At 41.4% G+C, this 56,914-nt stretch overlaps 4 protein-coding genes across 5 annotated transcripts; 1 reads left to right on the top strand and 3 right to left on the bottom strand.

Annotated features, from left to right (window-relative positions):
- Positions 1 to 4,227: 4,227 nt before the first annotated feature.
- Positions 4,228 to 5,333, bottom strand: LOC306753990 (endonuclease domain-containing 1 protein; the record flags this gene model as incomplete). The annotated part of the gene is made up of 2 exons (XM_079237902.1): positions 4,228 to 4,836; positions 5,088 to 5,333. The coding sequence occupies 2 exons, from the start codon at positions 5,331 to 5,333 to the stop codon at positions 4,228 to 4,230; spliced, it is 855 nt and encodes a 284-aa protein (XP_079094028.1).
- A 9,061-nt stretch (positions 5,334 to 14,394) lies between these two features.
- On the top strand, positions 14,395 to 27,254 carry LOC306753989 (uncharacterized protein; the record flags this gene model as incomplete). The annotated part of the gene is made up of 18 exons (XM_079237901.1): positions 14,395 to 14,513; positions 16,731 to 16,787; positions 16,949 to 17,168; positions 17,317 to 17,562; positions 17,748 to 17,897; positions 17,998 to 18,261; positions 19,064 to 21,666; positions 21,783 to 21,909; positions 23,121 to 23,226; positions 23,885 to 24,090; positions 25,172 to 25,247; positions 25,424 to 25,487; positions 25,580 to 25,728; positions 25,822 to 25,936; positions 26,260 to 26,447; positions 26,611 to 26,752; positions 26,841 to 26,967; positions 27,066 to 27,254. 18 exons carry the CDS (start codon positions 14,395 to 14,397, stop codon positions 27,252 to 27,254), a joined length of 5,148 nt encoding a protein of 1,715 aa, XP_079094027.1.
- A 6,358-nt stretch (positions 27,255 to 33,612) lies between these two features.
- LOC306733080 (glycine receptor subunit alpha-4-like) lies at positions 33,613 to 41,759 on the bottom strand (the record flags this gene model as incomplete). The annotated part of the gene is made up of 10 exons (XM_079214271.1): positions 33,613 to 33,873; positions 33,976 to 34,071; positions 34,549 to 34,707; positions 36,867 to 37,081; positions 37,178 to 37,315; positions 37,416 to 37,498; positions 38,320 to 38,543; positions 40,145 to 40,212; positions 40,963 to 41,090; positions 41,701 to 41,759. 10 exons carry the CDS (start codon positions 41,757 to 41,759, stop codon positions 33,613 to 33,615), a joined length of 1,431 nt encoding a protein of 476 aa, XP_079070397.1.
- Positions 41,760 to 43,196: 1,437 nt separating this feature from the next.
- aifm1 (apoptosis inducing factor mitochondrion associated 1) lies at positions 43,197 to 56,324 on the bottom strand. 2 transcript variants are annotated; one of them, XM_079237070.1, is made up of 23 exons: positions 56,158 to 56,324; positions 54,618 to 54,748; positions 54,402 to 54,522; positions 53,394 to 53,501; positions 52,077 to 52,148; positions 51,810 to 51,881; positions 51,626 to 51,706; positions 50,755 to 50,826; positions 50,587 to 50,658; positions 50,423 to 50,494; positions 49,917 to 50,035; positions 49,685 to 49,815; positions 49,102 to 49,192; positions 48,828 to 48,912; positions 48,676 to 48,752; positions 48,133 to 48,241; positions 47,914 to 48,021; positions 47,708 to 47,796; positions 47,487 to 47,627; positions 46,835 to 46,977; positions 44,033 to 44,157; positions 43,758 to 43,948; positions 43,197 to 43,661 (listed from the first exon to the last, which is right to left on the bottom strand). In XM_079237070.1, the coding sequence occupies exons 1-23, from the start codon at positions 56,243 to 56,245 to the stop codon at positions 43,590 to 43,592; spliced, it is 2,370 nt and encodes a 789-aa protein (XP_079093196.1). In that variant the 5' UTR covers positions 56,246 to 56,324; the 3' UTR covers positions 43,197 to 43,589. The 2 variants fall into 2 exon arrangements, with proteins under 2 accessions (XP_079093196.1, XP_079093195.1); XM_079237069.1 differs by lacking the exons at positions 50,423 to 50,494; positions 50,587 to 50,658; positions 50,755 to 50,826; ... (1 more) ...; positions 51,810 to 51,881; positions 52,077 to 52,148.
- Positions 56,325 to 56,914: the final 590 nt, after the last annotated feature.

The following is a 56,914-nucleotide window of genomic DNA, read 5'->3' as shown; positions in this document are numbered from 1 at the left end:
CTATTTTAATATCAGCTGCACTTTGTGGTACTTCAAAAAAAGTATTAAAGTATAAGAGATGAATATTGTGTAAAACTATGATTATAACAAAGAGAGTAAATATTTCCTCTTTATTTTTTTCATTTCCTAACACTGAGGCTGTCGCAAAAACTACCAGAAAGACTGATGAAAGCCGTTTTCTTTCCTTCCTCTTTTGCTCTGTTTCTCTTTATCTTTTGCAACTGTCAAGTTTGCAGTCACTGTCTCTCAATCTCACCTGAAGATAGCACTCTTTTCATTTACGGAAAAAAAAATGAAACAACTACTTTACATGAATAGTCTCAATAAGGTTTTTGTCTGTGACTGACATTGACCACATGCTTCAAAGACTGCTTGACACTTATCTTTTTCGTCTGCTCTTTCATTGTTTCACGATTCTCCCTTCTTCGAGGCGGGAGAAAGGATAAGATATATTTATGACGGTCAAAAGGTGAGAAAGCCTTGTAAACGCGTTTCACATCTTTCGCACAACTGAACAGAAAGGACGGGTCACACTCTGGACAATTCTGAAGAAAAAAACAACCCCAGTGACATTAGGACATCACTGGACAAATGGTGACAGTGATGCAATGGCGATGAGGAAATAGCTCGTCAGCTATACGGTATGATCCGTCAATGCACAGGATGCATTCTAAAAACCTGATTTAAAAAAAAAATCTTTAATGACAGACGTTACTCATACACCATATATCACAAAAGCAAGGCAAGTGGGATCAATTCCCCCATCCTTGTTATGTTCTGTATCCTGTCTGCTTAGGATAACAACACTCTGGAGCCAGACTGCCATCCCTCACACTGGACTGGAGCGAGCCGCGAGGACAAAAGAACAAAAACCAACACGTGAAACAGACTGTACATTTTATAAGTGTAAGAGAACAAACTGGAATTTGTAAATATTATGTTTGTCGTTTGGTTTGAGTGATTGGCCGGATCTTTTCTTTGTGACAACAGGTGCAAGTTTCGGTGACTTACATGATTTACATGCGTATGTTTGATTCTCCTTTATTTCCTAGATCTCAAGGGCAAATTCCAATAGGTTATGGGCACATGAATACATCTGTGAATATAAGTGAATCATTTTCAAAAAAGAAATCACAGCATGGTTGAGGTTAACATAAACGCGAAAAGGAATGCTTACGGCTCAGGGTAGCCTAGATTTTGTGGTGATAAAAATGCTCTTACTGCATATATGGCTGTCTAAAGCATAACATACTCACCTGGCACTATCCCATCAATCACGAAGGCAGCTTTTAAGTGAAATTAGTCCTTTCATTGGTTAAAAAGCCAACGAACAGCTGCAGAGAACAGATGAAGGATAGGGAAACAGGGATGTTTCAAGAAGTGAAGCAGAAAAAGGAGACAGGGTTGATGTTTCAAATGTGCTCAAAATGGACCACAAATGAAGGGATTTTACTTGTGATGCTGTTGGATTTAATTGCGAGTGTCTCACATTGTCCTGAGCATTGTCAATACAGTGTAACATGTAATTGGGAGGTTGTGAAATGCTTTGTACTCTTTTTGGTCTTATTTCAGACTCCAATCATGATGGTTGTTTTGCTACAGTTTGCAATTTTGTCTGCACATTCTGTTTATGGGATTATTGACCCAGCTGTTTGATGTGAGTTTGAGTTGCCCACGCTTCCAAAAACAGCATTACAAAGACATTTGTAGGTGTTTTTTTTGTTTTTGTTTTTGAAAACAAGCGTTTGGACAGCCAACAGATAATGGAAGCACACTCACCAAGTTTACATGTTTACACTACAGTTTTGATGTTGGCTTTAGGGTAAGGAAGAAAATATAAAAATAATAAAAAAGCATTTCAAGGGGTTGAAATATCTTCTTATTACAACATTTCATGCTGGAATGGTAGAGTGAAGGCTTGCACCTGTTTGTCTGTTTCATTTAGTCTGATTCAGTAACCTGCTTGAAGCTCAAGATTCTGCGAGAGAGCATTATGACCAGAAGGAGTTGAAAGAATTAAAGTTAATATTTCTATTTCAAATAGAGGCTATTACACACTGTATGTTGTGTATCTGAACTGGAAAACATTAAAAGACATTCTTAAACAAACGCTTTGCTATAATTTTTGTGTCACATTTGTCAGAAGTGCAATATTAAAGCTGTGGTATATTTTATTGCCACGTGGGGGCAGAAGAAGCCCACTACCAGAAGGCACTTGGAGATGTTGCTATAGCTAACCCACTAGCTTGTTTTACACTGTAAGGAGATACAAGCAACTTCAAAGTGGAAACAGATTACTGAGAACAAGTATTAGTCGTGCTAGCTAGTTGCCCGCCTAGTTGCTAGCCTTTCTGTTTGCTAACAGTTGAAAATGGAGAGCCTGAAGGACATGAATGTTCAAGAGGCTACAAAGCAATTGGTTGCTTGGGTTTGTCACTGTGAGCAATGAGATTTGTGATTTTTTTTGGGGGGGGGGGTAATTTTGTTTAAAGGACAACACCTATGTGGCTGCTCAGAGTCTATATTGCTTTAGTAGAGCGAGTAAGGCTAAACATTAGCTAGCATTCCCTGTGAAGCTATCGTATCCCCCTCAGCTCAGCTAACCCCTGATTTCATTTGCTAAATCCACACAAACCGAGTTCTGACTTTCATTCCACGAGGTCTTAAAGTTATTCAGGGGATTTACATTTCAAAATCTAGTCTAATCTGTGTTTATTCAGCTGTTGTACACACAACTCACTATGATGGCAAATATACTGCAGACTGATGCACTGGTGCCATTGGATGAAGCGTGCGTGCTAATGCACGGCTTTCCATTCATTCAAGCTCTGATGTGGAAGGAATTGAATGCTTTTTATGGCCACAGATACTTTTACTTCTGTGTTATCACCCGTGAAGAAACACTTTTGGACCACATTGCGCCTCTTTTGATGTCTCCAAGGTCATAGTTTCTACTCCAATCAATTGCTCTTCTTGTCTCCCATAATATCCGTGGCATTGTACAGATAGATCATTTAAACATGCAAACCCTGCCTGTGGTGCGAACAGTTTTGAGAGATTTTTGTGTCCAAGAATTCCTTACAGGAGAAAAGGGAAAAGACACATTTTGACCTTGCATAAGTTTACAATGCATCCATTTTATTTTACTTTTCCATGTAGCTTTTCATATCTTATACATGAAATCCTTTCTCCTGACTTAAATTATCTGCCTTGAATTATTGCCGCAATAAGAAGCAAGTCATTAGACCCTGCATTGTTTCATAATGTATGGTTGATGTGCACTGTATTAATCAAAATCATCTATGTTATAACTTTAGCAGATTCATCAGAGATTGCAAAGATGACTGATAGTCATGGTTATGTCATAGCATTTTTCTTCTGTGCTAAACCCAGTCACCTTTGCTGATAATACAGTAATACTGTATGTTTCCCTGGAAGCGGTGATCACAGGAGACACTTCCCCTCCGTCACTAGATGGCAGTGTACGACTATAATGTGCAGAAAAGGCCTGCTGCATCAAGAAATGACTGCTAACCCAAATGAACCTGCCTTCAGCAGCTCAAGGAGCATCATCCTCTTTGGAGTTTCAAGCTGAAACATCACTCACAAAGAATCACAAAGAAGATACTTTAAGCATCATATTGAACCAAAAAAAACTGTATGGTCTTATAAAGGTCTTTATGATATGATATTCATAGAGTTGACATTTTACATGTTTAATTGGATAACTGAATATTATTCTCACTGTCTTTGATTTAAATGATGGAATAGTAAGTGTGTAGGGTTTCCCAAATCAATGGTTGGTCATCTCTAAAACCTTCAAAGAACTCTGCAACACGTTATGCAACAATACAGTATGTGTTTTTTTTTATGTATTCAAAAGACTTTTATTACAAGTAGATTAACCAAAGTGTAAAGACAGTAAAACCAGATAGCCATACAATTCAAATCCAATTTCCATAACTGACCCAACATTCAAACTCACATATGCGCGGAAAGGAGAGGAAAGGAAGCGAAAACAGCTTTACATTGACATTAATTAAATCATTTATAAGAGTAAAACCAACTCTGTTTTATAATCATAACTGAGCTGCAAAATTAATTTAAATTAACATAACAGAGAGTTATGACAATAGCCATATCCGACTTTTTTTTTTTTTTTTTTAACAATGACTACCATATTGACTTAAAGGTAGGCAGCCTGACCAACATGCACACTTAAGGCTTTCAGATAGTGTGTTGGAGGTATAAAGGGAGGGGTGAGGGAGAGATGCAGTTGTCATAGAATATCTGAAGGTTCTGGTCAACATCCAAATTACTTCTCAGGAACATCTCAAGTTCCTGTACCGGCATCTCGTGCACGCTGTTGCCCTCCTTGGCGTTTTTGGCCAAGACTCCGTAGGTCGGGAAGCGGATGCGAACATCGTGCGGTGCGTTGCGGTCGTACTCTGTGCAGCAGTACGCGGACCACACGTCTTCGGGGATGGCCACGCGGTCCTGGTTGTTCCTGCGGATCATGTTGCCTCTGGTGGTCACGCCGGTCACGATGTAGGCCGTGCCGCGGCAGAAGTTGTTGAGGCGGATGCGGATCCGCTCCTCGTACTCACGCCAGGGCCCAATGTTGAACTCGCGCATCTCCGGGACCACGTTGGTCAGAGTGTAGGTGGCGGCGCGGTCATGTGGGGTGGACTGGTGCTGGTCCGGGTTCAGGTGGCCTCTCTCGTACAGGACCACGTCAGAGTAGTCATTCAGGACTGCCTGGCTGTCCTCGAACTTGTTGTGCAGGTAGCCAGTGGGGAAGGCCTGCATGTTTCCATCGCCATCGACTTCTGCCAGCTGGGGGGACACAGAGCACAGGCCTGGACATAGACACAGTTCTTTGATATGCTAGGAAACAATGCAAAGCCAGTATTATCTGTTAGGCCTATTTGCCTCTGCAGTAGACCATTTAAGTGTTTTAGCTGCTGAGAAATACTCCAGTGTGAGCTACCTGGTTAAACAATGGTTAAAATCAATGAGGATGAATTATTTTGTTTGGCATTTTTTTCAAGCAAACCTGAACAATTACTCAAAGACGAGTATCTGACCTGTGGCTCATACATCCAAGGGTAGTCCACGCGTCTGTCTCCCTCGGTTTTCTTGAAGGTATAAGCTGAGTAAACTGGAATCCGCTTTTGGGGGTCGTACAGGGTCACGTAGCGAGGTCTGTCCGCGTACCGTTGACAGATCCTCTTCAGTTGGTTGTCGGTGAACCCCCGCGGCGGTGTCCCCATATACAGGGAGTCCTTGCATCTCTCGATGTGATTAAAATCATGAACAACCGTCGCCGACATCAGAGGCAAAAGACAGGCCAGCAAAGGAACAAAAGCTGAAAGTGCTAACATATTCATGGTGGAAAACGTCTCCTCGGTCTCACCTACTGCAGCGCCTGGAAGGCAATGATGGAAAACGGTTGCAGTTATGATTATGGCAAATCAGATATGTAAAGCGAAGTAAAAGACATGCCTCCATGTGGGTGGGAATGTGCAGGTCATTGCTCTGGCCTACGATTCTAAAATATTACTATATAAAAAAGTTGAATATTATTCTAAATACTCTTTTTGAAGTAAAGCTACTTTAACATACTATTGAGGTGAGGTCCATGTTTAGGCAAGTTTATGTTCTGACCTTTGAGATAGCCATTACCTTTTATTCAGTTGCAACCAAATGCTGAGGCAACAAGATATTTGTTCATTGACTGGGTGTAAACAGCACTGTTAAATGTCACAGTTTTAACCATGTCCTTATTTCCCATATTCGCCTTACTACCGCAAAAAAGGCATAACTAGCACGCCGGCTCTGAACAACTTGGGAAGGCCTGATTTGACACAAAACAAAATTTCCAAAACTACCAGCCAAAGCAACTTTGTCTAAGAGAGCTTGGGGATGACGGGACATTGCAACGGGTAATTCATGGCCGGGCTATCAACCAAATGGTAAAATGCAAAAGTGTTTAATCTGTCTCAGTGATGAACAAAAGGCCTACAGTAACCAGTGTGTTTTACAGCCACTACTACTCAACGTAAATGATGGAGATAAAGCACAAAAGTTTAACTACGACACGGCGACAAAGAGCGAACAAGTTCAAAAGCAAAAAACAAAATAAGAAAATAACCCAGAGCTCCACAGAAATTGAAGAAAGTCAGTCTGCCATGAAGTAGAATGAGCGTTTCGTAGCAAATGGTTCAATGTTCTGCCAAAATGGGTGCTTGACTTATTCTGGCAGCTCACTGTGTACAGAGCCAGTAATCCATCTGAAACTCTCTTCCTGTTTCCAAAGTTGCAGCTTGGACACATTATGCAGATTCTGTTTTTTTGTTCTATTTATCAGACACATTTATACCACGACTGTGGGTGCACATTTCTCTCTCTGTCCTGCATTGCAAGGGACACTTGCATGTTGTCTCATGCCATGTCATGTGACTCAGCGGTTTGGTGGACCACCCTGTAACAGGAGGGTCACCGATTGATCTGCTCATCAGCAGCGTGTCCTGTCAGGCTCTGAGGAGGATCATCAGCACAATCAGTGATTCCCAACCAGGGGTTGCTCTTGCCTTTAGAGGAAAGACTGTGGATTAGCCAACACTGGAGTAATAGCAAGCAAAAAGATTCAAATGAAATGTGCCGCATATCAATGGCTGGAGTGTCTGTTGCTGTGCTCTAGCGACTGGCCTCTTCTCAAGCTGGTTTTATGCAAATGGTAAGAGTTTGTCAGATTAGCTGGAGCAACAATCCTTCACTGCCCTAATAAGTCAATTTGAGTGACTGAGTGTGGTCATTCATCGAGGGACCAGCTTGCCTCTCTGATCTAATCCTGAGTTATGACAATCATAATTTATGTAGCTGGGGCTGATGATGCAGTTATGCGAACAGACATTTTTCAGCTGTCAGCATTTTTACCAATTAAAATTATAAATTCAGACCAAGTGCCGACCCAGCTCAGCTGCCCTCTGCTGCCTCGTCTTCAGCAGCATCAGAAGAGCATTTCACTGCTGTGGAGTTAAACGTTATCAGTTCTTTACAAGGAAATGTAATTACTGCTCATCATTTTTTGTTTTCTTCAAACGGCCATTTGCAGTGTGAGTCATGGGGGCAGCACTTTGGGTGGCATTTTAAGCATGTGACAGAAATCATCTTATCTCATGTAATCGTCTGTTTGGGTATTTGTTTGTTTCTTGGGGTGGATGTCAAGTAAATCTCTGTGACTGTCACCCAAAGAATGAATCCCTCTATGGTTCTGTGTCTCTGAGACAGGCTTGGAAATATGGTCAGTAATAGCATGTCAGTTAAAAGGCTGGCCTGGAAAAAGCCCATTAGACAAGTATAAATGAGCTGTTGAGAGATTTAACAACACGTTTTATTATTGATTCATTATAGTCGAGGAGGTCGCACAGTAATTGAAACCAAAACATTATAATAATATATATATATGTATATATATATATATATATATATATATATATATATATATATATATATATATATATATATATATATATATATATATATATAATCAATACAGGACGGGAATTTAAACAGTATGACAATTCAATGTGAGGTGTATATTTAATTAGTTTGTACCTATTTTGCTCTCCACAACATTTAAATGTCCCTGAAAGGTCTACTTTGTGTTCTGCACGTTCATGAACGTCATCATGCAATAATACATTGTGCCCACTTGGAGGCAGTGTAGACTTGTTTGTTGTTTGTTTCCATTCCCGCTCCATAATGAGCAAATGCACGTATGCCTATAAACGCAAATTTAAAAAAAAAAACAAGTAAGTCAACATTTGTAAGTCTGAAGAGTGTGACAAACACCAACACTGTAATTTCAATTTGTAGTCAGGCAGTTGTTAGGCTGTACTTTTGGGGTTATACAGTATTGTGTTAATCACGTTTCCTGATATGTAAATTAATGTATTTCAATTTGGAAATTCTTAGACAAATTTATGCTTCTCTGTGCTCAACGTAAATAATTATATAATTTGAGTTACAATTCGGATGAATCTTCCAATGTTAGGCTATAGTCTGTTTTTCCGTTTCCCTTCTTGACTTTTCTTTTCTCTTTGTTTTCTTCTCATGTCACTCAGTTTACCACCGGATTTCACCAAAGCCGTATTTTGTCCGAATTTTAGGTATCAGTTAAACAAATGGGTAAAACATCTGAACACATTTGTTATTTACTATTTCATTGGTGTGATATTAAACTGTTTCCAATCATGTAGCTCTTAATCAAACCTATAGTATGATATTTACACTTATTTCTGAAGGGCATAGGTGACATTGTAAAACATTTGTTGTATCATCTGTATCAAAAATGTTTTTTTGTTTTGTCAGTAACTATTGAGCCAGACCAGTCCGACCTCCAGTAGACCGCTAGGGGGCACTGTTCAGCAGCTTTTCCAGCCTGTGAAGCTTTCCCCTCTTAGTTCTGCACCAAAGTCCTCTGATTGGTCCAAATACCCACATGGGCTTGTGCATTGACCAATGGAGTTTGGGCTCATCAGTGGCTGTTGCTAAGGCACTTAAGAGAGGTAAAAAAAAAAAAAAAAACTGTGAGAGCTGCTTCCCCCATTTTATTCTCACCAGCTCTGCCTCCGTCTCTCACCGAGCACTCAGGCAGGCCCAGGCACCGACAGCTCTGCTGCTTTTCCCACTACAGAGGGAGTGAGCGCTGCTTTTAGCTTGGCGTACTAGTATCATGGACCCTCCCTCGTGAACCCGGAGCTGTAAGCTCCACCTCCCCCTGGTTATCCTGTCGCTTGACATTTGAGCTCTCTGCACGGCCGTCACCATTTCCCTCTGCTTCGCTTCTCCCTTCGTCCAGAAAGATACCTGGAGACCCAGCTCCGCCATGGGAGAAATGTCTGCCGATATGCAATGTGCATTGAGATGCTCTGACCATTTTCTCCTTTAATTAAGACACAAGATGTCCTATTTTGCGGGGATTTGCAGAAAAAACACTTGCAGTGATATTGAGAAAGAAAAAAAGAGAGTTCCAGAAGATTATTTTACAGCTGTGGAAAGACAATTAAATAGGCTGCCTCCTCTACTGTAGGCTACTGGCCATGTTCCAACTCTCACTTGATATCTCTCTCACTCGCACACAGAGAGAGAGAGGAAGAGAGCAATAAAGAGCCCCTCCATGCCTCTGTCTGCTGCCCCCCTCCTCCTCTTCCTCCCCATGCCTCCACCAGCTCGCTGCAAAATGTCACAGATTAGAGATTCTGGCCCCTCTCATTGGCTCGCGCCCTGTGATTGGCAGCTTGTCGGCCCGCCCCTCGGTCTCCGTAAATGGATCGGTGTGCACAGGGAGCCCGAGCATCAGAGAGTGGAGTGGAAACAGGACGAGGTGGAGAGGAGAGGGGGGAGAAAGAAGACTGAGGAGAGGATCGGGTGATACAAGGTGGCGAGGAGTGAAAGGGAGGAAAAGGGGAGCAGAGGGGCGTGCGGACCAAAGAGAACGAAGACACACACACACACACACACAAACAGGTAAAAGAAAAAGCCTTGCAGAGAGTAGCTTCATGTGCTATTTGCATATGTGTGAATGTAAATACCACTATTTGTACTCCATCTACCTGTGTGGAAGAGGTGTGAGCGTGCCTTTCTGTTTTCTTCTCTCTTCTCTGTGTGTGTGTGTGTGTGTGTGTGTGTGTGTGTGTGTGTGTGTGTGTGTGTGTGTGTGTGTGTGTGTGTGTGTGTGTGTGTGCATTTCTGTGTATCTAATGTGTGTGTTTTTTCTGAACGATCTCTCCTGGCAGAACATACTGCAGTGTGTGTGTCTGCAGACAGTGCTGCACATTCATGCATGAAGCTCACATGCACACACACACACACACGTGCACGCATACACATGCACACACACACATACACACACAGTGCTCACGTGCAGACAGAGAGCAAGAGCAGAAATGATGAATGTGGTGAAGGGGAACTGTTGCGGTTACACTTGCGTTGTGGTTATATTTGTGCTCCGTGGAATGTTGAACTGTTGAATATCAGCCTGTGTGTGTGTGTGTGAGTGTGAGTGAGAGAGTGAGGCGTACAGTAGTAAGAAGCTACCTAGTGTCTTGATTAATCTTCATCTTGAGTCTAAACTGTGTCACATACATATTTGGCTCCACTCGGCTCAGCCTGAAAGCTTTTTGGCTTCTGTGTTTTTCATTGAAACCCACTTGTTTACTTTTTGAACTGTAGTAGAATAAATACAGGTTGTGTGGGGTTGCTTTTTATAAGGTACAGCTTGCAACCAACGTGTGCCTCCTGCTGATTTACTGCCAGTTTAGGTAACCACCTGGACGTGCGATTCTAGGTTACCGTTACCAACACAAGCCAGCTGCCTCACACACGCACACATGTGCATCCAGTGCCTTATGTGAACCTGTTAACCTGTCTCATAGTCTTTGTTCACACACACACACACACACACAAAAGCTGTACATTTGGCATTGTTTGTAAAAGACACCCCTCTTTCGTGTTCTTGACCTTGCCTTGGTACATTCCGGTACCCCTCAGAGAGGGCTGTGCTTTATGGAGCATACACCGGGAGAAGCTGCTATTATAGCGAGGGAGAAGGGGGATAGAGCCGAGGGAAGCGGGGCTGCAGGGATGTTATTTTTAGAAATGTGATTGATATTCGCGTACGCGCTCTCTGTGATCGTGCCACTATTTCAGGGCTGAATCCAATAAAATCACACACGTGCATTCGGAGAGGGTTGTCTGTCCGGTCTATCTGTCTGCTTCTCGCTTCTGCTTCCATCTGCTCTCTCCATGTCTCTGCTTCTTGTGTTAGCTAGCCAAGGAGCCACCAGAGACAAGCCTGGTCTGCTGCAGCCCATCCTTCCTTTTATGGTATAGGATCATACCCTTACTACTTGCACACACACACAGACACACATGCACACGGAAAGTCACAGCAAGAGGTGCACATCTGCAGTGGTTCACTGCAGCTAGCAAGCAGCTCTAAATAGTGTGAGGTATGCAAGAATGTGACAGACTGAGTGCACAAATTGGAGTGGATTTGGAGAACTGTAGCAGTTCTTCTCTAAACAATATGCATATTTTCTATTCGGCCAAACAGAACAGCTGCATAATGGTTGCAGACATCTTCACAGAGAAAAGAAGAGCGAAATGTGGAAGTATACATTAAATCCTTTAAACTACCCCCCCCTTTCTCCCCATGTCAAAATCACACTCTCACTCAAACACTCCCCTCCTTGCTCGAGGCCTTGCTCCCAGCTCTGGACTAAATGATATCATCGGTTGCCAGGGATACAAGGACACAGCGTGCAGAGAAAATGGAGGGTGAGGCATAGACATACACATAGCCTGGAAGAGAAAGCAAGAGGCTGGGATATTGGGTATCAAGAGAGAAAAGGAGCCTTGTTGTAGTAACAAGTAGTAAAGATAGCAAAGGGCAGGGCCACGCCGAGGAACGACAGGAGCACAGAAAGCCTGTCAGAGGTTACTGGCCCATCCTTCCTCTCCCTTCTGCCTTCCATCTCATTCCATCCTCTTCCTTTGTCTAGAGAGGGTATGGCTTGCAACAGTGCAAATGCATGTGAACGCATGTCATGGAGGAAATGAGAGGCAACGATAGAAAGGAGGGGAATGGCAGTGATACTTGAGAGATGGAGGAGAGTCGCTTGCCCTCGATTTGAGACAATAAAACCTTCCTGTCTTGTACATCTGTGCACCAACTGACTATGGTATTTCCTCACTCCCTCTACTGTCTGTGTGTGTGTGTGTGTGTGTGTGTGTGTGTGTGTGTGTGTGTGTGTGTGTGTGTGTGTGTGTGTGTGTGTGTGTGTGTGTGTGTGTGTGTGTGTGTTTCCAGCTCGCGGAGGATGAGCATGTCTATTTAAAGGGATCCAAGTCTGCACTGGTCTGCTGTCTTACTATTTCTGACTGACGCCATCATCGGATTTGGATTTGGACCAAAGTCTGTCTCCCCTTTTTTCTCTCAGTGCTCATTGCGAGGTAAGTGTGGTGCACGTGCACAAACACATCCACTATTAGGTTAGGAATACAGTAGTTACACAGTCACAGGGGCTCTCATCAGAGACATGGAAGGATGCACGGCTATCCCTCTCTGGTTACAGAGAGATGACCGGGGTTTCCTTGGTGACAAGAGGGAGAAGGAGGCAGCAGACTGAAGGGTTCAGACGGCAGGTTTAACCAACTAGTTTCAACTACCATCACCCACCGGCACAACAAGTGGAAGAAATACATTCGTACAGCGTCGTTTGGCCACAAATATTTCACCACACAAGTCGGGAACACTGCACTGTTTGCGTTGCACATTCTTCTCTTCAACGTATCTCACTGTGAAGCAGTGGGTTCTCCCAACAGAAACTTAACCCCTTTTGCACATGACATCATTCGGCCGAGGAGCTGGATTCCAGATGTCTGGAATTAACCCTGCGCAGATGGGTTTGATATTGGAAGCACACAGCCATTGTTGTGCAGAATCAAATTTAAGCTGCTGCTGCTGACTGACAACTCCCCCTACACTGTACCGACAGCGTATCCATGTGTGCAACAGGGAGGGTCTACAGCAGATGGTGTATCTGCTGCCTGTGTAGTGTTGCTCAACTACTACCAGCAGCAGGCTGGTTCAAAAGCGCAGTGAGGTGCCTTTACTTTGTCAAAGAAACGGGACAGCTCCAACACTTGTGTCTAAAAGAATAAAATAAAAAATGTAGCCGCAACACAAACGGTGAGTCCGTTTACAAGTTGTTGGCATGAATCAAGCACACGGTGACAGTGATGTGACATTAACACAACTTGACACTCAGGGACACAAATAGGCAAGTTTTGAAAAATAAAACACAAACAAAGATCCTCAGCTTCATGGCATTTGATGAAGATCGGCTATTTCAGCATTAGCAGAGAATCGCAGAAGCTCAGGGAGCTGGTCTCTCAAAGAGCAGATTTTGGTGGAACGGGGTGATGTGAGGATTAGAGTGGATGTAACCAGACGTGGTGTGTCTACTGCACGGCTGTATGTAGCAACTAACGGCACACAGCGCATGGAATAAATGCATCTAGTCTTAATTCACCGCATGTAAGCCGTGTAACATTTTCTGTACACAAACTGCCTTTTGTGTCCTCTCTCTACTCTAAGAATAAATCTAAATGCAGTTGACTTTAAAAAGCCTAAAGCCTCAGTGGGAAGAACTGTCTAGTTTTAGTTGCTCTAGCAACTGGTAGGAAATGAACTCCCGACGAGGTTGCTTACTTGGCTCATTCAGCACTCGCAGAAAGGTTACTCCACATCTGCAAACCACAGGCAAACCTGTGTGGAACAAACTTGTAAAATGCACCACAAGAGGGAGGGTTAAAATGCTGCACAGCATTTGCCGTCATGGTATATATAAATAGCTGTGGGAAATGAATGCATATAGAGGTGCAACCCATCAGCCATACAGTACAGCTCTCTTCAACGACACAAATGTAAATATGCAGATTAGGAAATTGGGACAAAACTTGAAATTAGGTTGAGACACAACCAGCCAAGCATCTGACCTGGTGCGCTGATTCAATACTCAGCAAGACAACGTACTTCGGTAAGTTGGTGACATTGAAGCATATGAAAGAAATACGCGTCTTTCATCATGTGTTGATGAACCGTGGGTGCTCAGGGACTCGGGGCATTTACTGTAAGCTGGGAAAAATACTCCAGCAGCCCAGCTTGTTTTCTTTTGCTCTGCTTTGCTCTTAAAGTGAGGTTGCCATGGCCCTTCTTTTTCGTGCCATGTTTGTTTTTTCCTCTCTCTCATTGGATGGCCACTGGCTGTGGTGGCTGCTGGGTAGCAGTGATTAGAGAGAGGCTGAATGCACAATGCAGCTCTGGCTGACTGATGATATGAGAGCTGAACAGATACAGTGCAGTAGAAAATAGAGCATGACGAAATCAAATATACCAGAGATGCACAAGCTGACACTATGCCCCCACGATGTAAATCACAGACCCACAAGGATACACTAGAACAAAAGCAATGATAGTGCTGACATCGATGTTTCTCTCTCTCTTTTGGGGTAAAGTGGAGGGCCTCCCAAACACAGACCAAGACTGGTAAGATTTGTTTCTGTCTCAGTACTTTGTTTATTTGTGTTTGTGTCTGTGCATGGCTTTTTAATATGCAAACAAGTACTTTGTGCACCACTTTAACATTTTGTGGTATCACAGTGTTAAAGCCCCTCTATGAACCCATAGATTACCATCAACTGTATTGTTAGTGAACACAGCAGTTAAAGGGTTTTGCATCAAACCCCGAATGTCGTTGCATAAGCTGCGATCTGATTGGTTGAAATTGTTGCTCAATAAACATTATCTGTGTTTCAGGCTGCATGTATCACCCCGCAGAGCTGTACTCTGGCCGTAACGCATGGGACTCCTATCCAGCTGGAGGACCAAACAGAGGACAATGGGCTCCTGTAAACATTCGTCCCTGGAGCCACACAGAAAGGTCAGCAGCACCATCACAATAAGTGCTTATGCAATGTCACCTTTTTACAGGACAGTAGTCCATTCGCAGGTTAACACACATCATATTGCATGCTGTGGATATACTGTAGGTTCTTATGTATATACTGTACTGCATGGTTTTTACTTATGGACTTGACTTTCTCATGGATTATAATCTTTAGTCGTGAACATCAACCGAGACTTCTAATTAGACGACAGTAAGAGTCACAGGAGTCAAAGGTTGTTGGCTGTAGCGGTTAAGACACCAGATACTATATGAATGCCCTTAACACCGAGATGAAAAAATTAATAAACATCCAAAGCCTTCCCGAAGATAATTTAAAATCATTCGGAGTGGATAGTGGCACAACTTGAGACTTGAACTCTCCCAACAAAGGTCAGTCCAGCAGGTGGGCCTCCAGCTTTTGTTGTCTGGGTTGATTCACGATAAGCACCACTTTACGGGACTGACTGATTAACTGAAGCTGTGATGAGTATATTCATGAAACAAAAATTTTACTTCAGCTGCAGCTGTAAGCAGGAGCCCATCTGCAGTTTAAATAAGCAAGACCCCTGTGAATGAAACTATAACTTCTTCAGCTGCAGCTGTGGGAAGCCTCAGTCTAGCTTTTCAGCTGCAGCGGTTGAGCGGGACTGAATGAATATGATTATCTGTAGCTGACAGGTTTTGAATTTGGCAATAGTAGCAATTGTGTCTCTAAATAAACTTGCGTGACATAAACGCAGCACTATAAACAATAACTGACATTTAAAAAAACAAAATTAAATCCAAGATCAACCAGGTGATCCGTCAACCAGAAGTCCTTTTCTAGCAAGCTATGCAAAATGAACTCCATATTCAGAGAGGTCTCATTGCTACAAAAGTGCAAGATTAGCAATCGACCAGGAACAACTTGATTTAGATATTCAAAGAAAAAGCAGCTATACAAAGCTCTCACTTGAAAAAAGAAACTGATGGCTGATTAACCTAGTTCAGGGGTCAGCAACCTTTTCTATCCAAAGAGCCATTTTGCCATTTTTTTCCATAAAAAAAAAGTGTCTGGAGCCGCAAAAGCTATTTGATATCAAAGCTTATGAAGTTGCATATATAGTTATATTATATGTAAAACAAACTATAGTTTGTTGTATTTATGAAATTATAGAACAAGAATAAAGACAATTGTTGACATTGTATTGCTATTTTACCTGTTTCTAACTATCAAACTATGAAGAGGAGAAAAAAAATAGTCATGTGTCGGCTACATTGAGGTCCATTAAATACACAACTAAGCAGACCTTGAGTCCTATCTATATATGTGGCTTATGTGGTAGAGTGTTCTTCCTGTAATCACAAGGTAGCAGGTTTGATACCTGTCATCCTCACGTGAGGTTTACATTTTAAAATGCATATATTTTGCTACGTTTACACTGAACCTCCGCACTACAGACTTTTAGAGCACCGCAAACGGAGGAGGATGGATCCGTTTTTACGAGCGGACGCCTCAGTGTCTCATGAGCTGACGCAGAACCAGCAGCAGGAGTGGAGTTTGGAGACTTGATCCACTTCCTGAAAGTATATTTACTTTGCTCAGTTTGCTGCAGCAGTTGATAAATCGCTCTTCTGCAGCTTGATACTTTTCATCAGATGCTGTGTGCTTGTTCTGGAAGAGTCTTTCAACAATAAATGTGTTGTTGTTTGCTAACTCCTCGCCACATATCAAGCATACAGGTCAGCAGCATCGTTGGCAGTGAAAGCTAATTAATACGTCCACGCAGAATTAAACTACCTTTCTCTGTTGATAGTTTAGCGAGGGCGGAGCTCTGTGAATCACTAGTAGCACCTGCAGGGGAAGATGCTTGACAGCAACGTGACAGGATGTGATGCACATTTTAGTTAAAGAAATATTTAAACATTTATTTTTATTTTCAGTGACCCAATATCACCTCAAACGCCAAGATAAGAGGAGTTCCCTTTGAAAGATTTTTCCACTTTTTTGTCAAAGCCTCAGGGAGCCGCAACAGGCGGGCTAAAGAGCTGCATGCGGCTCCGGAGCCGCAGGTTGCCGACCCCTGACGTAGTTCAACCTGACTTGTAGCCAATAGCAAAAGGTTTATAGACACTACTATGGCTTTTTTAAATATTGCGTTATGGGCTGTATATTTTGAACTCTACATCATTATCTGTACATTTTTATTATTATTTATTTTGTCACTACAGGTGCCATGGAGGGCGCAATCAATCACATAATCCATCATCAAGTCGTCTTTATAATAGGTGAGTCGGGGCAAACGCTCCAATAAGTCCTGTCATGCAATTCTACTGAAAGCACTTGGAAAGTCAGCTTCACTTGTACTTGCTCCTCGAGCAGCAAAACAGTACAATACTTGATTTGTCTTGTGATACTTGTTGCTTAGTGCAGTTGGTCTTTTGCTCAGGGGGGAGAGGACAGTCAACCATGTCCAGGACAAGGTGGTCTTAAAGGGGCACCGACAGCCGCTTCGTCTCTGGGAGGGAAAGGAGCAGTCGTTTGAGGCCCAGAACTGGCATCACAACTCCACACGCTCATTCCACAACCGAGGTGGCACCAACATCGGTTATCTGACGGGACCAGGAGAGCGCTACGCAAACTGGGACAGCAACGCCAGCAACTCTGTGGTGAGACCTGCAGTTCCAAGACAACATTACTTTCAAAAGAGTTCACATTATTATTATTATTATTATTATTATTATTATTATTATTATTATAGGAGCTAGAAGTGTGTCATCATTTGATTATGTCCCCTTTTCTCTTGCCGACTGTTAGCACGGGGGTCCTCGCCAGCATCGCAACAACAGAGAACTCCAGTCCCCACCACAGAGATGGCCCCCCTCAGACTGCAGCAGGAGCTTTCCTGGCAGAATTATAAACGACAGACCAGGACCATGGAAACGGCCAGCCCTCCACCAGCGGCGAGACCAGCTGCACCAGCACAGTCCTCCTCCACAGCACCCTCTGTCCCTTCGGGACGAATGTCCGGCCAAGAGGAGAAGGGACTCTGACCCTGATCAGGTGGAGTTTGTTAGCTTCGATTCCTTTTGTTAAATATAGCCTATTTATTTGTACACAGGCTTTTATTTATGTGCAACAGCACCACCCGTTGGTTCCATCTGGTATGACAGGTTACTTAAAAATATAATAATAATAATAATAATAATAATAATGATCTGACAGGTTACTTATGCTTCTCTGTTTAGTCATCACATCCTGGATCAAGGCATTTGTCTTCACTTGCCGCATCGCCACCTCGCCACCACCGCTGCAACCAGGACGACTGGAAGCCTCCTAATGAAAGGGCGGGTCATTGCAACCAATATGACCACAGGACCTCAACAACACAGCAACAGGTAAGCTGGTAGAGTCCGTAAATGATTATAAAAAGATTAAACTGAACAAACAATAGTCTGTGATATATATATTTTTAATTCTCAGCTTTTGAATTTGCAGGAAACCTCCAAACTGCGCACTGGAGGACACCTAGCGGCTCTGAGCCAGAGCTGTCGCAGCAAACCACCACACCACGGAAGCAATGGGAAGGTCGACCGGAGAATCTCGTCATCACCAGCAGACCACACCCGTGTGCCTTACAGCCAAAACCATCACAACTACTATCAACGGCACACCGGCCACCCCAGAGCCCTACCGCACAACATGCCGCTGCACCCTTCTGAGGACAAGGACTCACGGAGCCATCACCACAAACAAAGCACAGTGAGAGATGAACATTTAAATATCATGAACACACAAAAGTTGGTATCGATAGATAAATAGGTCAAGTGTGTTTTTATGTGTCCAGAGGTAGTAAAGTAGATTTGACAACTCGCAATACCTTTTCAGTTTGTGCCATTTCACCAGGCAAGTTGATATTAATAATATCATTAACCTCTTCTACCTCCACCATCCCTACCATAGACCCATTTCTGTCTGTTAGGAGGGAAAGGGATCTCTCGGGGGAGATGGCAGGTCAACAGTATGTGCCACATAGAGGTGGTGTCCAACATCGGAAAGCTGGGACGCCGCTCAGCACTTGGTGTCAAGTTGTCTTGACATAAATCCATAAAGAACATTGTGTTTGTCATACCTTGTCATACATTGCATTAATACTTTGGGTTGATACCATTTGTTACACATATTTGGTGCTAAATGTAACCATTTTTACCACTCAAATTCATGAAAATGGTTAAAGAATCCCTACAACATACCGAAACCAAACCTTGAGGAACACTATATAAATAATCCAGACAGTGAGGTCAGCTTTCAAATCATGGTCTCAATACAATGATATTGTTATGATGGGGACTTACATCGTCACACATGATTACAATGTGTGCAATTCCCCAACTGTTTAGTAACCCTAGTATGTAGAAATATCTTAAGATTCAGTATACCATTTTTCGAAAAAGTAAAAATGATACATTTACACTGCATGAAAAAAAACGCATGTTTTTTTCTGGATTCTATGTCATTGAGTGTCCTATCCCTGAAGTGTCTAAACAAATGTAATTCTCTGCAGGAACCTCAGCGCACTCATCAAAGGGACAATTCAAGGGATCCAGCCTTCTCCAAGTCTTCTGGTGCAGACTCTCTTCCCTATTCGTCCCTCCTCTGCAGCAACGATGGAGGTTCTTCTGCCAGCAGTCCACATGCTTCTTCCAGTCCCTCTTCGTACACCGGGGCCAGTGGCAGAAAAGATCCATCAATCATTCATCAGTTTATCCCTGGCCTCAGTGGACAGCAGAAACTCCAGGGAAGCCCTAATTACACCCTGAGACCTAGCCTGACATCTACCCCGTCTCTCACATCTCACACTGGTCCAAATTCCTGGTTTTCGGATGTAAAATATAGAAAGACCTTGCAGCCGCTCTGCTCACGACAGTCCGCCCACGGCAGATCAAGAGCACTCAAGCCGGAAAAAGAGTTGGAAGAACATAAAAAAACAGAGAGGCTGATGAAAAAGGAGAGGAAGGGTGAAGTTCAAAAGACAAACAGAAAGGGTGAAGAGAGGAAGAGGCATAAGAAAAAAGAGGAAAAAAGGTTGGCCGAGAGAAAAAGGAAGAGGGATAAAGCAGCAAGGAGGGAAAGAAAGTTAGGCTTGAAAACTAAGGTCACAGAAAACGAAACATTTGCCTCCATCTCTGCTCCCAAATCTTCAGGAGATGCCAAAATAAGTCAAATGGAGACTTCCATTCTGTCCCCAGAAAATCAAGGCCAGCTACCACCTAAACACAAGCACAGGGAGAGGAGGGAACGAGGAGAGAGGACACACAGGACATCAACAAACACTCCTCGTCCCAGCTGCACCTCCCCGCAGCCATCCTCAAAATGCGAAAATCACAAAATGCCCAAGAGGAACAGAGTTCCCCCAAAACGCCCCGTCAAGGAGCAACTAAAACGGTCTCTTCCCAGGAAAACATGCCCGAGACAGACCAGCAAGAGGCCCACCGCCGCCTCATCCCGATCAGAAACGCGACCAAAAGCAAAGCTCGATGACACGCTCCCCTCCCTTTTATTTAAAGCCTTAGCACCTCTCCACACGGCATGTTCTGTCAGCTTAGAGCGGCCCATCCATGGCCAAGAAGGCAGGCAGGGAGGGGCTCTTAACGCTCCGGACCTTCAGCCTGTGGGAAATGTGAGGGAAACAGGAGACAACCTTTCCAATACTCCCCCAGTTCTCAGCTGGCAGGGCTCTCCAGTATCAACTCTGGGAGAAGATGAAGAGGAGCTAGAGAAGGGAGTGTTGAGGAGACCTGTCCTCCAGCCCAGCCCCACCCAGTGCCTCTCTCCTCCTCCTGTTGACAGTGAGAGCAATGATGGTATGAATAAGGAGCCCTGTGAAAGCACACCAGCTGATTATTCAAACGATGGCATGTCTGAACTCGGTGATCTGCCTTGTGCAACGGAACAAGTCGCTGATGGAGACAAGGAAGAAGAGGTGGACGGCAGCAAGGAAACCTCTGTCTCTCTTCTCCGTGAGCTTCGCCACCACAAAACAGGTTTGGACGACGTCTTCAAGAGCCTGGCCACCTTTCTCGGAGGCCAGCGGGTCACATGTCGAGGCGGTCCTTTCGGGGGGCCTCCTGCGGGCTCCACGAGAGGAGTGAAGTACTCCTCTTCTCTTGAATTGGGGCCAGAGATTCATGAGCACCAGGATTTCTCCCCACAATCCGACCTTACAGAGTCCTCCAAATCCAGTAATCAGTCACCAACTCACTCTACCTCCATATTTTTGAAAACCAACAGCCCGACACGTCTGAGGGAGCCTCTTGCGGACGCCCCGGTGCAGGAGAAGCAGGAGGAAATCAAGACCGACGTAAAAGAGAGCAAAGAGGGTAAGGATATGGAGATCCTTTCTGAGAGGAACGAGTCCTCTCTTTTGGATGGGTCCCTGAGTGCAAAGCTGAGACTTACACACACCGCTTCTTTCACCAGCCTCATTACTCTCTCTACCAAGGAAGAGAGAGGACACGGTGAAGAGACGGAACACTTGGGTACAGACAGGAAGAGGAAACAAAAGGTTAATGATGGGGAGAGCGAAGGAGAGATTAAGATTAAGATAAAGACGGAAGAAAGCAGCGTCATCTGTTCTAAAAACAAAGCAAATGAAAAAAGGGATTTGGAAGATAAAGACGTTTCGTCCTCGGTGCTCGTCATCTCCAGAAAGTCACCCAAACCTCTTAAAGATGGTAAGAAGGGCCAGACTCTTCAGGAAAACCAAACCCCACATGACAACCACATCCAGAAAGAAAAAGTGGACACTGGGTACACCGATGTAAAGATCATAACTGAGAAGAAGGAAGAGTTTGAAACTAAGATATCCTCAGCAGCCGGAAAAAACAAGACCAAGACCATAAACCCAGCATCAACTTTAACAATCAATCCATCCAAAATATGTGTGACCACACCAGCAAGCAAGCCGCTCTGCTCAGCAGCTCCAGTTGACCCCATGAAACTGAAAGCATTGTCCATGGGCTTGTCTAAGGAGCTAAAGATCCTCTTGATTAAGGTGGAGAGCGCTGGAAGACAAACATTCAACATATCGGAGGTGGTGGAGCAAAGAATCCCGCTCTCCAAGATCAGCATTGAAAACACGGGTGCTGAAGTGGTCAGAGCTTGCAAGTGAGTGCTGAGACAAAGATGCTCCTAATTTTGGCATCTCTTTTATTTATATATATGTTTTACATCCAAGTTGTTACTCTTGATGAATTTAGTCTTTTATTGTCATTTTTTTCCAGGGGGACGAAGGTGAAGGGGAAGTTCAAGGAGTCTTTCCTGCTTCCCGCCTTCTCTGTAAAACCTAATATTGCCACCAAGATCCCCATTCCTCGAGAAAAGCTTAACCCTCCTACGCCGAGCATCTATGTGAGTCCACGCAGATTAGCATTCTCAATGTGATCCAGCTCAACAAGTGGCATCATCACGTATTGAATCCTAACAACATGTTTTAGCCATGCTAGAGGCATGGTTCTATGGACGGCAACGTCAGCCTCTACTGTAGGTTGGTCGCTCGGTCAGTTGGTGTGCCACTTCGCTCCACACTGAAATATCGTGATCACTTTCTGATGGATTGGCATGCGATTTTGTACAGACATTCACGTTTCCAGCAGGATGAATCGCAAAGCCGTCGGTGATCCCTTTACTTTTTATCTACCGCAAGAAAATGTATTATTCTAACACTTTATGACAAAATATTCCCATCAGCCTCTGCTGTACTTTGTGTTTAGTGCCTAATTAGCAAATGTTAGCATGCTGACGCGCTAAACTCCCATGTTCTACATAACAAAACACAACATCAGCATCCTAGCATTGTCATCGTTAGCATGTTAGCATGCTGATGTAAGCATTTAGCTCAAAGCACTCTGCCTACCGAGGGACTGCCCATTGTTTCGACGGCCCGATTAGTCTGAAACCCCAATAGGCTGAAAAATGTCCCATTGGACCGTAAGCCCATTTCAGTCGGGAGCGACAAGTAAATGAAGAAAAGATTTTTTTATTTTTTATAAACAGATAATGTGTGTCGAGAAAGTCTTGACAGAGTCCTTGGCGCTTAGACTCGACAGGGAGATTTGTAACCGAGGGTCGTCTGCCTTCAACAGCAGTGAGGTACAAACGCTGTTGGTGGCGGCTGATGAGTCTGCTAAGATTGGTAGACTGAGGAGGCGGATGAATCTGATGAATATGTGAGGACTGGGCAGAGGAGGTGCGCGATGATGTCCCAAACTAGAAACTGCAAGGACATTAGGAGTGAGCATGCATGAGAGGAGTGTATGGCAGAAAGGATGGGCCACCCTAAATACAGCCTCAGTGAGCCCCTAGCATAGCATGGCTATCGACCCTCGGGGCTTGTTCTCATATGAACTAAGAAATGAGTAAATCACCGCCATAAATCTTTGAATTATGTCTTGGATTGTTTTCTCGATAGCAGCAGAGAGAGCTGCCTTTTCATACCTTGTTTCAAGACATCTACACGTTACCAACCTACTGTCAGTATTTTTCCATTTGTTTTCAAAACAAATAAATAAATTCTGTGTCCGTGTTCAAATGTTCATAATTATTTTGTGTTTCTTCCGCAGTTGGAGAGCAAGAGGGACGCCTTCTCTCCGGTTCTGCTTCAGTTCTGCACTGATCCCAAAAATGCGGTGACTGTCATCAGAGGCCTTGCCGGCTCCCTCCGCCTTAGTAAGTTTATCCACCGCACTCATCTCAGCTAATTTACCCCACTCCAGCTACTCGCTTTATGAAATTCCATTTAATTTAGTTTTTGGTGATTAGTAACACATTGGCCATGATTAGGGCCCTTTGTTCATTGTTTTATGAGAATTGTGATGCGGGGAAAGGGAAGGAGGTGTTGATTATTCAGATATAAATGTTGTATATCATAAAACCGGGGACTATTTTAGATGCGGCTGATATTTTGCACATGACATTCGAGATATTTGAGAAATGTTATACAACTGTACAGTTCCACATTCTCTGAGTCACAATTGTGTCTTCATGATCCATTATTGAATGCAGACCATGTATGCTCAACCATGACGGGATGGCTGTGCTTTGATAGAGGAATGTTAATTTGAATGTGTTTGCATATGGTCGCTTATTTTTATAATCGTCCAGTATAGATGCTGTAAGCTGATTTTTATTTCAGGGTTTACACCGTTTTCTATCTCATACTTTGTTGTATAAAATATTTTAAGCTTAATTTAATTAATGCAACAGAACTAGGGAAACAACCCCATGACTTGAGAAATATATACGATTTTATATATCATCAAAAGGCAAGAAATTCTGATTTATCTGATAATTATCTCTGTTCTCTGCTTTCCTTTCCCTATTTAAGACCTTGGTCTGTTCTCCACCAAATCTTTGGTCGAGGCCAATGCGGAGCATTCAGTGGAAGTGAGGACTCAGGTCCAGCAGCCCGCTGATGAGAACTGGGATTCAAGTGGTTCTGCACAGGCGTGGCCCTGCGAAAGCAGCCGTTCACACACCACCATTGATAAATATGCTCAGTACCAGGCCTCGAGCTTCCAGGAGAGCCTGCAGGTAGACATTTTCCCTCATGGCCAACACATGCACACAGATGTTTTAATATGTAAGTGGATATGGTAGAATAAAAGGCATAGTTAATTGATTTATACTAAAAGCTACCAAATCAGAAATCAGAAATGCTCCATTGGGCCTCATTCAGGAACCTTGTGTACAGACTGATTTATCCTTAAGTGGCAATGATGGAGTTACGAGAGAGTCTGTGGCATTCACCAATTTCCTAGTACTTAAAGTTTTCTTCTAGATATGAGTGGTCCATGCTTGTCGTCCGAGCCATGAACAGATAGTCTGTCTATCTTCACAGGACAAAAACAAATCATAAACAATTAGGAGTTTGAATATGATGCAAAAATCAATAGTCAATAGTGATTTCATTTTAATTTGCATATTCGGCACGTTTGTCACTACCTGAGAGTCTCTTTCCAGTATCATCTTCTGTTGCACCAACAGTTAAACATCACCGACTTTACTATTATCTTGTCTAATATACTGTATATAAATCCCCCTTAGCCATCTCTCATATTGTTTTTTCTGAGTTTTTTTTTTTTTGTGCTGAATATGCTAACGATCACAAACGCTCATCTCCGTGTGAACTGGCATCAATCATCGGAACAACTGAAACTAATTATTTCAGTTTAAGTTTACAGTATGTTGGTCCAACTGGGAGCATTCAACCTCACAGCTTCTAAATAAGAATACAAAAATGTTCTTGCGTGAGGATTATTTAGATAAATAACAAGCGTGCTGAAAGTCTTTCTTTAAATCACCTCTTGTGTGTAACGCCTCTTGAGCTTTCAGTAAGTTGTTCTGATCATAGTATAGTGTTATTAAAAAGTAATGAAGTGTAGCCCTGTTTACACTTGCCAATGGGGAAACACGGGAGAGTGTTGCGTTGCACACTAATTTCACTTTTTTTTTTTTTCTTAATCGTCACCAGTTACAGTTGTAATGTGACATCCACACATAATGTAGCTAAACAATTATGTATTTGTATATCCTCTTTGTCCAGGACGAAGCTCAAAACAATGCATCCTCTGTCGGCCAACCTGTCAGCTAAGCTCATGTAGATGTGTTACAGGAGGAGAAGGAGAGCGAGAATGAAGAGGAAGGAGAGGAGGCCGATTCTTCAGATACAACAGCTGCTACAAAAGCTGCTCTGACATTTACCAACATTAAAGCCAATTCTGCTACCTTCTTCAGCAAAGCCCAACCTGTTAACTCCAACAGCACAACCAGGTTAGCACAAAACAATGTTCCGGCTGTACAACAAATTCCAGCTTTACTGAGTTAACAATACACAATTCGGGCTTTGTTCTGTTCCCCAGCTCAGATCAGAAAACCGCTGGAAAGATCATCAAATTTGGGACAAATATTGATCTCTCTGACCCTAAAAGGTGAGGTTATGTCATTAAACTCTGCCCGCTCAAACTGACCTCACTCAGGGTCCTTTGTTGTCTCACATTATCCATCATATGTTTTTCATAAGGTGGAAGCCTCAGCTGCAGGAGCTGCTGAAGCTTCCGGCGTTCATGCGCGTGGAATCCAGCAACAACATGCTCAGTCACGTGGGTCACACCATCCTGGGCATGAACACCGTCCAGCTCTACATGAAGGTGCCAGGCAGCCGCACGCCAGGTCAGTGTGTATCTGACACCACAATCAGGAGCTAGTAAACCGCTGATTGATGTTTTCAGATTAAGGGAATTCACTTTTTGCGCTTTTCATTAGGTCATCAAGAGAACAACAACTTCTGCTCTGTCAACATCAATATCGGGCCCGGTGACTGCGAGTGGTTCGCTGTTCATGAGCACTACTGGGACGACATTAACAAGTTCTGTGAGAAGTGAGTGAAGAGGCTGGTAAAGAACCCATATAGCGACAAGAAAGGTGCATTCAGTCGAGAGCAGGAGTGTCTGCAACGTACACTGCTGTAATGTTTGACCGAATGAATACAACTCACGGTTTGTGTCTTTTAGCATGCAGACATAGATGAGCACCCAGAATATGATGCAGTTTGGTGCAGCAGAATGCAAGATTAGCCGTGTACAGACACAGAGATGTACACCAGCCCACGCACGACCTATCTCATTATCTCCTGGTGGAGACAATAATTAGCTATAGTATCTGTGCATGCTAAATTGCATTGTTGCACATTGTTTCCCTCAGGCATGGTGTGGACTACCTAACAGGGTCCTGGTGGCCAGTCCTGGAAGACCTCTATAGCTCCAACATTCCTGTGTACCGCTTCATCCAGAGGCCTGGAGACCTGGTGTGGATCAATGCGGGGACTGTGCACTGGGTCCAGGCGGTGGGCTGGTGCAACAACATCGCCTGGAATGTGGGACCACTCAACTGTAAGTTACAGCAAGGACCACAACATAGGGGAGGAAACCGCAGCTCAAAGCTTGATATGCAGGTGTTTCTCTTTGTGTCAAATTACAGCTTAAATATGCTGTTGAATATGCTGCCTATTTTCAGACTCACCACTGTTTTGTGTTGTTTTTTTCGCCCTCCCAGCGTACCAATATCAACTGGCCCTGGAGCGCTACGAGTGGAACGAGGTGAAGAAGGTGAAGTCGATCGTTCCCATGATCCACGTTTCCTGGAATGTGGCACGCACCATCAAGATCACCGACCAGGAAACCTACAAGATGATCAAGTAAGATGCGTCTTTGTCCGCCTCTGAGTGTATGTGTGTGTGTGTGAGTGTTCACCTCTTTCCCTCTGCCCTCCTTCCCCTGCCTCAGACACTGCCTGATGCAGTCCATCAAGCACATCCAGATTCTGAGAGAGCAGCTGGTGGCTGCGGGGAAGAAGATCTCCTACCAGAGTCGCGTGAAGGACGAGCCACCCTACTACTGCAACGAGTGTGATGTGAGCGCCTCCCTTCCCTTGGCCTCGCTGTCCGTCTGCACAGGAAATTGTACGTTTGTGTGCGTTACAGCCGCGTGATATAAACTGTGTCTATGCAGGTGGAGGTGTTCGATCTCTTGCTGGTGACCAGCGAGAACAGCACTAAGAAGAGCTACGTGGTGCACTGTGAGGACTGTGCCCGAGCTAAGAGCCCATCGCTGGCGGGAGTCGTGGTGCTGGAACAGTATCGGATGGAGGAGCTGACGAGAAGCTACGACACCTTCACGCTGGTCAGTCTCCCTTTCTAAGCACTAAGCGTAAAGCCAGAGTACCTTAGAGAACATCTGAGGGCAGACGAGGTGCAAACAGGACTCCATATTGTTTCGGTTTTTCAATGTTTTAGTCCATTAGAATTGTAATTGACTTAACATTACTCTTGACCCTTTTCCAAAGTAAACCATCGGATTCAAGATTGATTTCCTTTCTTCGCGTCACAGATTGGTTCAGTTCATGTCAATGCAATATGAATATCAGCTTGAGGCTTACTTGCAATTGGTAATCCATTACAGTGAAATAAGTTATTAATTGTGCATGTTAGATATTTGTTGATGCATTGTTTCTAATTCATAATTGGCACCTAAATGTCCCCAAATCACACCTTAAACTGCATGCACACGCACACACACTCACAGCTTTTTCAAGTGGTCAGCTGAGCTCTCCATCTTTTTCTCCCCCTTTCAGGCTCCAGCACCCTTTTCAAAGTGAGGACTCCTTCGTGGTGTCTTTCAGCCATAACCAAAACTCTAATGGCAGCACAAATGTTGTCTCCAAGGCAATCTATTCCTGCAAACACTCTTTGGATCAGCCAATCACGTTTACTCAGTATTGTTTACACCACACAATAAGGTATGGATACTCAGCCAATCCAACTATAGCTCACTGTCTTCCCCATACCAGCTGCTGATTGGACGTGTGTTTTGAAATAGAATGACTAGACTGGTACTTTTCATGAAAAGCATTTCAGATATGTACAAAAACAATGTGAGCACTGTTAGCACTGAAAATCAGGTTAAATGTTCAACGGACACTGCTGTGATTCAAAAGCGTCAAGTAGCCAGTTCTGTGTTTAAATTCAGGTACTTTTATGCAAATTCCGTATAACTTTTTTATACCAATCTAGTTATTCTATATGTCCATGAATTTGCTGTGATTCTGTTGTACCAGCAGGGGAATCGCTTCACAGGAGAAGTAGCTGATTGTCACATTTGGCATCGTATTGGTTCCTCTTGGTTTTTCTTTGGTATTCAGGTAACCTCTGATATTTGTAATTCCTGTCTGTATACCCTTTGAGGTGCTATTCCAATCTAATTTATTCCCGTTAGATACTTACAGTTTTACCAGCCTATTATAGTACACCACATTGGCCTTGCAAACTGTATTTATAATAGAGGTAATTAGAGGATTAAAAAAAAAACAAATAATGATTTATGTACATATTTAAAAAGAAAAGGTTTTGAAAAGTCAGTTTCTCTAAAATACGGGTTTACTAGAGGACTAATATGGTTTCATTCTTAGTTGGAAATCAAATATGTATATGGGGGGAAAGGTTTTTTCCCCCAGATAAATCGTTGCGTTAGTGTGGTTCTTATGATACGCCCGGAAAACGGGCAGTGTCGTTTTTTTTATTATTGGAATGGGAAAACAATCCCAGTTTTTTACCTCCTTTTGTTGCTATGTTTTTGTTTCTAGATGACAGAGAAAATAAGTAATTGTAAATTGTGAATGAATTTATGAGATACACAATGGTGTGCATAGAGGGGCGGTGGTAATATGTCCAAAGAGACACACAATCATGATCTTAAAATGCAAAAGCCAATGAGGCCAAATAGATGACCAGACTGAATGGCACCTCCTCAGTGTTCTTCATTTTGCCCCAAACAGCCGTCCTGATGAGGCTCCATGCACTGCCAGGGGGTTTCATATTCTGCATTTCCTCTTGAACATGTTGAAAAGCACATGAATTGAGATGTCGTGAGAAAGACCCGGTCATTGTGTTTTATTGTCCCCTCCCAACATTTTGACAGCTCTTTAAAATAAAAGGTCTAATTTTGTTGGCACTGCATTGTCTAGCTTTAGGCTTTAAATATGATATGTTATAATGCAAAGGTGAGGTGCTACTAAAAGCTTTGCTTCCACTGGACTGTACTCGCATACACATTTTTGGTGGCCCAAGTTTGACTCATTTCATTTGAATAGAGGTTCATCATTACTACTAAAAACACTATGAAAACCATGTGGCAGCTTTCACATTTGAGCCCTGCCTTCATTAGTCTGTGCACACCATTTACTGTACATATGTAACTGTTTTCAGGATCACTAGAAGATTTATGTAGTTTTGCTCTCAATCAAAAATTGAATTTGTATATGGTCAAATATGTCCACCTCAGTCATTTGTTTTTGTTGGTGCTCTATTATATTACGCCCGACAAATATCCTGTTTCACTCTAGTTTAAATTACTGCAATGGGAATTTCTTCCCACTTTTATACCTCTTTTTGTTGTCAGTTTCTGTATTTTGGATTACAGAGAAAATAGAAAATTGTAAATTGTGACTTTATTTATACTGTACATTGTGGTTTTCTTACATATTTATTGCATATCAAAGGTTACTTCACTTGATAAGGGGCTACAAGGTATTTAAAAAATGTAGTATGGTCATAATGTGTGGATAGGGGAAGTGCAATCAGGAGGCAGTGTAATTTTCATGGTGCTAGACCCCTCCTTGCCTCGATGCCCCCTCATTAAACAGCATTCATACGTCAGTGGTGCAACTCAAAACAACCTGTTGGTGCTTAGAACCATTTCAACACAGTTTGGTGGGAAAAGAAATGGAACGATGTCTTTGTACTGTATCGAGCCGATAAATACAAAATCTTTTTAAAATGTTTTGTCCATTTTATGAAATTCATATTCAATTCTTGTGAGGCAGTCATGGTTTTATGATGAGCATTCGTAGTAGTTGTAATTCTTGACACTTTTGCAAAGACTTTTAGGAATGTGACTTTCAATGATGTTGAGGTTTCGTTTTTTTGTGTCTTCTCCTCATTATTAGTATTATTTGAAGGGTGTAATAATGCTCTTTTTCCTCTTGACTTGTTTGATTTATGCTGCACTTATTGTTTAAAAAAAAAAATGACGAAGAAGAAAACCTGAGCCAGACCTGTCTTAAACCCCTCTGTGATTTTTTTTTTCTGTGACATATTGTATTGTTGTTGAAGAAAATAAAATGTTTTGATAAATTATTCAACAATGAGTCTTTGCCTTTGATTCTCTCTGTCGTCTCACTTCTCCACACACGTTTCCACAGATTTTGAATCTGTCCGTATTCAGGCATGCTCTCCTTAAATGAGGTGCTTGATACGAAATGTATTCGTTATCAGTTCTTGGGGAAGTAGAGGGGATGCAGAGATTTCACAATTTCATTGAAAAACCTTTGCAGCATGATTCAAAACTATTTTGCATGTGATCTGAGAAAGTTATATTCAACCCCAACGTATATAGTACTTGATCGATGTGAACATGAACATCATGACTCGGAGTCCTCCAGATAGAAATTGGATGTAAGTGTATGTTTTGCTGTATGACCACATGGTGGTTTCAAAGAAGGAGGGTGTGTGTGTGATGGAGGCTGGAGAAAGATACTGACACTAGTGGGACATCTACCCTCAGATACTGTGTGTGCCTTCTGCTGATCTTTACTGATACAATAACTATTCTACTCTTTTCTTTTGCCTATCATTTAAAAATGTTCTTCAAAGCTCTGTCTAAAGTGAAGCAGCAGAAGCGCCCTCTGCTGTTTGTTGGAGAAGTGAAAAAGCTGACAGCATCTGGTATTTCCAGGCTGCTGACCAGGCAGATTATCAAAAATATCAGTAAATCAAAATACAAATACATTTCAATTAAACGTCCCAAAAGCCCCATTAGACACTATGACGTTGTTATGACTATTTATGAGACACTATGGTATGGCATTCAATTCTGATCTTTTATGACTATACTATAGAGACTATGAATTGTTTTATTACATACTATAGTTTTATATGACATGCTATAATATCACTTTTTTATGAACATTTTAGACATACTATACTCTGCCCTTTTGTGATTTTTAATGAGATACTTTTCATATTTTATTTCATGACTGACATTTTTTTAAAGAAAGGTTTTATGACATACTATGCAATGTCAGAGGGCCATTGCACTGTTAAAACTGAGTTCCCTTTGAATGCAATGTATGGCATGCCATATCATGACTTTGTAGTGCTTTTTTTTTTACTTTGCCCTTTTTTAACTTTTGCCACCTTTAAGTATACTATGGCTATTATCTGACTTTTTTTACATAATTTGCAGAGAAATGCTGAACTGTGACATTTTGTGCGGATCTTGCTTCATTGCTTCAAGTCAAACAAATCCCAAACAAAAGTGTTTGGGATAACTAACTCACACTGAGTTGGTTTAGGCTGGTGTTTCACAGATCATGTAGCTTTCATGTAGCTTTCAAGTATTTAACATTGCATAATAAGTTTTGTGCAAATAATTCATAATATATCACAAATTATAGCAACAGAAACCAATAGTACCTCACCTCACATTGAGTTAAATAGAAAGTATCTAATGCTGTAGTCATTATGTGGCCTATAGAGGGCAATGTTGCTCACAGATATAAAAGAGCCCACAGCGACCTCTAGTGGCTACAGGGACAAAGTCTCAGATGAGAAGCAGTGAAAGTAAATTACAAGTAATCTATTTTCCAGGTGCTGTATGAGATTTATAGTTGAGATTTATAAAGATAAGCTTAATGTAAAAATAATAAATTAGTAGGATAAAGATGTATTTCGAATTTTTAAAGACAACATATTATGTGAAACAAATTCTTTGTAATTATATATCTACCCTTCAACAATGATGTAAAGTTCCTAATACTTAATCAAAAATAAAATGTCTTTGTTACCAAACATTATTGTTTTAAATTAGCCTTGATGTCCGCAAATACTTCAACAGTTAAATATTAAGGATACTAAGGATAATTTATGTTTCACACAGACACAGAAGTGCTTATGTATGCACTGCACCTCCTACTGTATATGTGACAGCAACTCAAATCAAATATGAATATGACAGCTTCCTTTTATGAGATGATTTATTTTTAAAAATGAGACTAGCTGTCTAAAGACACGCGTACAAATAACTGATGAAATAGCAATATTTTAAAACCCCGTACAGTGTGAAGCACTGAGCTGATCATGGGAATCCCTTTAGGTGGAAGAAAAATCGAGTGAGAGTTATTGAACTGCTGGTTCGATTCCTCTGGCTGGAGAAGATGTCATAGTTTGATAATTTGAATACCATAGCTGATATTTAAGTTTAATTCCTTTTGATTTAGCTTCTGCCATGCTGTTACAGAGGAAAACAGGTTTTCTCATATTACATAGGGATACAATGAAAAATGATGATTTGAAAAAGGGTTATATATAATAAAGTTCACACTGTGATGCATTCAGTATTTCAAATTAAAGTATTTATTTATTTTATATTGACCCAACAAACAATTTCAGGGGTTCATTTGTTTCTAAAGAACACAATTAATAAATAAATACCGAGACAATGTATTCTTTGTGTGTAACTTAGTTGAGAATTGTTAAACATCAATTCAACACCCCTTGTGCAGGCCTCAGGAGAACGTTAAACAACATGTTTTGATAATCTGGCCAATATGCAGGTCTGAAACTGAAGACATGAACAGATAGATTCGGTTGATGAATTATAAAAAGATGTACTACATGTGGCCGTGTGTGTGCCATGCCATTATATCAAATATATAATAGTCACATCTAAATATTTATGGAGAATGTATCCTTCCCTTCTTCAGGCATTACGTATCACATTTAAATATCTTAAAATGTAAAACACATTTAGAAAACAGGTTCATCCAGTTTTTTTTCTTTCTTTCTTGTTTTTGTTTTTTTACAGATGGGCTTCCTTTTGGAGGGTTTGAAATGTAAACTGTTAAATATGTTGGATTATATAGTATGTCATAAAACATTTGCGTTCTATCTGAGATTTCTGCAACCTCCAGAGAAACAAAATATATATTTTATGCCTGTAAAGAATCAGTGAGAAACACAATGGAGTCGCGACTGTTTGAGTGTAATTCCTGCTTGAGATGATATACGCTATCTATGAAACATGTGGCTCTGGTCACATGAGTCTACTCTGGTAAAATAAAAAATAAAAATGTCGGCCTGGTGAGGATCTGCAACACTGAAGCTACAGTAACTGCACATATGGACGTTTTTCCCATAAAAGTGTGATCTGGTATACTTAAGATGCCGACTGTACACACATACTGTACACTGACGTGGAGTGCATGAAGCATCAGTGCTGAGAAAAAAAGTGCATTTCTTTGGAAGTATTAAAAAATTGAAAGAAACTGATGAACTCTTCCATGTCATGGATGTCCCAATGGCACTGGACATGCAGTCACAACGCATCTGGCGTGGCGCAGCTGAGGACTCTCTGCCTTTAAATGTTTCAATGAAGAGAGCAGAATCGAAAGGTCTCCAGTGTCTTTACAGTCCTCAGTCGTACATATTGTACAGTTGTATTGTCACAGCGCGGCCAGAAGGTCTTCATGTCGTAGAACTTTGTATGTAAGCCAGTAGAGGACGTTAAACATGAGGAAACTCATGGGGAAAAGCGCTCGGGCAATGGTATCGATCCTTTTTGCTCGATCCACAAAGCGCCTGCGGATGTCATAGAAGCCTAAACCGGGAGGTAAATCGGCAAAAACCGGTGTTGCATCCATTTCCGGTGCACCTCCGAGTCCAAAACTCTGGAAGAGTAAACCCTGCTGCGCCAGCTCCTCCTCCTGGAAGGAAAATACAGCACAGAATAACCATCTGCTGTCAAAGAGCTTCAGTGATGCCTGCGATGGGCTGCTGGTAAACACTAAACATTAAACAGTACATACCCTGACACAGGCCCCGCACTGCTGGGCTAGGTTGCCATGAGGTGCATTGTTTCCTGACATGTTTTTTCCTTTCACCTTACTGTCACCGCTTCCCTGCTGATGGGGGAAACGCAACACACACATTGAATCATCAAACAGACTGCATCACAACCCTGACAAAACTCCTGTGTGGTGCACAGCGATCTTCCTCAGCAAGCAATCATCTTTTCAGTGGCACTGCATGGGCCCAACTAATACATAAATATATAAAGGATTCAAGCAGATGTTGCATGTGTTGTGGTATAAATGTGACACGGTATTAATAAATCCTGTAGCTGCTGTCACAACGCTTCATTGAGGAAATACTTTATATTCAAAGCTGATTTGGTCGGCTTCTTCCTCTCCACATGTGAGGCAGCGAGATGTTCAGGACAGTCGAATAAGATGATGGCTTGAATTTGTTACAGGTCAGTGCTGCCTGCGCTTCCCGGCTGGAGTGCAGCACACAGCTGAGTTGTGGCGCTCGTGCACAGCCGGGCCCAGGGAATAGCAGGTGACAGTCGCCCAGGGGGCGAGTGGGTCGGTTGCACTCACAGTTCTGTGCCTCTGTTGCTCCTTGAGCTTCTTCCGCAGTCTGAAGAACTCCTTGTGCTGCCGTGAAACAAAATTAACGGCCGCATACTCCAGCAGTGCAGCAAACACGAAAAGAAGACACACCGCCATCCAGATGTCGATGGCTTTCACGTAGGACACCTGTGACACCGGGAAAGTCACATCAGTGAAGCCACTCAGTCAGCATTAGCATTCAGGCCATGTTGAGCAAGTGACATGAACGTATTACATTAAGTTATACTTCACTTAACAACTACATTTAACCACACTGGATATACAAGGCTAAGTCTTGTAGAAAAAAATCTTACACTGATAAAAAATATCCTGCTTGATCATACAGTACATGTATTACATAGAATAAGCAACCCTGGTTTTTGTATGAATGACTTACTTTTGTGTATGCAACGAATCAATTTTCCAAGTAAAGTTAACCTAATTTGTCAAGCAAAGTCAACTTAATTTTGTAAGTTAATTCAACTTAAATTTACAAGCAAATTTAGGTTGAATTTACTTACAAAATTAACTTAAAAAAAATAAAATATTCATTATGCAGATGGCCAGTGTTGTTAGAGTGCAGTTGATGTATTTACATGTATTATGATGCAATGGGTAAATAACTAACTAATAATAATCAGGTATTATATACAATAATATCTTCTGCTGAACCAGTACTTTTAGTTTGAATACTTACAGTAGAGTTCTAAAAACAATCGTAACTATTGCTAAACAATTATCTATGCTTTTGCTGGATTAGTTTTACATTGTGGCATTCCCACATTTATGTAAGAAAAAGGAGCTGTGTACCTCTTCCACTACTGCATTATTAACCATGCATGCAGTCCTGTCTATTTCAATTTCTAGTCTGCCATTAATAAGTCATAGAATATTGCGCCAAAAATGTAATAGTTTTGTATGTTGTGAAAAAAGTCATAGAAAAATGAAAAGCATCGATTGCTATATTAATGTCATAGTATTTCATTAAAAAGGTTAAATTATGTCTGAAATAAATACTGATAAAGCACTGGATTGTATGCCAAAAAAAGTCATAATAATGTCATAGGTTAGGTTGTTGCAAAAAAAGAATAATAAGTAATACAAAATAAAGTATAGAATGTCAGAAAAATTGTATTCAAAGTAAAAGTATAGTATGTCAAGAAAGAGTATTAGAAAATATCATAATATAGTAAGTCCTATATATGTCAGAAAAAAGTCAGAAAAGATCGACGGTAAAGTAGGTTGTAAAAATGTTATTAAAGTCATAAATTGCTATGTCAGCATCGTATGTCACCAGAATGTCAGAAAAAGGTCAAAGTATAGTGTGTTATAAAAATGTCTTTAAAAGTAATAGTACACTGTGTTACAAATAAAAGCCATAGTATACGACTTCTGAAAAAAGTAATTTCAAGGGATGTCAAAAAAGGAAGGCATGGTATAGAATCAGTACAAATTTAAGAAAAAAGTAATAGTATAATATGACTTTAAAATATAATAAATAAAGTCGCAGTATATTATGACTTTAAAATATAATAAATATAGTCATAGTACAGTATTTCGTAAAAATACAAATAAAAGTAATACAAATATCATAGTCTGTCCTATAAAGTCAGGAAAAAGGCATAGGTATGCTGTTAAAAGGTCATTAAAATTCATAACATATCAAGCCATAAAAAGGTAATAATATAGTAGACCATGAATAATTAATGACAAGATATATATACTATAGCAAGCCATAAAAAGGTACAAATATAGTATACCATGAATAAGTAATAAAAAAAGCCAGAGAATGTGGTTAAAATGTCATTAAAACTCAATGTATAGTATGCCATGGAAAGAAGTAGGAAAGTAGTCATACGAATCAGCCATTAAAAAATGTCATATTATAGTCCGTCAAAAATGTCATAGAAACATCATAGAATAATATGTAGTAGAAACCCATAGTATGTCGGAAAATAGTATAGTATGACATAAAAAGTTCAGAGTATAGTATTTCTTAGAAAAAGTAATATAGTACTTCATAAAATGTCCTAAAAAGTCAGTTTATTATGTCATCGGAAAAGTTATAGTATAGTATTATGTTTAAAAAAAAAGCCATACTAAGCTCATAGTTGATCATAAAAATGTCTTAGTAAAGTTTGTCCACAAAAAGTAATACAAAAATAATCTTAGTATCATAGTATATTGTGCCAAAAAAGCTAATATATGGTACATCGTAAACAAATATCATAAAAAGCCATCGTAAAGTCATAAAGCGTCATAGTATAGTATTTCATGAAAATGGCCGCACACAAACCGTGACTAACCTTCGGCAGGGAGGCCCTGGAGCCAGAGCTCTGTGTCGTCATGGTGAGCACTGTAGTGATGCCCAGTCCCACTCTAGCCGGAGCCGCGTCCATGTTGATCCAGAAGGAGACCCAGGACAAAATAACGGTGAGCAGGCTCGGTATGTACATCTGGATGAGGTAGTAGCCCATCTGCCGCTCCAGGTAGAACTTGACCTCAATGCAGGTGAATTTACCTAACCACAGGAGGAGATACAGGTGCACACTGACATCTTATTAGAGGTTTATTGACAGGATCTATCGAGGCTGCTCCTCGGCAGGTCGTCCCGTACCTGTGTTGTAGTGCTTGGTGCAGTAGCCGAGGCCTTTCTCCTCTTTCAGCACAAACTGAGGGAGCGTCAGATCATCGGCCACCTGCACTGCTCCCACGTCCAGCCACTCAAAGATGAGATCGTTCATGGTGTAGCCAACTAGAAGAAAGACAGAGCGAAGGTGTATCGTTTGCAATGATGACAAAGTCTGTTGCGAGTGTCGTTGTTTTTTAAAGCCGGCCTTCAAAGATGAACTCACAGCTTTCGAGCTGCATTGTACACTTCTGGCTGTCCATGGGGAAGTTTTTCAGATCCATGGGACAGGACAGGGTAAGTGTCAGTCTGGAACACAGAGACAGCAACAGCACAAAGTTAAATGAAAAAGTTAAACGAAAAAGTGATACCCTCACACACCAACTCACGAGGGAAGACCCAGACAACCTAAGCCCACAGCCCCGTCTCACTGAACATCTTCCTGCACTCTTTTTCTTGGCCTTTTGTTACCGAAAAAATATGTCATCGCTGCATCACTCTTGTTTCTTATTTATTGACACACAATGTCTTTCGCTGCTCATTTCTAAGGACCCCTCTTCTCTTTATTCCAGCGAGGACAAAGTTAAGAATCTCACACAAATGAGAAATACTGCAGATGCAAATGATCTCGATACAGTGGCTGGCTGTCTGTGCGTCAGGGAACATTTAGGACCCTTTTTAGAAAAGGGTGCTAAGTGTAACTTGGCACTTTCAGCGTGAACCTGTGGTTTAGGGGTTATCATTACCAGAGAAGCAACTGATCATTTAGTTAATGCTTAGCGTATTTGCTAATAGGGCTTCATACATTGCTTCATCTTTCTTATATTCTAATGAAAACCATTACGCTACAGTTCCCCCCTGCTTTAGTGCCACATTGCTGACCTGATTCAGTCTTAGCCTACAGTTATTATTCACAGTGGGTGTTGGACAATACAATGACAACTGAACTGAACTGGAGTGAAACAAACATGTTGCAGGACCGTATATTTAGAGGTTAAGACTGCAGCTCATAGAGCTGGAAGCTCAGTTGGCCACATAACAAACCATGGAGCCAGATTTCAAATGCCTGATAGAGATAGAGATCTTGGTGCATTATTCAGCAAAATTAGCAATTTAAATAACAAAATCACCTGATGCTGTAGAGGACATTTCCATTCTGGAATATACGAAGCAGTTTGTTGTCTGTTGTAACCTCGTGAAAGTTTGCTCCCTTTTCGTTTGCAAAGAACAGGTCAGGCTTCCAAATGGAGTCCAACATCGAGGGGTCGAGGTCCAGAGAGTCGTCCGGATACTCTTTATACGCCAGTCGAGGGTCATTCCACTGCTGTCGCAGAAATACATTGAGCCGGTAATCCTAAAGTTTGGAGTTAAGTCGTAATTGGAAGTTAAAATAGTTATAAATGACTTAAGTGGCATTTGTGGCACGTAGTAGATGTGTGACTTTATTAGTGCGGTGGTCCTGAGAGCCTAACACACTGCAAATAACACACAAATAGCTGCAAATACAGTCATCATGTGTTGTGAAATTGGTGAATATGTGTTCTTAATATGCTTATGTTTTGTCTATGTGTTGGTGAAGTATGGTGTCCTTTCAAGAAACCTTGAGAGAGGACATCGGTCACCTAAACAGGAATAAATGACATGCAAGAGACACGTGAACCTGCAGCGGTTCTCAGCCGGCAAGGAGCATTGTGTGTGACCAAAAATAAATAAATAAACACTGACAAAGAGACTTGAGTGCTCATAACCTGAATGACAGAACACTCCACTTACAATGTCATCATTTCAAATGTGATGGCTCTCCCTAGAGGTATTTTATAAAAAGCACAAGTTTTTCTAAAAAATAAAAAACATGTCCAACTCTAAACACTTTCCATGGGCCGCATAAATAAAGGAGTTCCTCTTATTTGACTTGAAACAAAGAGATGTGAGAATCATAGCTGACATTATGTAATGAACTTACAAGACAGTGTTTACAGTCATAAATTAGTCATAATCTAACGGCAGTGTGTTTGGCATCATGAGTAGTGCTTCGAACAGAGGGAGAGGAAGAGTCTGATAAACATACTTATTTTTTACTTTTTACTCTATTTATACTCCATTTCTTTGACAGCTGGAGTTATTAATTACTTTCCAGATTCATATTATTGCTGATTCTATCATTACAAAATGTAATCAACAAATAAATAATGATACATTATTATAAATAAAGCTGCCAAGCCAGCAGTTTAAAAAGGTAGTTTAAATTAGCCAAATCTTTTCCTGCATAACTGCAGGTTTACACAACAATTAAAATCTAATAATATAGTATATTATTCTGAAATGAGGCGTTCTATTTAATACTTTTACTTTCGGTACTTGAAATATATTTTTATCCTAAGACTTATGTACTTTCGCTGAAGTAAAATATTGAATGCAAGACGTATTTGTAACAGTAATTCTACACTGTTGTGTAGCTATTTTGTACTATGTTGTAATCAGTATTTCTACTTTGTTTAGTGATAGAGTAGCAAAGTAAAAGTTCTGAGTTCTTCTTCAACGAGTGTTGAAACATGATACTCAACTTTTGTGACAATAATCAGTAGCACATGTTGACGATGAATATGAAACTGGCTACTGCAGACACCTGAATACTTTTTGAGGCATCGTTTTTACAGTATTATCTGACTAAGTCCAAGGGAAACGTTTTAAATCTAACTCTCCTTAGCCAGAAGATTACTGATGGTGGAAGCAGTTATGTGAAAGCACAGGTCTACTTCATCTAAAGCCCGATTGTGGAAAGAATCCACTGACTCACTAAATGTGATATCCTGAAGACAATTGTAATGCATGTTGGCCTGAGGACCTGAATTCGTTGCTGAATAGTTTGCAGAAGATGCAGCGACACCTGAAGGTCACAGTGAAGACAAACAGTCAAAACCATGTGTTATTTTTCTGCTGCATGGAAATTCTTACCATAGTGGTTTCGGTGATGGATCCGAAGCTGTTGATGAAGATGTTACAGGTGACATTGACAGGAGGACCTGGCAGAAGCAGATTGTCATCACACATGATAGTCGCACTGGATTCCTAAATACCACTGACAATGTTTTCTGAGGGGATCACATGACGCAATGAAGCATAAAGAGCAGAAAGACATGACATCTGCTTGCTCTCTTCATAATGTGCCATGCTTTGTCCTGATAAACAGACTTATCACACATAACCAGCATGAAATTGTGTTGTCATTTCCAGTACGTTATAATTAGTATAGTACATTTTTCGACCAGCGAAACTTTAAATTTTTCAGGGACTCCTTGCCTTAGTGGCAATGATTTATTGATTCTCCTTTAGTTACATTAGTGTATTTATAGATAATCAACCGTGATTTACCTAGCATGCACTGACAAAGATGTGGAGCAAGTATGAAATATATATGAAATGCGACCCCAGAGGCTGAGGGGGGAGCATGTCAGAGAGAGTCTGCTGGCTTCACTCAGATCAAGATTGGACTGAAATGGGCCTGTGGGGTAAGTGCATATTTCTGACAAATATGAAAGAGAAGTCTGTGCAAAAACACGATGACCGCCGGCTGCGGGCCGGCATAGAAACAGTAACAACGCACGACAAAAAGGCTCCTGTGTGAAAACATCACAGCCTGCAGGACCCCTCGCTTCTAACCCATCTGTGAAGGATTTGTGCTGCTTCACTGCCCAAATTGGGACGCAAATCCCACTTTCCCCACACCTGTCCTAAGCGAGGAGATCCTCCAACCGCACGCCGCAGTGTGTTACCTTTGAAGTTTGGTCGGATGCGAGCGTCGTAGCCAGATGTGCGTCCCATCAGTTTGTCCAGAAAGTCAGATGGAGAGGGCGGCTTAGCTGCCCTGCTGGGGAGCTTCATCTCCTTACAGAGGACAGACCTGCCAGGTGACAGGACAAGCTGCACTGGATGTACTGATAGTGTTTCCTTATTTAATATTTAATATCTCGAATCCTTCTTCAGGAAAGCATTTATCGAATTTGTACTAAAGGTGTGCAATAACTGTAATTTCTGCTGGAAAAGGTGTTTTACTGGTTGGCGACACGTGTTTTGTAATTTAAAGGTGACATAGATTATACTTAACAGGGTTCAGATTAGATGTAACTATTTACGATATAAGTATTTAACATTTCTATACAAAGACAATTCAAATTATCTTTGAAATGACTTTGGCACACGTCTAATCGCCTCAAATCAAACACAAGCTTCTTGTTTTCTGTTCAGTCAATCCTGTATCTGACATGAATGCACATTTCACTTAATTGTTTGCATTCATTTAGAGATTAAACATATGTAATGCATCCAATGCCAAGAGAACAGTCATGTTGATGTGCCCCTTGGTCAAAGAACCACAGAGGTCATCTAATGTCTTCATACGTTCTAAATGTCAAATCTTTTTAAATAAAATAATTGCATTTCCAACACACTGCCATGGCAAACCAAACAGAAAATGTATCCAACAAATAGTACAACTTAAAATAGTCTCTTACCTGCCTTGCAGAAATATGACAGATGACGTCCACAGCATACATGCGATGTGGAATAGCATTCTTCTTGGTTCGTAGAAACAATAGATGTAACACCAACGGAGGGAAGAACAAATGAAAAAGAAAAGAAAAGCAGAGATGCAGGAAACTTGTTGTTGCTCCTGCAGCCAGGCTCTGTCTTCTGGGCTCAGCCGAGCCACCCTCCCTCTCTGGAAGTGTAAAATACAGGAAGCTGCTGCTGTATAATTCAAAATGCCTGTGTTTGTGTGGACGACTTCAAGCTTCATCTCTTTTTTATAGCCATATGCATGTTCAAAGAATTACTGCAAGAATATTTAAAGCGACACAACCATTTCCAAGGCAGAGTGGCCCACACTGCTCTCCCTCATGGCACCAGATCAGACTTGATGTTTTCCTCTTTTTTTTCTTCTAATACAACTATTTATCCAAATACATACATTAATAGACACGTGTATATATATTTTAATAAGGCATTATGTTTTCAACACCAGAGATAAATTATTGCAAAAAAGCCAGTACCATCAGTATATAATGTCCAATAGATAACATGTGTTAACTCATCTTTAAATTAAAAACTTTATTGCTTAAAAGTATGAGCATCCTCCAAGACTGCAGACTGAAAACAGAAGGATAGCAGCAGAAACACAAGATTGTTGATGCATTCAGAAGGGAGATGGACGAGGACACGGCTCTCCAATTAATTTAAGTGTAACGTGTTTCTGTAAGTGTCAGTACACAACCAGAGGTTATGCATCTTTAACAGAGCTGTCCAACGTTTCTGGTCTAATTATTTCATCTTCAAATCGGCACGCAAATTGAAATATAAAATGTGGAAGCTCATGTTTATTCCTCCGTACAGAGGGGGAGGCAGTTCAGCCGTTTACTCGTGCAAAATTTATGTCAAAGAAAGCGATGGGACGTTATGGCTGCACGTGTTTTGCCTCACTTGAAAGGCCATTCCACACTTCGCTCTGGAGCCCACAGTGTCAAATAGGATAAGAAATGTGTGAGAATACAGAACATGAACGCAATCCTAATAACAAGAAGCCCACAGCGAAAGAAAAAGAAAAAAAAGCCTATTGTTTCTGCATGCTTGAACAGTTTTACCTCCGGACAGGATTAAGTAGGCCAAGCTTCATTTTAATGTTGCTCTTGTTGCAGTGCACATTGACTTTGCTTAATTAGATCGTACTTGTACATTGAAGTGTACTTGTCAGATGCCCTTTATACAAGCCTGCCTGTGCCCAGTGCTTTTAGCTGAGGTTAGACCTGTAACATACCTCACTCAACTAAAAAAGGGCAAAGCTGTACGACCGAAGGGAATTTGTGAAGCAGTACGCGATGATTAAAACGCTTCAGGACAGATGAGCTCAACCACACAGACTTTAACAACCGTCACAGCTCAGAATGCAGGTCAAGTTACACGTCGTCATCATCAGTGATAATATCTAGGAGCAAAATGAAAATAATTGGATCACTCCATTTTAAAAATAGCCTTTATTGCAACTTCTCTCACGACAAGCTGCCCTGATCATACAGAGGAAAACAATAATCCATGCTCAGCATTTTCAGCCTGGTGTGGAAAAGCAGAAGGACAATCACATCTTGACCATGATGTTTCGAAAACACGAGCAAAACGCTGTGTGGAAAATGAGACCCATTTTTCCTGGATAGAAAAAAAAGAGAAAACAAACAAAAACAGGTGCAGCAGATATAAATTCCAAATATGAAAAATATCTCAATCTTTTACATGAATCCCTCCTGTTTTGTATGCATGATCAGTTGTGTCTTAAAGACTGTGGCAATGGCTGCCAGAGTTCAGTTTTCACATGATGCTCCCCTCTCACAATAAGTGCCCGGCCACCACCATCTTAATCGTCATGGATGTTGAACAGTTTGGCCACTTCGTTCAGATCGGCATGCTCCTCTCCATCCTTGATGATCTACAAACAACAAACGATCGACGATGACCAAATCTATGCATTGAATCTTACTATGAAACAAACCGCTTTTTTTTTTTTCCTGACGAAGTCACATACCTTCCTTGCGATGGGCATTCTGTTGAACACGTTCCACAGGATGATGCCAACCACCACTTTGTCTCTCAGGTAGAAGATGACTCCTTTTCCGTACTCGTCTTTCTGATGCACCGCAGCGGGAGCCGGCACTGGAGAGGCCACCGGGCTAACAGCCGTGTCCTCCGTCTCACTTTCTGACCGGATCCCAGTTCCTGCAATACATTTAACACGTAAGGCTAAATCTGAGCCTCTGTGTATTTTTTTTTTGCTTTCTAGGATAAAGGTTTCAGAAATACCTGACTTCTCTGTAGCAGCTTTAGGTGTATCCTTGTCTGTGGCCTTGGCAAACACTCCTACTGTTGGTAGGCTGCTGTCAACGATCCCAATTGCCTCGTAGCCGACGTCAGGACCCAGGTCACTCCTGTGAGAAAGCAGGAGATTGGAAAGCATGTTGAGGAAATCATTTGATTCAAACCTCTCAGAGAAAGAAGCATTCTTTCCCCATTGATTTCAATGTCCTCCACTTTACACTTTACTTTAGTGCAAAATGGAATTAAAGACCAACTTAAAAAGAAAAAAACGTTATGACAAACAAATGGCTTTAAGCCAATATTAATCTCTATAAAGAGATAACGGGACAAAACTTTGGTATCTGAAGCATCTGAGAAGTAATGACCAATCACATTTTAGCGGCATTGGCTAAAATACAATCTCGGAACCCGTCGGCTATCATCTGATAACGATTTAGTTTATTAACTGTTTATTTATCTGCCTTTATATGCAGATATCCGTTTATAGAGATGAGACACAATAACCCCAAAAATATTGTCCGTAGCCCAAGAGGCTGAAATCGACAGCAGATGGGTTCAGAGATTGACACTGCAGCTAGAAGTACTGCCACTTTGTGCAAAGGATTGTGTCAACTGTATTTTCAAAGCAGAAAAATCTTCTGCAAAATTCAGTTGAAAATAGTTTGCTGAAGTTTATCCTCCAATGTGAAGCGCAGCAACTTCTACATCTCAAAACTTTAAGTCAAAACAGCTACCATAACATTGTGTATGTTTGTGTACCTCACACAGCTCCTATTCTAACACACACACACACACACACACACACACACAAACACACACACACACACACACGGCACTTGTTAGCTGTGAACGCCTGTGACAACCCACCACCACCACCTGATTTCAAGCTGAAGTAACGTCACAATAAATGACCCTAACAAACTACATGCTGTGGTAATTCTGCCTAGAGAGCCTGTAAAACAATGTGGCATCACCTAGGAACATCCAAATCAGGATTGTTTTGGGAACCTGTTAGCATTTTTTCAGTGTTACTGAGCTAACATTCCTGCAGCTGTAAGCAGCACTTAAAACTATAACGTAAAAGTAAATGAATAGTGAGTTTCACCATTTAAAATGTTTGAAATGTGCTTAACGTACGTTTGTATACAACATTAGACAATACATGGAATATGGAACGGGGGCCACTTGTACGTTTATGATAAGTTAAAGGGTTCAGAATGTTTTCAACCTGGACCCTGTTCTCCCATGTTAGTGTCTCGGCGAGTAATGGGGACAACAATTGTCCCATTAGTGTCTGACAACTCTATGGAAAGGACTCTACAGAGAAATAAAATGTTTTTCTTTTCGCGTCACACAGTTTGTTTGGTATTGTGTGTCACACTTGGACAAGTCTTGATCGGAAATCTCGCGTCACATCCACATTGTCAAAATCAGCTAACTATTCAGCCATCACATTGAAAATCAGTCCGCTGTGTGAGTACTTTTGTTAGAAAACACAATGTCGCTCTCCCATAAAGTTTCTGGCCGCAGAGACGCACTCAGCTGTGTTATGCACTACTGGCAAAACTGGCCGGTGGCTGGTTAAAGGCAGTTAGTGAGGAGTCTGAAGGCAGTCATCAGTATAAAACAGCTACTAACAGGTCCTTGAGCATGCAGATACAACTGGCCACTCAAAATATCATGCTGCTTGCTGCAGCAGAATGCAAGATTGGTTGTGGAAAAACAGAGATTCACAATCATTTAAGGATGCACGCACGAACACAAGCAAGCAATCGCATGATTCTCCTGGCGGAGCTATTTATAATAAACGGAGAGGTAAGAAAAATGTTATTTCTCTGTAGTGTCCTTTCGATAATGTTGAGACTACCAGTGACAAATACAAGGACTTTTAGTGGATGTAAAATAGTGGTGCGCAATTGTGCAATTACCCAATATGATTATAATGCAGCCAGTGATCAGCTGCAACATCTTTGCTCAATACTGGACCAATTTAAAAGAAATGGTGTTGCATGGAGCATGGGGAAACGACGCTACCCCTTATAAAAAGATCTTCAAACAAACTAACTGACCAGCGCTGCTGAATTATGATGTGGTGTTTCCAGGAGGATCACAGCAGCCTGGATGTGCAGACACATTACACTGGCATTCATATAGCAACATATCATCTGCTGGTGACTAAGTAACAATAGTTTGTCTACTGCGTTTGTTGTTTTTTTGGACTGCAATGAACCCATGTCAACAGCAGTAGGCCAGATTTCACCAGCTGCTAAAAACAAGTAGACACTGCATTCATCTGTGTAATGCGGAGCGCATGCCACACGCTAGCTACATCTTTTGGCAACGCCCTGAATATCTGGTCCAGTGATGTTTTTGAAAGAGATATTAAAAGTATTATGGGCTTGAAAAATGCAACCCTCTGCTGGAAACCCCGACCCTAATGTCCTCTAAAGGCAGTTTAAATATTTTAGAACTTAATGGTATTCAAGACTTCAAAGCAATCATGCATGTACGTCTGAATTCTAAAAGGATTCAATCTGAGTCATTTGCAAAATTGTACATGCTGCCCCAGTGCCCATTTATATAAATGCAGACGATGAATGTGGAACAGTGCAATCAACAATTCAGACCGTCCCTCGCATTCACAAATATTTTCCTTCATTTCCACTTCAAGCTGGTTTAATGGCTTGCAGCTACAGCTCTCATTTGGCAAACGGTTTGAATTTGTGAACCATGAAAACCTTGAGCTAGCATCACAAGCAGGACATAGGAAGTACCCCTAATACCCACCAGAACATGGACTGATGCCAGTAGGGTTTGTTGGCTCCGGTCATGTTCTCTCCTGCTAGTCTTCCACTCACAACGGCGTGATCGTGGTGCTCCACTCGTCTGCGGCCCAGTCTGATGTCATAGAAACACGCAGCATCTCCTGCCTAAATCCAGACAGAAGGGATTGAGGATATGTGGGATGGATTAAAACGACAAACTACACTGATCTATATTACAATTGCATTACGCGTCTAGAGAGGTGCATTGCGTCTAGACTATGACCCAATTGTACCTCTAGGGGGCACTATAATAAAAGATATGACTGAAAGATACATTTATGAAACCTCGTCTGTGGCTCCCCTTGCACAGTCAACATTATAGTACTTTTTTATCAACTCAATAAAAGTGGATTGCCATGTTTACAACTTTGTCTAGGTGAGTCATATCACTAAGAAGTGTCTCAGCTTTTCAAAGGACATATGATATATTTCAAATTGGCATATGGGGGTTCAACATCAACAGCAAAATGTTTGACACAACTAGTGACAAGCTTCTCTCAATGAAGTATAGATGGACTTTAATTTTCAAAGCCAGTAAAAAAGTCACTGTTTCAGTAAGGCATGACCCAGTTGACTGTTGGAACACTTCCACGACCTTATGATCATTAACTTACCACCCAAATATTGGATCTAGCTTGCAGCTCTGCATTGACTCGAAAGCCACCAAAGTCAGAGTCCACCTCCAGACCTGCTGACTTCGCAAGGTCGACATTGGGCTCCAGGCCAACAGCTGCAACAATGTGGTCAGTTGTCACCTACAAGGTGAAGCACAAGATAATCAATAACTCATGAGTCATTTCCTGAATTACACTGGGGGAAAAAAACCTGGACCTACCAATCGGCCATCCTTCAGTTGGATTTCTAATTTTTCATCTTTGCAGACCACAGATTTCACCAAAGCTTCGGAGATGATTTTTACACCCTCTGGAAGACAAAATGAAGAATGTGTGATAAACAAAGAAAAGATAAAAAAACATTTTCTAGGGATGTTCAACTAGATATGAAGGTTTAGACATGTTGCAGTACAAAATGGTCATCAACCTTTCTTGACTTTTTCTGTCGTCCAGTTGCTCAGATACTCAGGCAACACTTTTCCCATGTTGCCCTTCTCAGGGAACATCTGTATCACCTCCAGGTCAACCTCAGTTGCTGAAGAAAAGGAGAAAGAGGTTGAGTGATACGACAACAGGGCAACAAATTAATTCTGTTAAACCTTAATCCTCTATTCTGTCATTTTCTCATCTTGACCAGTAGTCTTACATCTCCTGCCGAGGGCACAGGCCAGCTCGCTGCCCAAGAAGCCGCCGCCAATGATTGTGATCGACTTGATGGTTCTGGAGACCTTATCCAATGATTTGAAGTCCTCGACCTGCAGAGGAGAACAACATTCATATCAAATTTACTCCTTTTTTTAGTATGGTAACAATGAAGGGATTGTAATAAATGAATTATAAGAACAGTGGACCAACAAAAGTAAATGTTGCACACACTTAATACCTTTGGAGTTACGGAGCAAAGTATCTGCATTTCGGGTTGTTTCCATGATTTTAGCATAAAAAAGGGAAAACTTTGCATTGTTTGAGACAAAGCTATACAATTATGACCTATTCAAGAATGGCAGAATGAAGATCCAGAGAATTTTTTGTTGTTTTAACACCTCCAAACAACATTCTCAAAGTCTCCATAATGTCATACCTTTACTTTTACTCCTACACCCCAAATGTGCAACTTTTAGTATTTTGTACCATCAGCCAGAATTTCCAAAACTGAAAGGATATCGCCCCCTTGTGGCTAAACACTGACCTTGCGGAACAACGTTGTCCTCTTCATCACCTCCTCTCCTGCTCTTTCAATGACCTGTAGATTTCTAGGCGCACCACCTGAAGGCAAACAGTTGAAATCAGCTTCTAGAAAATTAAAACTACATGTATTACATACATTTGAGAGAGGCTTACCTGTAGCAATCAAACACTTGTCATATGAAATCTCAGTATCATCGTCCAGTTTGATTTTGTTTCCTCTCACATCCATGTGAACCACCTAAATTGGATTAAATCATGTACTGTTGTCAAACATCTCAATCAAGTCAAAAAGAACATTTACATCAGCCAATGAAATTCCTCACTTATGGTATATGAAAACTATTAATACTACTATAGTGCACTGTACATAATCATGACATGCCCATTGTAGTATATGACCGTTTAAAGAAAACAAATGTAAACCAACCTTTCTGCCGGTGAGAACTGCCACTCCACCATTTTCTGCACCATTCAATTCTTCTGCATTTATGTAGAAAGATGGTGGCTGGAAGTAGATACTGAAAAATAAAAACACAAAAGTATTCAAATCTTTGAACATTTTTCTTATACAAAATTAAATAAAATATTTTAAAAATATGGTTTGCCAAAAGTAGTCGTATCAATGTGAGTTGGTATTACGGCAATACCAAGTTGCAAAAACACTCTTTCTTGGGAATATAAATCATTTGCAGCACGGGAAATTATGAAAGTTTTGTTTGACACCAATAGTGTTTTTTTTGTGAATACTGTAAAAAAAACGGGAACCCAGTAAACAGAGTTAGGTGATGATGGTTAACACGAACAGTCAGGTCCAGCTGAATAGAAAAAAGTGTCACCAACAAAAACTCTAATTTTGCAATTAATCAAATAAAGCAAAGAGGTGTCCACAGGACAACTGTCTAACTCAATGTAATAACCACCAATACAAGCATAGACATATTGCAAGAAAGGCACTGCGAGACAAAGAGTTCAAGAAACCAAAAGCACACAATACATGAACTTAAACACACCTCCTTTCTTTTCCATTCCACTGTTTGAAACGCAGTGTCTCCGTCACACTGGGATCATCAGAGAACCACAGTTCCTTAGAAAGAGGCGGTCTCATGTATGGGGGTACTGGCTCATCAGTCACAATCAATACCTGGGAGAAACAATTTAAAAAAAGGAAGAGACAGTACATGAGGACAAAACACGGATGTAACGTAGAAACTCAGCAAAATGAATGATGCACTGAATGCTGACCCTGGCACCGGGGTCTCTGGCTCGAATGGACCGGGCAGCAGCAAAAGAGGCGGTACCTCCACCGATAAGGAGGTAGGGGGTGTGTGAGGGAAACTGGAGCAAGGCAGGTGCGGAGTCTCCTGGAGTTTTCACAAGAGAGCAACAGCAAGCCAGAGAGAGAGAGAAAATAAAAAAAAGAAGAGAGAGAGAGAGAGAGAGACAAAAAGCAGAAGCAGGAGAAAGAGACAAAGTCAGTGTATGATCTTGGATGCTCATCAGTACCCATGACAAATACACCTGAAAGGAGTAAATGGAAAAATAAATTAAATTCTTCATGTAAGTGAGATTAACCATTATCATGAACCCAAACAATGTAAAAAGACATCACAAGCAAGGGAAAAGCTGTAATGAGGAATAAAATGTTAAAAATCATTAATAGAAAAAAAAAAGGTGAAATGAACAGAATGGGAAAAGTATCGCTGTCCACCCGCTTCCCCTCTCCAACCGAGGCCGGACTACGGTCTTACCACTCTCTGCCACAACTTCCGGTTGAGGCTCGGCTGGCTCTGCTGCGGGACTTTCTGCTGCTGCTGTAGGTTCTGTTTGTATAACCGGAGCATTGACCAGTTATGACACAATAAACCCGTGGATGTGGTAAATGTACATCACCATGCACAGACTGAGTGCTTACCACTCACTGCAACAGGTGCAGGGGCCGGCTCTGTAAGCTCAGCTGGGCACAGCTCAGAGGAGGGTGATGGTTCTAATCATATAGTGGCAAAGTTACAAGATAACCTTGAATGTGCACTCCAATTGAGTCAATTATTAGATCAGAGTATCCTCTCTTCTCAGATCTTACCCTCCTCAACTACAGGTGCTGCAGATGGTTCTGCTGCCTCCTCTGGGGAAGCTTCTACGACTGGCTCATCTGCTGTTGAGGCAATCCATACTACGGGTTAAGATTTCATTCCTTTAGAGATTATTGAAGGGGGAGACCATTAGGATCCATGCGTTTCCTCGACTTTACCCTGGGAACATTCTGCAGAGCATGCAAACTGAACAACATGTGGAAGCTGCCCAATATGTGGTTATATTCTACAAAGACGCTCATACTGTATGCCATCAAAGAGCCGAGTATGGGATTGGAACCTTTGTGCGTGTTGATGACAGTGTCTCACTTCACTGATGTTTAAAGTAACAGAGACCTTTCTGTTAACTCTGCTGTGAAGACCGTTTGTATCTTAGACACAGTATGAATGAAGTTTCTAGGTAAGAAATAAAATCCACTTCGAAGGGCAGCTTCCAGCTATAAACAATAATGGCAGACAAAATGTCAGACAGGAAGGCTTCAATTTTCTATCACGACTATAACAAAGCACACCAGGAGACAAGATAGTTCTGGAAGACACTGACAACTCCAACGACTGTGTCCCACAAAATAAGAAATATTAACAGGTGCAGAATGAAGGTGAGTAAATACGTGTCCCAGGTTGTGCAGAAACTGAAATAAAAAATAAGATACCCCATTCAAGGGAGATTAACCGTTATCTTTATCTGAATCCAAACAATGTGAAAAAGACATGAACAGGTAAGGAGAAAAGCCGTTATGGCAAAGCATGGTAAAAATATAAAGTAGGCGAAAAGGTGTTTGAAATCAACATTAACAGAATGGGAAAAAGTATCGCAGTCCGCCCGTTTCCTCTCCAACCGAGGCTGGACTACGGTCTTACCACTCTCTGCCACAACTTCTGGTTGAGGCTCGCTTGGCTCGGCTGCGGGGATTTCTGCTGCTGCTGCTGCTGCTGCAGGTTCTGTTAGTACAACCGGAGCAGTAACACGTAAGGAAAAAACAAACCCTTTGATGTGGTAAATGTACAACACTGTCTCCGTGTCCGGGTCTGACTGAGTGCTTACCACTCTCCGCCACAGGTGCAGGGGGCGGCTCTGTGAGCTCAGCTGGGGACGGCTCAGAGAGGGGTGATGGTTCTGGTAGTATAGCGCCAATATTACATTAAAACCTCTAATGTACACTACAGACAATATCTGAAAGACTTCATTATCGGAGCTGTAGTATGTATCTACGAGACAGACTCAGACGGAAAAGCAGAGGTGTAAATGGCACCTTAAAATATTTACAATCAAGTAAGTGAATCAGAGTATCCTCTCTTCTCAAGATCTTACCCTCCTCAACTACAGGTGCTGCAGATGGTTCTACTGCCTCCTCTGCAGTTGCTTCTACCACTGGCTCATCTGCTGTTGAGGCAATCCATACTACGGGTTTAGATTTCATTCTTTAAGAGATTATTGAAGGGGGAGAAAATCAGGATCCATGCGTTTCCTCAGCTTTACTCTGGGAACATTCTGCGGAGCATGCAAACTAGACACAATACCACGTGGAAGCTGCCCAAAGAGAGACGTACATACTGTATACCATCAAGCTGTGCATAGTGTTGGAAACAGCTGTGACGACTTATTTTAGGCACAGCATGAAAAGGTTTAGAGGTAAGAAATGCAATTCACTTCAAAGGGCAGCTTCCAGTTTTGAACAATAATATGATACTAGTGGGAAATAAACATGTTGAGTACTATGCTAGGACAAAGTTTCACAAATTCACAGAAAATGTCAAACCCCATTACATCACAAATATTACAAAGCACCCAAGGAGCCAAGATATTTGGAGAAAATACTGACAACTCCAACGACTGTGTCCCACTAAAAAAAGAAAGATTTTGAGTTCAGAGAGGAAGTGAGTATGTGAGTATAACAGTTGTACTGAAACTGTCCAGGGTTAATGTGAAAGGTTAGAGGACACAAAGTAAATGGAACCGTACAGAACACACTGAGCATGACACATGCATCACTAATGCAAGAAGGTGAATGAAAAATAACAGATGCAACGAGAGGAAAAAGTCACAGTTTATGCAGTAAACTTCTCAGCTTCTGGGTAAAGACAATATAAATTAAGATTCCAAAGAGCCTCGTGTATAAAACATGCCATCACCATCAAGTGCATCTTTAACATATTACATATGTGAAACAATTGTGAAAAGTGTAATGAGTTTTGTTTACCGATTTGAATGGGCTGTTTGAGACCAAAAAATGAAATCATGGATTTCGAGAATTGCATATTTTATTGCCATTGCATGTGAATCTTTGATCATTTTTGTACCCTAAAAATATATCTTAGGAAGACCAGGAAGACATTTAAAAAAAAAAAAAACTATGCACTTACTTACAATATTTTAAATAACTTTAGTCTCATTCTTTGATTGGACACAGAGTGACCCAGGTGTGTCTACCCTCACTGTACCACTTAGTGTCCCCATTTCTGACGCCTCAGTTCTCTTTTAAGTACATTGTGTGTACAAAGTGTGATACTACTACTTGTTCTGGAATTATGTGTACTTAAGTCCTTTTTTCAAATACTTTTTGGTTCAAACACACTGTTTTTACAGGAGGCACATGCACGTAGGGGTATAGAAAAGTATGCAGCCAACCTGGGGGTGGTTCACTCGTTTCAGTGGGGGCCAGTGTTTCAGCATCAGGGGCGGGAGGGCTCGGCTCTTCTGGTGAAGGTGCTGCTTGAGGTTCTGGCTCAGGGACGGCTGGTTTATCAAATCAGAGAGAGAACAGGATTTAAAGCATGCGATTTAAATTAATCTACTACTAATTTAAAATCAGGTTGTTTTGCAAATCCTACACTTAGACCAAATAACCTCTAACTATGATTTAAAAACAAAAACCTTTCAGTCAACAGTGTCACAGCAAATACTTTCCAGGCATTTGACCTCAAACAAGAATATCTTCATATTCTTATCTTAACATTTTATTACATTTGTTTGTATAGTGGGCTTGAATGAGTGTGCCACGTCAGAAATTATGAAACAATGCGTTTAAATGAGCATGAATTGATGAGAATTGGTAATTAGCATTAGTAACGGCACAACTCAAAATTGCTTCAAAGTAATGTATTATATAATCTATTATTGAAATGAATAACACTAGACAAATTGTACATGATTCATACAACAGGTCTGGACTATATGTATGTGTACATAAGTGAACATTAAATATACAAGAAATTTGGCAAGTTCTCCTAAATCCCTTGTGCAAGCTGCTTAAGAACTAATCTGTTCATGTGAACATGTGTTCTTGAATGATGCCCAAAGTTCTTAGGATGTTTGTAGCTCATTCACAGCGCTTTCTTCACTGTGGTGAATATATCACGGTTAAGTGTTCCTGCCTATAAACGTATTAACAGAGTTGGAGTTTGATCTATAAATATCAACTCAAATGAGATGGGTATCATTCACCCTCTGTCTCAGTGGCTTCCACAGCTAAAACAAAACTAATCACAACAGTGAAACTCTTAATTGATCACTTCTGAAAACACATCACAGAGGAATGCTGTGGCTCTGATATAAATATCTTAAGAGTTGTTTGTGGATTGAAGTTAAAGGGTCAAAGTTTTATTATCACAAAAATCGGACAATACATCTGCTCACCAGGAGGCTCTGACTGGATGGGTATGGCTGGTTCCTCTGTGGCTTGTTTATTTGGTCTGGAAGAAATTTCATCAATACGGTCCTGATATCTTTGGCTGTCTCCCTTGACAGTTCGGTATGCCTGTGAAAACAGACAAGTGTATAGCCATTAATATTAGTTAACTACCTGCTTTTCAATACATGTACTGTACGTTATGACCAACAACGCTAACTCACATATACTCCACCACCAATGCAGGTTGCTCCAACCAGAAGAATGTACAGCTGGTTATCTCTACCTCCCCCTGCAGGCCCAGTGGACATGTGAGCTGCAGGTACACATGTTGGTATCCTGCCATTGTTTAACCCTGAAAACATTGACAAAGAAACAAAGATTCTGATTAGTCAAAACTGCATTCATTTAAGTCAAACAACCTTAATGTTGGTCAGAAAAGTAATCCAGACAGTTCGATTGTAGTCGGAGTACATCTCCACGTCTTGCATTATGACACACACACACACACACACACACACACACACACACACACACACACACGATTAATACACTCAAATTAGACAGTTGAAATGTCTCAAGTTTTTGGTTAACATTACTTATTCTTGTAGGGGTGAGCAGTAAAACACTCCAACTGGTGCATTTGATATGGCTGAAGATGCACTACAGTCTCTGTTTATGTTGATCAAGCTCAGTTTGGCACTACATGATTGACAATGCCACTTAATCAACTTATATATATTAATACTTCATAACATCTCATTTGGTTGTATGACACCAACAACTACGAGGCGACATGTAGCAAGCATGACACTATGTTTCCTTTCTATGGTTAATATAACATGTGTATGAAGGTGACTGTTGCATTGCTATAAGGGATTGTTCAAGAAGAAAAGTTTGAACTGTCTGTGTCAATGCTGCTGGATATATTTACAGAACATGCCTGCTGACGATGAAGACATGTCTTACTCCAAGATCTTCAACATTAGGCATATTATGCAGATTCCAATCCAAGATAACATTACATCTCAAGTCAACATAAGCTTGAACTTGGCATTCCCCAAAATGAATAGACTGGTACATTATGCTGCTCTGTGTGCTTGTAAAGTGGGTTACATAAAGATAAGGACACACACACACTCAATTTGAGTTGAGTTTTGAGACATGAATCCTCATTATGCTCAACGTTTCTCATGAACAACATGCACTTCCTTCAGTATTGTGCATTAAACGCATCAACAAGGGGATACTGAGCACTTTGCACATGCTGTGCTTTATACTCTCAGGGTCACAGGAGACTAACTCTCTCTCTCGGCCTCTGTAAGCGTGGCTAAATCTGAAGGGACAGAGAATATGGCGCAATAACATTATTAATACGCAGACTGAAAACCAGCATGTGTGTCAGTAACACGAGTTTATTTTTCATTCACTGGCGTTGCTTTCTGGCAAATGTTCAGGCGAGAGCTGCAACCAGCGGCGTGCAATACGGGTTGAGCTAACCCAACGTTAGTTATGGACATGTCATTGACTGGTTACTGCATGTTGCCATTTGCTAATTTGCTCAGTTAATGTTAGCTTTGAAACCGCCACACGAAGGTCAAAATAGCCAGACTGGGCCATGCTAAGGTTCTCCGTGCAGTTTAACAACCAGTCGACATTGGGGGATATTATGTGACAAGCAATGCGGGTTTAAATTGAGACAAGCTAACGGGAAGACACAAAGTCCCTCTCCTAACGTAAGGCTAAGTTACTTAACTAACTCACCTGCTCTTCTCACATTCTGCCGGCACAGAGTGGAGGAGGCTCGAGCCAGGGGTGCAAGCTTTTTCCATACAGTTTTACATTTCAGCATTGTGGCTCAGCTCCGCTGTAACGGCTCCCAGTTTACTAGCGGACCTGTCGGACACGAACACTGGCTAGTTAACGTTAATTAAACCCTACAGCCAGCACGCACTGACAAACAGCAGCACCGCGTTACGAGCCAAGGCCAGAGACAGGAGACAGGTCATACGTTTCAGGGGAGTCATGGGTAATGGTAAAGACTCTTTGAACGTATGAGATTGATCCCCCCATAGAAAACAAGAGCGCATAACGGCATTGAAAGAAAGATGGCGTCGCCGATGATATCAGTGTGTTGACCGTGAATTAACATTGTTTTGTTCTTGTTTTTGTGCTATGATTAATCATAGCTTTTTTTATGATCATACAGTCAAGAGCTACGTAGTTAACATTCATGTTATTTCAGATTCGTACTATCAAATACGGTTGCATCGAGTCTCAGCCGTTGCTTATCTTTCTTCAAGACTCTTTGGCCACTGTCATGATCCCACTTCTTCTTCTTGACATTTCTACAGGTTACATGCAGCCACAATGTTCTACTGCTGCCCTCTACCGTATATTTAACATGCAGTACTGTTAGAAAAGTTTTCCAGGGTTTTTCTTCTTCTTCTTTTTACCAAGAGAGGCGGAGAATAAACAAGACAGGAGAAGATAGAGATAAAACACGAGGTTGTGTAAATAC

This window comes from Taurulus bubalis, assembly GCF_910589615.1.
Source record: "Taurulus bubalis genome assembly, chromosome: 2".
Taxonomy (NCBI): Eukaryota; Metazoa; Chordata; class Actinopteri; order Perciformes; family Cottidae; genus Taurulus; species Taurulus bubalis.
Note: the sequence above shows the minus strand (reverse complement) of the source record. Positions and strands in the feature narration are given on the sequence as shown.

Excerpts from the sequence above, each read along its gene's own strand:
- aifm1 (XM_079237070.1), bottom strand. The coding sequence starts at position 56,245 with ATGCTGAAATGTAAAACTGTATGGAAAAAGCTTGCACCCCTGGCTCGA. Across the intron at positions 50,659-50,754 it reads AGCACCTGTAGTTGAGGAGG|AACCATCACCCTCCTCTGAG; the intron begins GTAAGATCTGAG and ends CTATATGATTAG. Across the intron at positions 50,495-50,586 it reads TGCACCTGTTGCAGTGAGTG|AACCTACAGCAGCAGCAGAA; the intron begins GTAAGCACTCAG and ends TTATACAAACAG.